The sequence below is a fragment of the Oryx dammah genome, unplaced genomic scaffold, assembly GCF_014754425.2.
Source record: "Oryx dammah isolate SB20612 unplaced genomic scaffold, SCBI_Odam_1.1 HiC_scaffold_23, whole genome shotgun sequence".
NCBI classification, from domain to species: Eukaryota; Metazoa; Chordata; class Mammalia; order Artiodactyla; family Bovidae; genus Oryx; species Oryx dammah.
This window is the reverse complement of record NW_024070207.1, coordinates 12,170,372-12,241,934: the sequence shown is the minus strand read 5'-3', so window position 1 is coordinate 12,241,934 and position 71,563 is coordinate 12,170,372. Positions and strand designations below refer to the sequence as shown.

General features: G+C 44.7%; 2 protein-coding genes across 5 annotated transcripts in view; both read right to left on the bottom strand.

The window, feature by feature from the left end:
• Positions 1-11,550, bottom strand: part of MORF4L2 (mortality factor 4 like 2) — a 12,468-nt gene extending 918 nt beyond the window's left edge. Inside the window, exons 1-5 of one of the 4 annotated variants that reach the window (XM_040264993.1) lie at positions 11,157-11,271; positions 8,332-8,418; positions 7,609-7,677; positions 2,013-2,110; positions 1-629 (exon numbers count right to left, since the gene is read on the bottom strand). The exon at positions 1-629 is cut by the window's left edge and continues 918 nt beyond it. In XM_040264993.1, the coding sequence (XP_040120927.1) occupies positions 1-605 (605 nt within the window). In that variant the 5' untranslated portion in view covers positions 606-629; positions 2,013-2,110; positions 7,609-7,677; positions 8,332-8,418; positions 11,157-11,271. Of the gene's footprint in view, positions 630-2,012; positions 2,111-7,608; positions 7,678-8,331; positions 8,419-9,824; positions 10,058-11,156 lie in introns of those variants that run through there. The other 3 variants (XM_040264992.1, XM_040264995.1, XM_040264994.1) reach the window with 3 other exon arrangements.
• Positions 11,551-27,542: 15,992 nt separating this feature from the next.
• LOC120881343 (glycine receptor subunit alpha-4) lies at positions 27,543-52,660 on the bottom strand. The gene is made up of 9 exons (XM_040264991.1): positions 52,590-52,660; positions 48,336-48,466; positions 47,993-48,060; positions 47,146-47,369; positions 46,937-47,019; positions 44,707-44,847; positions 41,631-41,845; positions 36,009-36,158; positions 27,543-29,384 (listed from the first exon to the last, which is right to left on the bottom strand). The coding sequence occupies exons 1-9, from the start codon at positions 52,658-52,660 to the stop codon at positions 29,094-29,096; spliced, it is 1,374 nt and encodes a 457-aa protein (XP_040120925.1). The 3' UTR covers positions 27,543-29,093.
• Between the last annotated feature and the right edge of the window lie 18,903 nt (positions 52,661-71,563).

Here is a 71,563-nt window from a genome sequence, read left to right as displayed (position 1 = left end):
TCAAATTTGTAGAGCAGCTGGGTGCCCAACATCACATTGAAATACTCTTTTATCCCTCCCACCACCTCATTAACTGCATACTCCTTGTTGTCAACATTGCCTTGTGATCTTTTGCAGTTGGCGTATTCTTCCAAAATAGTATCCACGTTTTTCTTGGCTGGGAGTTGGAAAAGTTGCTTCTGCCTGGTGACTAAGTCCCAGTCCTCAACAAGCCATGGTTTTAATTCTTCTGGAATCTTCACCTTAACTTCCATTCTATTCTTAAAAGCATCCTCACTTTCAACTGTGGGGTCTGCCCGGGCCCTTTTCTTCCGAGGTGGCTGGGGTGCTTCGCTGGTGCTGCCACCATCTCCATTCCCAGGGGTCTTCTGTTTGTTCCTTCTGGTCTTCCTCACCGACCCTGATGGGGGGTTCTCAGCAGAGCGACCCCCCCATCTGCCTGGGAGTGCTGCTTCCAGATTCTTCTGCTGGGGACCAGCTGTCTTCTTTCCAGAGGACCCTCTCATTTTACTTCTTTGCATATTGCTTCTAGTTGGTTTTTTGAAATTGTCTTCTTCAGCAGATTGGTGTCCACGGGTTTGAGAACCCTGCTTTCTGGAACTCATTCAACCCTGTTTTTATTCCAACCACTGTAATATATAAAACATTTTATTTGGTTGTTTTCTATGGAGACCTTGAACACAGTGTGCTTCCTAAAGGCCTATTAAAGCACAACACACACTACTCTCTTGGAATCTGGATTTCAGATCCTATTTCAGGGCCAACCAATTAATTGTTAGTGACTTACTACCTCTTTGCTCACTCTTTGATCCTCACTACCCCTCACCCACTACTCTCAGCCTACCCAGTCACTCATCAGACCTGCCCATAAATTAGTTTTTTGATGTCACTCAAAAGACAGGAATACAATTTCAGAGAAAGAATGAATTAAACTACAAAAGGCAGTGGAGGTGAAGTTCAGGATTTCTGAACAGGAAAAATGACAAGACAAAAGAAACAAGAAAGATTAATTTAGCTGCCTGGAAGCAAAATGCATACCAGCAAAGGTTTTTGTGTAAGTCCAGGTAGGCCTGAACTAGGCTGATGACAGAGTCAAGAGAAAGTGAACAGAGAACTTGATAAATGAAGGAGAGAGAGGAGTCAAAGGTGGCCCTACAATTTCAGGTCTGGGTAATTAATGAATTAGTAAAAGCACCAATTTTTAATGGTTAGTTTGGAATTAGTAATAAAATAGGAAACAAGTTTATTTATTTATTCAAGTTAGTCTTCATATATTACTGCTTATGTACTTTGGAACAGGTATTACACCAGGTACTAGGGATTTGAATATCTAAAGTGACAATTATGAAACAAGGTTAGTATAGTGATAGTTATATAAACACAGGATATTTTTAGAGCAAACAAGAAATGGTACCTAATGCTACTTTCAGCAATAGCTTGTTGGCGTTGATAAATTGGTGGGGGATAAAGTCAGTGATGACTGCCAGGGTTTTGAGAATGCGTGATTAGGTGATAGTAGTATCACCAAATAAGACTGTATCTAGAAGAGGAGGAAACAGACTGGAAAGGAAAGAAGTTTGGTATAGACCTATTAAGTGTGAGGTATGCAGTTAAACATGTGACTTTAATGCTTAGGTGAGAGGTCAGAAGCAGAAATGGAGACCTGAGTGTAACCATCATATAGATAGGAATAGAAATAGTTCATGGAGGACAGAGGAAGAACTGAACAAGTCTAGAATTCTGGACAAACCTAAGAATGAATTATACTTAAGGGATGAGCAGAGAGAAAGACTACCAAAAAAAAAAAAAATCCACAAGCAAAAATGGTCCGAGCAGCCATAGGAGAATTAGGACAATGTTATTTTGGAATCCAAAAAAGTTGAGAATTTCAAGAATGAAAAAGATGATTTACACTGTAAAATGCAGCAGAGAGGATTAGTGAGATAAAGATGAAAACAGAAGTTTTCTGTGATTCTTACGGAATGACAGATTAAACAAGTCTTTTCACTTACGCAATCCTCTTCTTTCCCTGCCAAGAACTCCTAGTGTTTTCCCAGATGGAATCTTATAGATCTTCTGGGATGGTCGTGGAGATGAGGTGAGACACAACCTAGAAAGGGGAAGCAGGCATCAACAATGACCTTTTGTGAAATCAGGAAAAAGAAAAAATAATCTAACTTTAAAACATGTGGTTTACAATTGTGATATTAGAGAAAACACATGGGTTCTGCTGTTAGACATACTTCTACTTCAGTTAGGCTGTCATTTATGGACTGTGAAGCTCTGGGCAAGATATGTTAAGCTTTCTTGGCCTCTTTCATCTATGGAGTGTGGTGAATTACCCCTAGGTAAGAATTTCATGAATACAATGTGGCTGAACAGCCAACACAGTACCTTGCAGGAGTATCTGCATATGTGAATAAGGATACAAGGATGTTCACTGCAGTGGTGTCTGTAATACTGAAGAACTGGAAATACCTATTCTTCAATAGGGAAATGGCAATAGAAAGTATGATGTATGCACACCACAGAAGAACATTCAAATGAATTAAGCAGATTCGTGTAGTGATGTGGGATGATGTTCAATTATACACTATTAGGTAAACAGGCAAGTTGCATAATGTATAATGTATACAACAGGATCCCAGAGATAGCCCAAGTGGAGAAATAAGCATGTTTTAGATAGTTCTTATGAACAGTGAGGTCCAACTTCTGTGTTTTAAACTGACGTGTATACATCAGAAAATGTCTAGATGAATAAATATCAGACTATTAAAACCAGGGTACCCTCTGGGAAAGAATGAGATGTGATGGTGGACAAGCCTAACCAGGTTTCTCGTAACCACAATTTTAACCCGTAGAAAAAGCCCTTTTGCCAATTGCTAGGCCCCCTGACATTATGTGAGCAGGTGTCAGGGAATCCCTGAAGGGGAAATGAGGTAAGTAATACTAGAAAACTAGAGCCCTGCATCAGGGAAGTCAGTTATTGGCAAGAGGCCTGGGTGCTATCACTAAGCATATGATTTCCTCTGACAGAACACAAAGCTCTCAGCAGAAATCCAAGCAAAGGTGCTCTTCAGCATCAAAATTTGTGAATACAGACACTGACCCTGTAGGAATCAGAACCTTCTGGCTGAGAGGGATATATAGACACATCCTGTTAAAGATCACATGTGGTTAGTGTTTCATGGTATTACATCGTAAGCTACTAGGCTTACAAAATGTTTCTTACAAAAATTTTATTGTAACTGGGACAGAGGGGACAAGTATGTGAGGATATCAGAGTTTAGTTAAGTAATAGAGGTGATATCCAGAAAACCTACCTGAGGAATAATAGGCAGAGCTTCCACAAACAAGGAGACAGTTAAAATACCAAGTAAAAAAAGCAAGATGGCCCAGTGCCAAGGAGACTGCAAAACACACAGAAGTGGAGCAAGGCTGCAGAGAAGTCTTCTGGATGTCACACTGGTCATCAGCAGTTCCTTACTGAGGAACCTAAGAATGACCGCTGCTGAACCTCCTGTATATTATGGCATCGATTACATTTACTTATGCAAAGAAAACCATAAGGATTTCTACATGGTTTTCATTAAGTGGGTGAATTTCATCATTCTTTACAAATTCTATTATTCATATCAAGTCCAAAGTTGAATGAAATGTCTGACATTGGACAGGAAAATACCCAGGTTTGTGCTCAGACTGAATAAAGCCAAGGAAGCAGCCTTTCTTAGAATGGTCTCAGTACCTTTATTTTCATCTGAGTATCCCACAGATCAAGCAACTATTACTACCTGGAGTCAGAAGCCAGATATCAAAGAGAGGAAAAACCATCCTTTTGATGTCTGCCTACTTGTAATACAAACTTATTATCAGGGTCACTGCACTTTGCACCTCCCTTGCTAGAAGTTTACATCACTCCATCACTTGGTGACATACGTGCTGTGGGTATTCATTAAAAACATTAGCACTACACATTGCTTTGAGCTGTTTTAAACTGAATGTGCCAGTTTGAGTTTGTTTACTGGCTTGGTGTACCTACTTGTTATTTGCATCATGCTTCCTCCCTTCATCTACCTCATCTACCAGGAAAAGTCCCATTAAATTTCCTAACTACTGTAGCCCCATCTGATACCATATGATTTGTCAGTACTCCACAATTTAGTATTTACTTAAATGTTTCACCTGTTCTGCTTATGGAACTACACCACTAATCTCCACTTATCATAAGCTTTGTGTAATATGTATCTCTCACTTTCTGCAGCAGCACTTAGGTCCCTTCTGGGTGTACATTAGTGAATCAGTGAGGAGGTGATTCAACACATGGGGAAAATGGAAGCACAAATTAAGAATGATGGTCATCAAATATTTTCCCACTTGTTCCCTACATGTCAGTTCTAGGGTATGCCAGAGAAAACACATTCGTATGTTTGTGTTACTTTTCTATCTTCCATTTCTGTGTAAATACTTGAAGGTTTGGTATCAAATCTTAGATATTTAAAACCTTACTATTTTGATGGATCATCTCCCCATGTTAGTAAGGTTGGAATATGCATACATCTTGAGAGCTGTATGAGATGAAACCAAACGGGCATACTTTCTAACCACCTTCTTTCTGGAAAGTGATCCTCCCCCTCAATTTATCCTGTAATTAAAAGATTTTTTTTGCTCCCAGATGTGGATTTAGTAGTGTAAAATATGCTGCCAAATTACTTCCCTCACAATTTGTACCAATTTTCGAACTCACAACTCTGGTCTGCACTGTAACCTGGTAAGGAAAATAGGTGCTTGTATTTCTTTTATTAGCTGTCTTGGTATTTAAAAAGAGTGTTTCCTGGCCAGTTATATTTTACATGTCCTCTATTCATTTTGAGTTGGTTCTTAAAAGTTTTTTATAGTTGCTTATCAATTGTCATATCTGGGCAAATATTTCTCCCAGTTTATAGTGTCTGATAAGATTTTTAAAGATGCATATGATGAAATATGTGGTTTTTCCATTAAGCTTAAAAATTGATGACATTTTAATGGATTTTTTAAATTTATTAATTCCTCAACCCATCCAAAAACAAATATTTATGTTGTGAACTGAAAATCTATATTCCCAAGTAATTAATTTTGTGGTAGCATTTGAGTAATAGTTCCTTTACATAATCATAAAACTATTACATAATTATAAACACCAAAATATATAGATATGGGCATCCTCTTACCACCTCCCCTCCCTGATCTCAGAATATGTCTTCAAATCTTTTTATGTACACATTCACACAGAAACCTACTTTTAAAACTAAATGTGTTATGCTCTTATTGTGATTATGTATCATGGATTTACATTGTCTTGACAAAGGTGAGACACATACTGCCCCTCATGTTTTCTCACTTTATCACAGGCATCTATGGCCACATACTTAGCTCATTCTTTTTAACATCCACATCATTCTACAATCTCCACATAGTATAATTTAACCAGTCCCATATAAACGAACATTTAGGCTGTTTCCAACACTTCATTATTACAGAAATGTTGTTAACAGATATCAGTGTACAGATATATTAGCATATTAGGTAAGTATTCAGAAGGGCATTCTCAACTGCTCAAAGGATTTGCTTATTTACAACTTTGATGACTTAAGAGGTAAATTTAATTTGTGAAGAAATGTTTCAATTTGTACTCCCAGCAAAGATGTTAAGCTTATTCACCTACAACTTCAGCAACACTGGATAAACATCTTTTTGGGAAAAAAAAGGGGGGGGAATCTAATATGTAGGAAGATATTTTTATTTGAATTTGTGTGATATATATGAGCATATGTTCAGATATTTGTATGTATCCATCTCTTATATATTTTGTCCCCGTTTCTACTATGTTGTTTTGTCTTTTATTGACTTCTAATAATTAAACACTAGGTGTTTTTGTGTGTTAGAAATATTTTTTCCAAACTGTCATTATTCTTCTAAGTGGGTCACTGTGTGTATAAAAACACAAATGTGTCAACTTTTCCCTTTGTGAACTTTGGCATGTCATGCCTGGGGAAAATGCTCCCAAATCAATATTCTAAATGACTTCCTGTATTCTCTCAGTATTTTATAGTTTCTTCCAAATATTATGCCTAATTTTTTTCTAATTAATAGAGCCTATCCTTTCCCCACTGATTTGAATTGTTTTATAACATTCTAAATTATATGGATCTTTAAAGGTACTTAGTTTCCAATGATTTTTGATTATTCCATTTTTAAAGGTATCACTGTTTCTAGGTTATCTAGTCTGTCGTAATGATGTGTCTTCTCCCACCAGTATCAACACTGGTTTAATCATCATAATTTAAAGACATAAATATTGCCCTGGCATTAACACTTGTAAAGGGGTTCCAAGAATGTTTGGTGAAGTATAAATGAAACAGAAAACCACTGGAGTCAACCTGGAGGACTATCAATAGTGATTTGGCAAAACAAAACATGGCTTACTCTTTATATGGACTATCATACTAGTTAAAGGAATGCCACTGTGAATGGAATCAAAGAACTCTATAATGGACATGAAGACAACCAAGGCAAGTTGTAAAACAGTATCTATAATATGATAGCATATTCATGTAAAAGAAAACACCAAAGAATATTACATATATATATATATCCACATACATTTTAAACAGGTGCATAATTTAGAGATCTAGAAGGAAATAGAACTGATAATATAGTGGTTAACTCTGGGGAGAGTAAGAGAAATGGGGGCGTGAGGAAAGGAAACCTGGGCCTACTCTGTAATATTTTAGCTTTTTATATTATGAGACTGATTCACATATCAATTAAGTGACTAAAGATTTACACTAAAATATGCATATTTAAAATCCTTATTAATTTTCTGATCTATTCTTATTCATGGTTCTAACATACAGCTGGACTTAAGCAATTGTATATCATATACTTTGTATGCATAACATTTGAACTGGTTTCCTTCTCCCCTTATGGATTCTGTCCACCCTCAGAGGCCCAGGTCAAGGTCCTTTTCCCCCTCGAGGCTCCTTCAGGTTACCTTGACCCTTGCCTTCTCTGGGCTGCTACTGGCCTAACAGTCCACCTCTCTTTCATCTTTAATCATTCTCCAAATAGCCTCCCATAAAGAGGTTCTGTGCCCTCCCCCTTCCAATCTATTGAATCTTTCCCACCAGGGCAGTGTGCCCTCCTCTGCAACTTAGCTTTCAGAAGGGGAAAAAAAAAAGTAGAAAGGAAAATATAGTGACTCCATGGGAAAATAAAGCTGTCAAGAAACTGAAAGACCTTCTCTCATCACCTCATGCAAATGATGGGGTATTCAGGAATACAGACTCCATTTACTGACATTTTTGTATATGACTGTGTCAGAAATGAATGTGAACAAATCCAGTGGTTTGTTGGAATAAATCTTTAAATGCAGATACACCGTGTCAGTTACATTTATATCAATTCTGGATCTTGGAATATTTATGTTTAACATTTTATTTTTTGAGTCTGAGAGAAAAGAGGAATAATATAAAACCTGTTAGCAGACTGAATATAGTTTTGATTTGCTAGTTAAAAATTACAGTTCCTAGAAATTCCCTTATAAATAAATATGATCAACATACTCAATACCTTTCTAGAGTGTTAGGATAAGTCAGAAGTTATAATTTCAGAATTCAGTTCTAGTAGTAACCGCTGCTTCTGGAAAATCAGGAGAGAAATCAACAGTATTATTATTATTAACAACTCCAAAAAGGTATCTATTGCTTTTATTAGCACGTGTGCATGTGTGCATATGCACAAGTGTGTAAAACAGGATCTACCAGAGGGACTAATAGTCACAATGATTAATTCAATCAACTACTTATATGTGCCAAACAATTTACATGTAATTTCCTTAATAATCCAATGAAGTAGGAACCATTATTATCTTTATTTTACAGATGAGGAACTTTAGAGACAAAGTGAGTAAGTATTCTGCCCAGGATCCTACAGTGAGTGGCAGAACCAGGATTTAAATTCAGGAAGTCAGTATTTGCTCTTGACCACCAAATTATGCTGCATAGGGAATGCCACAAACTTAAAAAAAAACCTATATAGATGCATGGCTCTAACCACAGGCAGTATTAGAGAGTATCCTTTACCGAGGAATGTAAGATTACAGGGCCCACTGATTTTTAGGCACTTTCTATACTGAAAGCACAGATGGACTTAGCTCTATCCTTCCATTCTTAGAATGTAGAGTGCTTTCCTCGACAGGCCCTTATTAATCCTCAAAATATTCCTAGATAGTTATCAAGGTTATATGGAATTACCTTGTTTGAGAACTGAGACCAGGAGAAGGGAGGCACTTACCCAAGATTCTGTAATGAGGGATGTTCTGCAATCAGGATCAGACCTGATCCTCACTACACAGCAAACTTAAGTTTTTCTGATGGTAGTCTAGAAGGTCAAACAAGGGGACAGCAAAGGACATAAAATAAAGATATGAGATGAACGTTTTGTTTTCCACCAATGCATTTTAACATACACAAAGGACACCAAAGCTGATAAAAAACGTACAAGTTTTTTCCCCCTTTCTTGTGGCTACATTTTCAAATTTACCTTATTGTACATTTATCATGATTTCCGATAATTTGTTTTTGCTTTTTTCTAAGTTTTATTAAGGATAATTTCAAATGGATAAAAATGTAGGGGAATAATATAAACCTTTGCGAATCTATCATCCAGCTTCAACAATTACCAACTGAAGGCCATCTTGTTTTATCTGTAACCCCACCCACGGCTCGCCGCCCCCCCCACCCTTGTTTTTCTCAAGAGCACTGAATAGCTGACTTTCTGTATTTTATTATGGAAAAATTCAAACATATACCAAGGAAGACAGAACAATACAAGGAATCCCATAAGCTCATCACTCAGCTTAAACGATTAATTTAGTGCCAATTCTGTTTTATCTAAGCCCCTCGACACTTCCCCTTACCGCTGAGCTAATTCTGAAGCAAATCCTAGACATCAAGGTATTTTGAAGCCAGTCTGAATGCTTTTATTGTTTAATTCGTATTTTCATATATTTCTGTAAGCTACAGGCAATTTGAAAACATAACCACAGTATCATTATAACGTCTAAAACATCGTCATTAATTCCTTAAGAAAAATCAAATATCGAATCCGTCTTTAAAATTTCCTGATGCATCTTTTAAGTATTTTTTTATAGTTGGTTTCCCCGAATGAGGATTCAAACAAGGCCTACTCATCGCATGTGGTTCATCTCCAGCTAGCTCTCATTCCTCGTTCTCCGTTTCTCCCCACCCCCGCTTTTTTTTTTTAACTTTTCAATACGGAAAATTCCCATCCCCGCTATTTTGAGGTAATTGTCAAATAAATTATTTCGTTGGTAAAGACTGATACGTCTCTTTTGTATCTCGAATTTCTTTTACGGAAGGAGGTGATAGGAAAAGCACTGTAAGGATCGACTTTACATAATTTTACGTTTTTTCTCACTCTATTACGCGGGTTTTTCTCTCCACAGTAATAGCTAACATCTTCCGGAGCCACGGTGCGTATTAAGTTATTATACGTATTATATTACCTAGCAGTCGTATATTATACGCTCTAATGTACAGCACACGCCTCTGAGGCACAAGTCTCTGAGGCAGATACTATTATTATCACCATTTTACAAACATGGAAACCGAGACACAGAAAGAACAGCCAGCCCAAGCTGGGCGTTGGCGAGTAGGAATTCGAATCTAGTTCTGCCCGAACATAAAGCCATTAATTAATCTTGTCTGTATACGCGACGATAAGAGGAAATCGTCAACCCTTTCTCCCCACCCCCACCCCGAAACCTGAAACGAGGATCCAGTTCTTTCCGACAGACGACGACGTGTGACCACTGCCGACTCTCCAACCGCCATAGTAAAGCCAGGTTTCTCTGGCAACTGATATCCATAGGCAGACACGTCACCCTGGAGGCGGGCTTATGCCCTACAGCCAATCACAATCGTCTCATCTAAGTTTTAGAATGTTCTATAACCAAATGATTGGATGAAGCTCACCACGTCAGCAATGACACTCCGCCGCAGTAAAGGCGGGTGCTAGCAACCTGCTTCTTCACCGTTAAGGCTTGAAGGAAACCAATTACCTTTCTCCTTTAGTGAGGGCTCTGACCAATGACGTTCGCCCTCTTAGGTTTTTAGCCCGCCCTCCAAAAGCGCGACAGCGGTTGGGTCATAAGTCTATAGGGCAGAGTGTTCACGTGGCCCACTTTCACGACCCAGAGTTCCCCTGCCCAGAGGTTTCTTTCTTTTTTTTTTTTTTTCCTGCAGGGAGGCATTGTGGGTTCCCCCCCAACTGGGAAAGGAAGTGTCTACGTGGCCTGCGGAAACAGGATGGGCGGAAATGAGCTAAGGTCCCTGCGAGTGTGGAAGCGCTAGGTCAAATCTGCGGCCACTCCCCCGAACCTCTTGCGCAACTCCCGGAGGAAAAAAAAAAATAAAGGTTGACTGGGGGTTTTGATGTGTGTGCCAGTTGGGGGTGGGGGCGTACTGCGGGCGCGCGGTGTCAGGGCTCCTGTGCGCAAGCGAGCCCGCGTGGCCTTGGCGTTGGCGTGTGCGCGAACGCCAGGCCTCGTGGCGCTGGAGGTGACTGGTGTGCGCAGGCGTGCGCCCCTAGCGTCGGGGCTCGTGTGTGTTCTGGGGCGGGTGCGTGCGCGTGTGTGGGCGCGTGCGCGCGCGCGCGTTCTCTACGGATTATTTTTCTACTTTACGTTTGAAAATTATTCTTATAAAACGGAAAATTAAGCAATTAAGTCATGGCGACCATCACTGAGATAAAGGGTTTTCGCTAGAAATACTTCGGTCTCCCCTATCGATTTGATTTTAAACCCTAAAAATACACTTTCTTCCCAAGTCTATCTCCGAATCAAAAATCCCGTTCTAAGCCGTAGCCCAGCAGCGGTTAACAACCAAATCCCCCATTCGCTTATTAGCAGTTCCAAAAAGCAGCTTTGCTGTTCCCTAACAGCCGTCTTCCCCCAACCCCCGCTCCTTCCCCCGTTCATCCCCCACCCCCAAGTTGCGTCCAATTCTGGCACAATATTTTGCTGAGAATATCTGTACACGACAGACTTCCCCTCCACTAGGGACTCCGAATTTCTGTGGGGGCTGAGGCCCTCTTACCTGCTTGTTCTGATTTCCAGGCAGAGTGCTCTTAACGCAAGTATGCACTCTAATTTTCCAGAAAGTTCTCCGTGTGAGGTTTATACCTTTTGAGTTTGCCACTAGATGCCGCCAAATTCCAGCAAAGGATTGGCTGTTTGGTCCCTGGAATTATGGGATTCCCCCATCCTTTTTTTTTTTTTCCTGATTTGCTGAACTTTCCAATCTATAAAGATCATATATATCTTTCATTTCTCGAGAAAAATCAAATTAACTTCTTAATAGCCCTACTAGGTAGGGCTCTATTCAAATGTTTACCTCCTTTCTTTACTTCTTTCCTCCTTAAAAAAAAATTCCCCCCTCCCATCTCTTTCTTCTTGCCTTTTTTGGGGGTGCTGCTGCTGCTGCTAAGTCGTGTCTGACTTTGTGCGACCCCATAGACGGCAGCCCACCAGGCTCCCCCCGTCCCTGGGATTCTCCAGGCAAGAACACTGGAGTGGGTTGCCATTTCCTTCTCCAATGCATAAAAGTGAAAAGTGAAAGTGAAGTCGCTCAGTCGTGTCTGACTCTTCGCGACCCCATGGACTGCAGCCCACCAGGCTCCTCCGTCCATGGGATTTTTGATGAATGACCCCAAGCACTGATGCCGATGAAGATTCTAACCCTTTCTGTGGGGTTAGGATCTTTTCAAATGCTGCCACCTGCCCCGCTTTACCACCTCACCCTGACCCCTGCCCTGCTGCAGGGAAAACAGGTGGTTGTCTGGTCAGTACAGACATTTGTCTTCACTGGAATTGAAAACTGATCTTCTTTCACTTTTGAAATTATGATCAGATATTTGTGTTTTCACCCTGTCTTCTGTAGTAGTACTGTTAAACTTTATTATGTTTTTGGAGTTTAGAGGCCTAATTTTGAGCCCGATTCCACCACTTACTAGTTCTAAGAACCTGGGATTTATGTTCTGTGATCCTCAGTTTTTTTGCATGCTTTCTATATTTTAGATGTTGTGTCCCATATCACATGATATTCTTTAATTCTTCACAAAATCCTTGTTAGAGGCACACTAATAAAATCAAACAACACAAGTTATACTTATTTCAGTTATAGATTCTGTACGTTTGTGTGTGTGTGCATATGTGTGTTTCTGGGCACACACGTGCACACATTGGGGAGGGGTGGGATTTAGAGCAGAGGTTCTCAAAGTTTTCCAGACACACCAATAGCACCACCTGTTGGGGAATTGTCAGAAATTTAGATTCTCACCTCCAAACTAATCAGAAATTCTAGTAGTTGTTAGGGTTTGGGTGTCTGTGTTATAACAGACTATTCTGGTGATTCCAGTGCACACCCATCTGTTATTTTCTCCCTTTTAAATTTTATTCTGTGTTCTTTTGGATTAACTGAGGATTCATTGTGATTTCATTTTATTCCCTGTATTTGGATGTGGTGTGTGTGTGTGCTTAGTCACTCAGTCGTGTCTGACTCTTTGCAATCCCATGGACTGTAACCCACAAGGCTTCTCTGTCAATGAAATTTCCCAGGCAAGAATACTGGAGCAGGTGGTCATTTCCTACTCCAGGGGATCTCCGCAACCCAAGCTTCGAGTCTGCCTCTCTTTTATCTCCTGCATTGGCAGGTGAGTTCTTTACCACTGTAGAAGTGTGCTTTGGAGGGTAGAAATATAATGCTTATTTCTGTACACTCCACTAGAGGGTGCTACAGAATGTAAAGCAAAATAATAAACGTATATGTTTTTTATTGAGACAGCCTGCATGTTATCTGTCCTGTTTCACAGATGAAAGACTGTTCTGAAGTGGTGTCTATTATTCTGTGCATACAAAATTTGGGAACCAGGATTGAACTTTACCTGCCCTTTGAGCCCATGCCCTTGACAGTACTGTGTTGTTTAGCTGCATTATCTTGTCTTTTGGGGCCTCAGAATACATTATATATACCTTGTTCCCTGCCTTGGCTAACATTGACTGGAGTATCAAAAATAGGGCAAGGAAGCAAACCAAATAAGTGGAAGTAGTTTGATGATTTCATACCTTCCCTCAACTCCATTCTATGAAAGATAACATATGAAAGCTCATAAGTGTTTCCTTTCTTGCTTTTATTTTTCCCAAATGCCCCCTCTGCCTTACAGTTATCTTTTTTGTTTCTGTCTAAACCTCTTCTATGTGGGGCTGAGGTAAAAGGGTGGTGAGGAAACACAGTTGCTGAAAGCCACACTCTATATAGCTCTAACCTATTAATCTCAACAATAAGCCTACAAATTAGGCGATGATTATCCCTATTTTATAGATGATGAAAGTGAATTCTAGAGACTGTAATTATCTCTCTTTGGTTATATAACTTGTGAGTAGTGGAGCCTAGGTAATTCCTGGTGTATTTGACAGTACTAAGCTGCTAAACTTTCTACTGCTTGGTTTTGAATCTGGTTTATTTACTATTTATGTTACTTTCAGCAAATTCTTAAATTTTTCTAAGCCCCAGTTTCAACATACAGTAAATGGGAACAAATATTCCTGCTTCATTATCTTAGAGCTGCAGTATCTAATACAGTAACCACTGTCTAAATACATGGGTATTTAAATTTGAATTAGTTAAATTTAAATAAAATAAAAAATTTAGTTCCTCAGTTGCACTATGCACATTTCAAGGGCTCAGTAGATACTTATGGCTAGTGTTAGTACCAAATTAGATATTGTCAGATACAGAACATTCCCAACATCAGAAAGTTTTATGGGACAGTGCTGATTTAGCATATGTATATAAGGTATGCAAAAGGGCCTAACTTGGTGTGTATATCATGGCAGGTGCTCAAGAAAAGTAATTTCCTCTGCTCTTACCTTTCAGCATCAGAGCTAGACGTGTTCTCTTGTTTTATTGATGGGATCAGGAGAGGGGAGTGACTTACTCAGTGTACATCAAGGGAGGTGTCTGGCATTGGGACCGATGTCTCCTGACTCTCACTTCAATATTCTGTCTGGCAGACCCATTCTTGGGGGCTTCCCAGGTGGCTCAGTGGTAAAGAATCTGCCTGATATTGCAGGAGATGTTGGTTTGATCCCTGAGTCTGGAAGATACCTTGGCAAAGGAAGTGGCAACCCACTCCATGTATTCTTGCCTGGGAAATCCCATGGACAGAAGAGCCTGGCAGACTACAGCCCCCGGGGTCACAAAGAGTCAGACACTACTGAGCAGAGCAGCACAGCACAGACTCGTCCTTATGCTCTATTGAATGAGGTCCTAAAGGCAAATGGTGTGAATAATGTGGATTAAACTTTGGAGTCAGGGTGGTAGCAGAAAAAGACATAGGAACTGAATGCCTTATATGTGCCAGGCAGCACTATGCTCAGCTCTTTACATCTGTTATCTTTGTGACTCCTCACTGAAGCCCAGAGAAGTTAAATATTCACTTCAAGTTGCCAACAACTAGTAAACAGCAGGGCAAAGATTCAGAGTTCTCTCTTGTGACTCCAAAACCCATGATTTTTCCTATTATGTCATGGTACCCACTCAAAGGTGAATTATCTCCTGCCCCTTCCACTTACTAGTGGGATGAAGCTTCAGCAGATTCCTGACTCTTAATAGATTTTCAGATTTTCAGCAAATGCGAGTTACTCTTCTTCCTTTTCATTTTACAGCTGAATTACTGTCTTCACAATCTGAGTTAACAGGAAGGGAAAGATAGCTTCAGTCAATGTTTAGTTTCAAGGCCCAAGGCCAGACAAAGGTTATTCATGGTTGCAGCCTTCACAACACCTGATGGCTCTAAGATCTCTAAGTTAATTTTTAAGGCTACTATTTGCTCATATGATGCCTTTGTGCTAATTAGAAACATGCGCCACCTGAGGGCGGACAAATTGCAGAGAAGCAGCCACACTAGAGGAACAATTAGAAAAATGTTTTTCTTTCTCAGGGATGTTGGAGGCCACTAAGGCAGTTGAAGAATGAATTTCAGCCTCCATTTGCTCCCTCTCAGTTGGGTACCCTTGTGCAGGGTGGGACCTGCCCTGCCCAAAGGTATCTGTTGGCCTTGCTTGTCTTACCCTTTGGCTTATCTCTTAGCCTAGGTCTGGAAGAGCCTAGGTCTCTTCCTAGGTCTGGAAGGTAGTGGTCAGTCTCTTCTGGAATATAAAGAGGGACACCAGTATCTTTCCATGGCTTCTGGGTAGTAGATGAAATTGCTCTATTCTAAGGTTAATTTGCTGTTTTTTTTCATTTGGTTCTGACTAGCTTACTGGGTTCTGGTGGCTCAGATGGTAAAGAATTCACCTGCAATGTGGAAGACCTGGGTTCAAGCCCTGGGTTGGGAACATCCTTCAGAGGAGGGCCTGGCAACCAACTCCAGTATTCTTCCCTGGAGGATTCCCATGAACAGAGGAGTCTAGCGGGCTACAGTCCATGGGGTTGCAAGAGGTTGGACACAATTGAGCAGCTAAGCACATGGGGCTTACTGGGTGTTTGTTTGTTTCTTTTAAGAATGATTGGTTAATTTAAAAGTTAAAAAAAACCCCTAATATTTCAAGGTTAAGCAAAATGGAGTTTCTTTAATAACAATGTTTTTTCTATTTATTTATACCTACCTCGTTCCATAGGGATTTCATAAAACCAGTTCGGTAAATTAGTCTGGATCAGTCTAGTTTGCTAGCCCATGACAAACAGGGCCAATGATGGAGCTAGTCATGGGAAAGTTTTATCCTTTTGGGGGTTATCTATTCTCTTCTAATACCGCTCCTCTCCTATAATCAACCCCCCTCTGCTTCAACTAACCCATCAATGTGGCAGAAAGAGGTTACTATAAGTGACTGAGAACTTGCCTCTAATCAATGTAGTCCTTGAGTGACCTTCAGATGCCAGACATGCACCATAATCTCTTGGTTTCCCCTTCCTGAGTCAACAGTTTAGCATGTGATTCACCAAAATGTGTGCTTTTGTGAACCACACACTTCACTTGGAATGATCGTGTCAACCCATCTGTGGTACACATCAACCAACAGAGATGAGGACTGATTTCCACCAGTGTACACTGGGTCCTATGATCCAAGCATTGCCTCGAGAGGCTGCTTTGAGTCCTTTTTCACATATAACTATGTTCATGCTTATAACCTGCCCCCACAGTCCTCATTTTAGTGGGAATGATAAAAGCTATACCTTTTGAAAATTTCAGCTGTCATTTTAAAGACTACTTTTGGGTGTTTTGGGGGAAGGTTTCTATAATAAAACAGTTTAAAAGAAAAAGAAAAAAATTAAGAAGTGCTGTCAGCCCTGGGAAGGAGAATACACAAGGGATTCTTTTCTGTTAATCAAGGGCTTGGATAATAGGCTTTTCCAATGGTGCAGTGGTAAAGAATCTGCCTGCAATGCAGGAGATGTTGATTCAATCCCTGGGTCAGGAAGATCCCTTGGAGAAGGGAATGGCAACCCACTCCAGTATTCTTGCCTGGGAAATCCCATGGACAGAGGAGCCTGGTGGGCTACAGTTCACAGGGTTGCAAAGAGACAGACACGACTAAGGTAATAATTGGATGACAACCAATAATAGGAAGACACCATGTAAAAAATGGGGAGGAGGTTATTTTAGATTGAAAAGACCTCTCTGCTGGAAATCCTGAGAAGGTCTCCTAGAAAGGGAGTCTCTTCTGGCCTAAAGTCCCTCTCTGCCAGATCCCGAAGACACGTTAATGAGCCACTGCAAGCGAGAGGAGTGAATCATCTCCCGTGGACCTTTGGAAATGGGAAGAGGGTGAAAACCAGGAAACGGCCCTCAGCTAACTGGTCAAAACTGTTAGCCAGTAGGCATAGAAACACAGGCAAAGGGAACCTGGGGTCGAGAGATAGGGCTTCATTCTCACCCCAGGTGAGTGCTAAAGAGAGCAAAGGTGCTAGGGAAGCAGAAGGCCAAGAAACAGAATTTAGTGCAAAGAGGACCTTACTTAAACTTTCAAAGGATATTCTGTAAAGGCTCCAGGCCCTATCTGATTTGCAGGTTTTAAAACAAGTGGGAAAGCTGTCTGCAGGCAAAGATCACACAAGCATGCGAATGTCCAAGGGCCTGGAACCTTGTCTGCTCAACTTGGAAACTTGGCAGACTCCATAAAAGTACACACTGAAAACTGGGTGGTTTGGTTCTTTTTGCTGTTGTGTTTCAACTTCGACTGAGCCAATGAGGGTGTTGGTACACTGGTGGGAGTCAGAGTATTTGGTTGGAGAGGTGGGACATTGTTTGGAGTGTGGGGGCCTGGGAGTACATGTTCTTTCAAGGCCCTGAAGTTGAGGTAATACGATTAGAGGCTGGGGTCAGAGAAGAGAGCCAAGGGCAGTGCCTAAAAGGTACAAAGCCGAGATTCACCCAGCTGCTCCCAGGCCAGAGTGGTGGGTGGGATGTCAGTGAGACTCAGGCGGGTGCAGCCAGTTTTCAATAGAGCTGGTCTGTGAAACTTGGCTAAGAGGACAGAGGAAGATTGATGTTTGCTCCAGCGTGGGGCTGTCAGCTGTGCTCACCACCTCGCCATGGTCCCAGCTGTAAACAAAAGTCCTGGCCCTTCATGGCACCACAGAGCAGTTCAGGCTGGCGTAAGTCTCTGAGGACAGCTAGGCCATTTTCTCATCCTGGCTGACAACCAGAAGACAGGAGAAACAATAGAAGGTGGTGGTGGTGGGAGAGGGGGCAGGATTGGAAGGGGAGTGAGAAGCAGTGACCAGTGGGAAGGAGCTGTCGATCTCGAATCTTAGGTCTTTGGAAATAGCAGAAATCTTGTAGGGAAAGAAGACCGTTTCCTTATCAGCTTCACAGATAATAGGGAATTACTAAAGGAGCCCTGAAGGGGCTCTAGTGCCTCATTCATTCATTCATTGAGTGCCTTATGTGCTCATCACTGTGCTAGGTACCCTGGGTGGTGCCAAAGGCATGGAAGACTATTCATAAGTTTCAGGAGCTTACAAGGAGTTTGCAGATATGTGTAAAGTAACAATACTAAATAGTGGATCTTTGAACGCCAAGTGACAAACATGGCATAGGGGTTTAGAAGCAAGAGAAGCCATATCTGGGTGTGAGCAGAGAAGGTGGGATTTGAGAGGGCCTGGAAAGATATACAGGATTTGACTAGAAGGAACTGGCACTCGGCATTCCAGGTTGAGACCAAAGCATTAGCAATCACGAGAACTGCTTTGGCTAAAGCAGAAGCTTCCAGCGCCGGAGACTCTCCAACTCCTCAGCCCCTCCAGCACCTCATGCCCAACCCAGCCTTCACGTCTCACTTGAAATGTCACTTAACTCTAGGGCCAGGTGAAGTGAGTTTTTCTTTCTGCTCTCCCAGCCTGGTGGGCTGCTGTCTAAGGGGTCTCACAGGGTTGGACACGGCTGAAGCGACTTAGCAGCAGCAGCAGCAGCAGCAGGACCTACTACTTCCCCCTTTATAAGTCGCCGCCGTCTTCAGGTAGTGTCCTACTTCTCCCTGCAATTTGTTCCCCATGCTGCGACTCAGAATGTTCTTTGCAAAACGCCAATCTGTTATATTGCTTCCCTTTTAAAAACTCCCTTTGTTCTCTCTGGCCTCCCTTTAGGTCCTTCTTGCTTCCCTCCCTCTCACTTTCCCCTCAGGTCATATCTTAAGTGTCTCCATCTCAGAGAAGCATTCTGTGACACCCCTTCCCCCAGCTTCTACCACAATCAGGTCAGTTCTGCCTCTTATGTATTTCCATAATACTTCCACACTTTCTCCATTTTATTCTTCTCCACTAACTTAGTACAAGTTTGTCTCCTCCACCAGAATACAAGCCCTCTGAGGGCAGGGGCCATGTTTCTTCTTCACTGTGTTTGCCCTTGTAGTTAGTACAGCGCCTGGCATATTGTAGTGGGTGCTCCACAAAAGTTGATGAATGAATCCAAGGGGAGTGAGGCAATATTGGTAGGTGAAAGCCAACTGAAGAGATTATTTCATATCTATGGAATGTTTTTGATTATAGGATGAAGAAATCATTAGATAACACTGAATTTTTTAAAGGCCACACCCTGTGGCATGCAGGATCTGACCAGGGATTGCATCTGTGCCGTCTACATTGGGAGCTCAGAGTCTTAGCCACTGGACCACCAGGGAAGTCCAACACTGACTTTTGAAAAACAAAAAACAGTTCAAACAAAGAATACACAGAACTCCAACCCCAGCTTACCCTGAGCTCCAGACTCCTAATTATCTTGTGGACTCATATTCCCTCCTTACCTGCTCCCCCATACCACTCTCTCCTCCAAAACACAAGAACACTTACTGGTCCTTCCAACCAGAGGGAGTTGGCAGTAGGGCCAAATGCACGTGTGCACTTGTTCATTGGGCTGGCATTTATTGCCCATCTCCATTGTTGCAAACACTGTGTTCTTAGCTACAGATGAAGATCATATTCCTACCTTAATGAGGTTCCAGTTGTGTGAATCCTTCATACTGATCACCTGGTTGATAGCTTCAAATTTCTAGTGAAGAACTTTGCCTTACTTGAGGTCAATTTGGGAGATTTTTTTAGGGCACTAAGAGCCTACAGAGGACCTGAATCTCAGGGGTTGGTCCTCTGTAAAACTGGGGACTCGGTGAGATACAAAGAATGGATGTCAATCCACACTAGATTTTCATTCTTAAAGGAAGATGTTAAGTAGCAGAGTGAAGAATGTCTGGAAGGGCTTTCGGGCAGTAGCCATTCTTGAACTTTATGAGGCTGAGCCTCATAAGGCAAACGGGCCTCCAAGGTACACCTCTTGGGTGAAACAGAGTGGAATCACAGGAAAGGCAATTAGTTTTCCCAATAAAAATTAAGCTGGCCTGCCCCCTGAAGGGAGTTGAAACAAGCATGTGGCCCCCGGAAACCTTCGAAGACCATCATAAAGCCCCCGCCTTCATCCAGGTGTAGATGTCAATGCCAGGGGATGATGTCATTTATCTTAGATTTGGCTCTCAGGTGGTTAGGAAGATAGCAGATGGGGATGTCAGAGAGACAGTGCACCCCTGTCCCCGGCCCCACTCCAAGGGAGAGTAAAGGGAAGCAAAGCTACTGTTTTATACCTACAGTCCTAACTAGTTTTCTCTTGGTTGAAGGATAACATCAAACATGGTACCAGTGAAGCCTGAAAGATATAGTCATTAGTTTTTACTCTTTCTCTCTCCCTTGAATCCTTTACTCTGAAAATGAATCTACCACTGGGATATTAGGGAGAGAGAAATACTTAAGTAGCAGATAGACATGAATGAGATTAATTTCCATAGCTCATGGCTCTACTCTGTTAGGTGGCCTTGTGTGAAGAAGGTTCATACACCTGGAATTTGAAATTCTAAGAGATGGGGCAAGAAAGGTTAACTCCAAAACCAATGGAGTATATTTCAAAGAAGGATAATGATGTATTAGTGAGAAATCACATTATGTCCTTCCTTAAAGGACCAACCTGAAGCTTAGGCTAATCAAACGGTGATAACAGGTTATGTTTCCATTAGGGAAAGGGTAGGAGAAGTATAAGACTAAGGGCTTCACAGATAAGTTCACAAAGAGAAGGACACCCTGAGTTTGTAGAATTTGGATCGTGGCAGCACCATTTACACCTGTACTATCCTAACTGTTGGGAAGATTAGTGCTATTCTCTTTCTGTTGGGACTTTGGACATCTAAACAGATTAACATGGGAGAGGTTGGGGACTGAATGGTCTCACAGGGAGTTTCCTCAGCTACAGATACTCTTTGGCCTTGAATTTCCTGTAGTCAACTTGTCAGAGCAGTTTCAGAAGTGAGTCTCTGAAGCTAATAAATTATGACACATTTTGTACCCTCCCTTTCTATTCCATTCTTTTCCTTAATAGCTTCAAACTAATTTCAAAAGAAAGCAGGGGAGGAGTTGCACTTACAGCCTGGATTTCACCCTATTAGACCTTCAGTGTAGTCTGATGTTTTCTGGTGAGCAGACGAAGACAAAATGGTCCAGGAAGGCCCTGCTAGCTCTCTTATGCCAGGATCTAGAATTCTAAGACATTGTGATCTGTTGACCCAGTTGCCTTATGGGAAATCCCATGAGAGATTAGTTCTCTAAAAGAGCCAATTGTTTCTTTCTCTGTGTGGGAATAGCAGTAAATGCAGTCAAGATAGCAAATGTGTTGCTGTGACCAAAGGTCCCAAGCATTCTTGCCCTCTTGATAGTCAAGGCTGTCTTTATAACAATGTTTCTCACAGCCTGAAGTAGTTAAGGATTAGTGTTAAATTGAGGACTGATAAAACAGATCAGTCAACAAGGCATTGTTAGAAAGTGTAAGGGGAGGGAGGCGGATAAGAACTCATGACTTCTGTAGGTTGATAATTTGAAGAGGAGCTTAAAGTCAGAAAGATGCTCAATTGTCAGTTTCCTTTGTCATGACTGCCCTTCATTTTGGCTTATTTTTTAAAACACAAAGTCTTTCTATACTAGTGTCCAAATAACACAGTTGTAACATTCATTGACCTGTTAAATAAATTACCTCTGAAATTTGTAGAAAATGCAGGTTTTTTTTTTCAAAAATTTAAAAGCAACAATAAACTCTTCCCCCCACCAACCACTCCTATCCCAAATGAGTATTATGGTATAATAAATGTTTCAGCTGAAAGTAAAGTTACTCTGACTGAAATGTGCATATTGTGTGTATGTGAGGGGATTGGGGAAGGTGACTGCCTGTTCTAGGACTCCTTGAAGCTGACTTTAAAAATTCCTTGCCCAGTAAATAAGACATTAAACTGAGAAATAGGAAAACTGAGAAATAGGGTTTTGGTTTTGGCCCTGTTACTAACTCATTAACAGACTTGGGCAAGTCACTTGGCCTCTCTGAGCTTCATTGCCTCATCTCTTGCATGAATGCATAATTATTTTCCCTAGAAGCTTTGCTTTAAGGATGACATGCCACTAAGTGCTTTGCAAAGGAAAAGATTGCAAGGATGCTTTTTACCTTGATCATATAGTCCCTCTTGACACAACCCCTGCAAAGTAAGTATAGTTGGTGGAAACTAATGTTGCAATTGAGTGATTGAAAATTTTAAACATTAAAAAAAAATTTTAAATTTAAGTGCTCATTACTTTAAAAATTATCTAGCAAACACTTTCATTTCATACTGTGAGCTTGGTATAAGGAATTGAAAAATACATTGTAACCCTTGACTTCAAATTCATATAATTGTGAAGGGAACAGACCAAAAAAAAAAAAAAAAACCCCACTATGTAATCTTCCAAGTACACATAGAGCTATATACAATGCATTATTGGAGAACCCAAATCTGTCTGGGTGTTGGGGTAACATGGGTTTGAGAAGATTTCACAGAAAATATGATATCTGGTTAGAATCTTGGCAGATGAGTAGGGATACCTCAGATGGAAGAGGTCAGAGGAGGGCATTTAAAGGCTAGGGAACAGCATATACAAAGGCACAGAGCATTAGACAGAATGAGTTATTGGGTTCAGGGATCTGTGGGTGAATCAGCTTGTTCAAATGCAGCATGCACTTAGGGGAGCAAGGAGAGTAATGTGGAAAGGGGCTGGAGGCACTGGGATGGGCCACAGCAGAAAATTTCTTGGAGGTCAATTTAAGGAATGTGTCCTCTTTTGTGAAGATAATAGGGAGCTATTGAAGAATGAAGAGCAAGAAAGTGTTTCTCAAAGATTTCTGGTTTAGAAAGGTCAAATGGACACTAGTGTGAAAAGGGTAGGAAATCATTATGGAATCAAAAACTGAGGCAAAATGAGACCAGGGAGGTTGGAGAAAGAGGGACAGATTTCAGAAATATTTGAAAGGTGGACTCAGCAGTACTTGATTGATTTGATCTGAGGGTTGCGGAAGGAGTTGTCAAGCCTCACTCCCAAGTTTCTGGCTTAGGTGACTGAGTAGGTAAGTGCCACTCACAAAGATTGGGAAGAATGGAGGAGGAAATTTGAAGGAGATTGTGAATTGCTTGGCTCTTGACTTACTGAGTTTGAGGTCCTTATGGGCACCCAGCTCAGAATGTTCAACAGAAAATTGGAAAATAGGACTAGAGCTGTGGAGATTCGGAACAGAAGGTAGAAATTGGAGAATCATCAGCATATAAGTTATCACAGCCTGGAAATAGTTGAGAACAGCTAAGCAGTAGGTGTGCAATGAGGAGGGGGTGAAAGCCAAAGATGAAATACTGGAGAGTGAGAACAGCAAGAAGTAATTACTGGAGGCCCAAGAGAAGAAACAGGGAAATGAAGGCCAAGGGAGAAGAGAATTTCAAAGAAGGTGTGACAACTCTGTTAGATGTTACAGGAAGTTATGAAAGATTAGGATAGAGAAGTGTTAACTTGAGACGGCAAATAGGGAGGGGGTGTGAGGAACCTGAGGTAGAGTGAGGGTGGAGAAGGCAGAGACTAGATTGCAGTGTGTTGAGGAGTAATGGTAGTGTGATGTGTGCAAACATCTAATAATGACACCCCTTTAGTAAACTTGATGATGAATGGAAGGAGGGCAGTAAATTAATAGCTAGAGATAACTTCAGGGTCAAATGGAGGGTAGTTTTTACTTTTATTTTTAATTTTGAATGAGAGACACATTCCTTCTCTGTCCTCTCCCTCTCTCCCTTCCATCTTCCTCCTCTTCCCCTTCTGCTTCTGTCTCTGAAAAACCTAAGGTTCAGAGAGGTCCAGCCACTTGCCATGGTTGCATGTTTTATAAGTATTGTATATGCCAGCAGGAAGAACCAGTGACAGTGGAGAGACTGAAAATATAAGAGAGGTTATTTTCAGTTGATCTTTTTTGTGAGTGTGGACTCAACAAGAAGAGATATGCAAAAATGGCAATCTGAAGTTCCAACCAGGTCCCTGTACTGAAAATCTGATAAACTATGATATGACCAGACTATGATTGGTCAGGTCATATAATAGCTAATCTTCATTGAGCAGTTACTATGTGTGAAGTACTGAGTTAAGTGCACTTTACCTACATTAACACATTTAATTGCCAAAACAACCCTATGAGCTAGGTACTGTTATCACTTTCATTGAACAGATGTGAATATTTGAATCAGAGAAAGATTCAGTGATTTTCTCAAGGCCACATAGTTGTTGTGTGCTGGATCTTTCAGAGCCCTCAAATGATTCCTTAGAAGAAGAAACTGATTCCTAGGGTGGTGGTTTAGTTGCTAAGTCATGTCTGACTCTTGCGACCCCATGGTCGGTAGCCTGCCAGGCTCCTCTGTCCTTAGGATTCTCCAGGCAAGACTGCTGGAATGGGTTGCCATTTCCTACTCCAGGGGATCTTCATGACCCAGGGACTGAACCTGGGTCTCCTGCATTGCAGGCAGATGCTTTACAGAGCTGCGAGGGATGCCAAGGCAGATGAAGTCATTTGTCCCAAGAACTCATATCTAGTGAGTTGTAATTCAAGCCCCGGCTCTGTCTGGTACCAAAACCATGCTCTTAATCACTACACTGTCGTGAATGGAAGCTATGAAAATAGAGACTATGTGTACATTTTTCTAGATCCAGCTCTGTAAGGCAAAATGTTCCCTGAACCCTAATAGTAAAAATCGCCCTTATTCCAGGGAGCTGATAGCGAGAGCATGTCCTTCCTTGGTAATGCACTGCACAGTATGATGCAGCCAGGGCATTTGCAGAAAGCCTCACGGTGAAAGGAGAGACTGAGAAAGGCAGAGCTACTCAGGTGGGAGAGCAACAGCTGAGTCCTCAAGTGACTTTTTCAGGTGACTTTATGATAGGAGCTGGACTTTGCTCTTCCATGAGGAGAATGCTCTGTGAGCAAGAAAGCCTCTGGTTCAGATGGCCTTCCTTCTCCTGGCCTAAGATTTGATAACGAGCTGTTCTGATGCCACCAGTCCAAGTTTGTAGATTGCAAACTCTATCCTAGATGTACATCTATCCTAGATGTATAATGAAGTGAGTGTGAAGCTGGGAAGAAGAGGCTAATTGCTATCCCTTCAAGGATGACTGGCTCTCCGGTCAGCATATTGAATGGGGAGAGGCAGATGGTTGTACTGCCAGAATCCCTGCTCTTATACTCACTAATCACTGCCTGAGTTTTCATTTGGTGTTTGGTTTTTGAAACATAGCTTGATACTGTTCTTCTTATTTGGCATGTTAGTAATGTTTAATCAGATCATTATCATTCTTTCTTCAGTAATGCCATTTAACAAATTTTGATGTCTTCTGTACTTAGGTTCTGTTATACCAAAGGACCAGTTTGAGTATGTGTGTGTGCATGCACGTGTGTGTGTGTAAACTTTATCTGATTTTATAAGTTCCCTTCCAAGTGTATTTTTCTGTAATCAATTGGTTAATGGAAAGCAAATCAATAGAAATGTGGTATATAATAGACCACATGAGAAGTCATGCTTTCATTCTACATATACATACTGAGTCTTCCTATGTACCAGAGTCTGTGTGGGTTAAATAGTTGTATAACATGTCCTCACAGAGCTTATTCTCCATCTCTTCCATTGAGCAAGGGATAATACTATCTGGGGTCCAAATCCCTTGGTGGTTTCTGTGTTTGCCTGATTATTCATCAACAAAGCAACCTAGGAAGATCTTTAATCCCAACACAGTGAATTTAAATTTAAGATTTTGACAGCACCAAATGACAAGATATTCATACTAATTACCACATTGATAATAGTGAACTGAGAATGGAGAGAGGCAAGTGGGGACACATATAAAAGATTCCCAGGAGGCAATATGTTCTGGTCAAAGTTGGGATATTTGCATGGCTCAGTGGAGAGGGAAAATAATGTTAAGAGGCAACATTTCATCTAGAAGTGTGTCAATTCTTTGGTGATAGGTGGGGGGGGGGAGGCTTATGAGAAAAAGTGAAAGGAATACATTTTATTCACTACCTTTCTTCCTGGGCTTCCCAGGTGGCTCAGTGGTAAAAAAAAAAAAAAAAAAAGAAAAAGAAAAATTCCACCTGCCAAGCAGGAGATATGAATTCAATCCCTGGGTCGGGAAGATCCCCCTGGAGAAGGAAATGGCAACCCACTTCAATATTCTTGTCTAGGAAATCCCATGGACAGAGGAGCATGGTGGGTTACAGTCTATTGGGTTGCAAAGAGTTGGACACTACTTAGCAACTGAAACAACAACAGCAACCTTTCTTCCACATAGAAAAATTTAAAAATATATATGACCGTGAAATTTGGAATAGCAAGAGGTCCTGCTGCTAGTGGATCGAGGGGAAAGAGGAAGACAGACCACTGGCTTTTCAAAGAGCAGCCCAAACTGAAGAGGAGATGAAGGTGCTGATAGCCTTAATAACAACAGGAAAAATAAAGCCCTTTTCCGGAAAAATATACATATAAAATATTTAACTGACATTAAATATTAACAATGAATTAATGAAAACACAAAACACTTTATTTATGTAGGAAGTTTGTTCCCCTTTAAAAATATGCTGTTTTAAAACTAAAAATTATTTCATACATGATCCAGGCAGAAAGTAGGGTGGATCTCTAGCAGTGAGTATTGTAAAAATGAGGGTAGATAGAAGAGACCTCCAAATGAGTCTCTTTATTGTCTCCTGCCAATTCACTGTATGAAGGGTCAAAGTTCAAGAATTCTACGATTGAATGGATTGCTAAGTGTCAGACCCAGTGAGACCCAGCACCCCCCTCACCCCCATATTTGTGTGGGAAGGGTGAGGAAAATGAAAGCCATTTGCACCTGATTCTGACACCCTGTGTCTCCCTTCTCCACTTGCCAGCTCCGATGGGGAGGGACAGTACCTTCCACCTGGCATTGCCTCTGAGCTGCTTTGTGAACTCCTTTGGACTATTATGTTGGTTGGTACTTTGGCTTCTTCGGCTCCCAGCACCAGCTGATGCCCTGAGCTGAGTCCCAGTTGGGCAGGCTCTATTGCTCAGTGCTGTAGCTGTCTCCAGGGCATTGTTCTTGAGACTTCCAACAGGGCAGATTTGTGCAGTTGGCCCATCTGGACAAGATCTACAACAAGTAGAGCTCTGTGCAATAGGCTCATCTCCATAGTCCACCCCCCACTACCCCCGCCTTCGGGCTGCAGTAGCCTGACACCCCAGCCTGACCATGGAGAGTATCAAAGAGATACTCTCTGCTCCTTTCAAAGGGGTATTGCTTGTGGCCTCTCATTGATTGGCACTACCTGGGCAGAAATGGGAAAACAGGGATTCTCTGCCCCCTCAATTTAATCTCCTTTCTTAAACCAGTCCTTTAGTTTGGAATCGCTTTGGCCACCATAATTAACATTTTCAATAAGATTAATTTCTGGTCCAGCTATCCTGGTCAGCCCAGAATGCTCGCCACAAAGCCAAGAGACAAGAGGAGTATCTCCACAAAGAGCAAAGGGCAGACAAGCTCAATAGGGAAAAGGGGCAAAGAAAGCTGAGCTCTTGGTTTGTCTATAGGATCTGCTTTGGTCATTGGATTTATTGACTTTCAATTTTGAACACCTGTTTTTAAAGGAAGGGCAAAAGGAGGAAGCGAAAGGGAGGGAGGAAGATATGGGGCAAGGGAGAGACAGAGAGAGAGACTCAACTTACATAGTTAATTATTCTAGATTCAGAGAAAAAGACAAGATGTTTAAGAGATTGTTTGATCACTTCTGTCTTCCAGCTGTTTAGCCCTGCACTTTAATCTTCCTTTTTACAGTTCTTCCCAGTTGGATCATTTCAAAGGACTCAGAGTACCAGGCCCATGCTTCCCAGTGTCCCAGTGTCAGGCCTGAGATGAGCCCTTCCACACTCTTTCTATTCTGATATTTTTGGGTAGCTTCAACTGACTGCTCCACCTCCTCACTGTGGAAAGAGAAGGGAAATGAGAAGGATTAAGAAATACGTCCAAATTATGGTTTTCTAACTTCGACAACTCCATCCTGAGCTTGGCCAAGTCAATGTTTGTCCAGGATAGGGATCCTCTATATACATAGTTCCTTCCCAGGCTGCTTTATCCTGGGCAAGGTTGCTTGGCATTATTATTTGCTCACTGAAAGGAGGTGAAGGAGCAAGTTGGAAATGAGAGGTCCTGGGAAATAAAGAGACTTTAGAGAAAAGAAGAAACAAAAGTCCAGGCAACAGAAGACTCTCTGAGGATAGTATTCTAATCCTCCTAGGCCCTACCACCTTAGGCTCACTTTTCTTGAAAGCTTTATAGCATCATCAAGTAACTTTCTAAAAGACTAAGCATCTTTCTCTTTTTATACTCCACAGCAGGCAAACACACCCTTCCATGATGCTAGCTAGTTAGGGAATACAACAAATATTTCTGAGATCAGGAAATTTGAGTAGATCTGGAAAGGTGGTCTTTCTGAGAGTCCAAGATTCCTGACCCCATTTTAACAGTGTTGAGGTTCAAGGAAACTTGAAGACCTCTCTGTTGGGTTGTATAGCAACACCCTACCCCAGTGTAACCGATGACTGTTCCAAGCTGAGTAGTGGGGAATCTGTCCCCTTGCCTTCCTCCCAGGGTCAAGGAAACATGACTAAGTCACACAGGGCAGCGCTTGGGGATGGGAAAGATTCCTGTTTGACCCGTGGTAAGAGGGACAGAGATCATGGTAAAGGTCAGACTCTGGGTAGGAGGTGGCAGGGCAAAGATTGGTGCAGGTTAAGATGACAAATGCCAGAATCTAGTAGCAGTGTTCTGAGTATCCTCTACCAGAGAACTGAAAAACAGAGAAGCTCTAGTCTGGGTTATCCTGGCCACAAGAACATAGCCAAACTGTACTTTCATGAGAAATGGGATAGTATGGAGAAAATCTGGATGAAGAGAGGTGATCCATCTTTCTAAGTACAGCCACCATTGGCACCATGCATTGTAGCTCCACAAAGCTTTGGGATTGGCTGTTGAAGTTCTGAGTGGGAGATAGGAAGGAGCTGTCCAAGCCCTTGATGGAAACTACTGGAGAGGGAAAGCCCACAAGGGGAAAGCAGGAAGCCAACAACTGGACTCTTAAGCTCCTATTCACAGTGCCTGGTGGATATCTTCTGACCGTAGCACTTTATAGACAACCCAGTAGAAGATGTTGAAGATGAGGAAAGTGAAAGGGAAGACAGCTCGGGAAATGGTGTCAATCCTCTTGGCCTGGTCCACGTAGAGTTTTCGCATGGTTTCTCCTTCCCTTAGAAGTGGGGCTGGAGGTTGGGGGCTATAAACGCCAGAACCTTCCATTGGACCTCCATCCCTTGCCTGCAGGCAGTGGCCCAGGCCATAGCCACGGAAATAAAAGCGACTTTCACGGATGATATCTTCCTCCTGGAATGACACGGAAGAAAAGGCAGAATTTGAGGTCACAGTTCTAAAGTAGAAGAATAGAGACCGCACCATACAAGTATCTCAGGCGATGCTATGCAGACAGGGTAGGTGGGCACACAGGCTCAGCGCATGCTTTTTTATGGTCACAGGACTACTCACAAGATCGATGTACACTAAGCAGCTATACGTGGCACGTAGGGTATATGTTTATGATTCCATTTGCAGATAAGCCTTGAGCTGCCTTTTTTAAGTGCCAACTCACTGTGAGAGGCGCATCTCAATGTCAAGTTATCTCTGACTGGTAATAAACAGAATAAACAGAACAATGAAACCTTTAGAAAGCACGGCTGAGATAGTGAGACTTGGAAACTTGACTTTAATGACTTCCAAAAGCTGCAGAATTATTTCTCCTTGTACATAGTATCTTTTAAAAAATGTTTATCTCTGAAAATTCCAAAAGTTTTAAATAACCTAGTGGGTTATCTGAATTAGGGTAAAGCTGATTATGCTCTTGCAGATGTGTGTACTTCTAGGGTAACATTTATTACCCAATACATATTCCATTCATGTGTGGTACGTGAATTCTGATGAACACATTAACACTGAAGAGGTAAATTTAATCTAAGCAGTAAGTAATGTAGCAGACTACACAAAGTTCCTTTGTCCAATAAAAATGACAACTGACAACATTAAGTAGCTACAACACAGCTGGGAGTCAGGAGGTAAGGCCAGAAAGATAGGTGGATAGAGACCTAGAGAGAGATGGAGAGGGAGAAAGAGAGGAAAAAGAAGAGAGAGAGAACCAAAGCCCCTGAGTGATCAATAGAACTTTACTCATATAAGAGTCTTTCAGGGCCTAACTCAGAGCCGATTTATTGTTGGTTTCTTATCAACCTCAACCTGCCCCATTTTGTCTCCTTCTAAAGGACACACTGCCATCACAAGTGGTGGTTCACAACCTGTAAATTAGACATAGGACAGGTAAGTATATACTACAACCTAGGGATACTTCATTCAAAGATGGTTATAATTTTTTGAAGTATCAATGTTTATAGCAGTAAAAGTTTCAGCTATGTAAGAAATAACCACTTGTGGGATGGTACCAACTATCTTCTCAGTTTGCCCAGAACTGAGGCCTTCCTGATACTTAGGACTTTCAATACTAAACAGAATAAGGCACATGTATATATTGAATGGATGTGACAGATATACATAAAATGTAGACAAAGTAGATTTTATACATGCTATGCAGTTAGAAGGACATCATAGGGTCTTTATCCTGGGACCTCTATAATTATAGTAACCCATTTAAAAGTGGCTTCATCAATGAGATGTTGGTGTGGTTGGTCCCATTAATCCTTGATTATGATAGCACTAGAAGGCCTAGCCTGTCACTGGGCATCAGAGGTGGACAAGCTCAGGTCAGAGATTTGTCAACAGATCCTATCTCTTTCTCTGCCTGCTGCAGGCTCATACGTGGGAAAGGACATCAGTCTGGCTCACCGCTGTGTCCCCAGTACCTAGCACAGTGCTGGCATCTGATAGACACCCAGTAGATATTAGTTGAATGAATGAATGGACTGATGACCACACGCAGAATACAGGACAGGGAATGGCTTTGTTCTCATGAAGCCAGCATCCTCTCAGGATCTCAAACTGAAGAGTCTACTTAGAAGAGAATCTTAGCTACAGAGTGCCTGGCAGAAAAAAAAACGATTGCTTCTTGCCCCACCTCTGCACAATGGCCTGAGGCCCCTTAAAAAGAATGGCATCGTTGGCATAGGGAAAGGTATCTCTAAGTCTGCCCACCAGAGAGCCTTGCTACCCAATCCTTGATTTTGCCAGCCTCTGTGAAGAGAGTTGTACATGTGTGCGTGCATGCTAAATCACTTCTGTTATTCCTGACTCTTTGCAACCCAATGGACTGTAGCCCACCAGGCTCCTCTGTCCCTGGGATTCTCTAGGCAAGAATTCTGGAGTGGGTAGCCATTCCCTCCTCCAGGGGATCTTCTCCACCCAGGGCTTGAACCTGCGTCTCCTGTGACTACTGCATAGCAGGTGGATTCTTTACTCCTGAGCCATCAGGGAAGCCCTGTACATGTGTAGGCCAGAGGCAATTCACCCTTGTGGTGGTGCTTTGACCCTGAGTTGTTGTGATGGGGAGACCTCAGCTCTTTTGTCTAAGTTCTTTATACAACGTATCGCCATAGGCCTCGGCTCACCTCACCTGTATTCTGTAGTTCATTTACACACTGTTTCTTCAGGACAGGTTGTGCTGGATCCATTTTACGGATGAAGAACCAGAGGTAAACAAAATATCTCCCAAGTAAGTGAAAGATGTCCCTTGGACTGCAAGGGGATCAAACCAGTCAATCCTAAAGGAAATCAGTCCTGAATATTCACTGGAAGGACTGATGCTGAAGCTGAAACTCCAATACTTTGGCCACCTGATACAATGAACTGACTCCTTGGAAAACACCCTGATGCTGGGAAAGACTGAAGGCAGGAGAAGGGGACAACAGAGGATGAGATGGTTGGATGGCATCACTGACTCAATGGACATGAGTTTGAGTAAGCTCCAGGACCTGGGGATGGACAGGGAAGCCTGGTGTGCTGCAGTCCATGGGATCGCAAAGAGTCAGACATGACTGAGTGACTGAACTGAAGTGAAAAATGAGGGAGTAAATAAAATGAAGTTTTCTTTTGCTTTCCAGTTCAGAGTCCCTCAGACTCCCCATTCCCCATTTCTCATCCTAATCCCTGTAGGTCTCCAGCTAGAGGATACAAGCACGGAATGTATTTGTTTGCAAAAAGTTCTGAAAGAGAAAGTTAAATCCAACATTGGCTATTTCTGTTTCTATAGATCTAATTATTTTCCCTTTTATCCAATCACAGTAAACCTAAAGAGAATTATTTGGAACTATTTTTCAAGCTGGAAAAAGCTATTTCCCACAGGAGAGGGAAAAAATGGCCAATAGTATAAGTCACCCTGGGCTCTTTAAAAAAATTTTTTTAACATATTGTAGTTGGGGTAGCAAAGATGAGTGGACTAAAATTCAAGGGTGAGGGTCCTGAATTTGAGTATTGCTTATTTAGGCCAAATTCAGAGGTGTGTGTGTGTTTGTGTGTGTGCTGGGGAGGGACAGTGGAGAGTTAAACTCCACTTTGTGGCTTTCATGCTTCCCAGGTGGCACTAGTGGTAAAGAATCTGCCTCCCAGGGCAGGAGACACAAGAGACACGGTTGGATCCCTGGGTCAGAAAGATCCCCCTGGAGAAGGAAATGGCAACCCATTCCAGTATTCTTGCCTGGGAAATGCCACAGACAGAAGAGCCTGGCGGGCTGCAGTCCATAGGGGCGCAAAGAGTCAGACAGGACAGCACACTAAGCCTACTTGCGGCTTCCACGGCTGTTGAAAGGGAGCATTCTTGTGGCAGATGTCAATAGGGGAGGAGGGCTGGGGGCTAGAGAGGAAAGATATTCCAAAATCAAGTGGGGATGGGAATGCACAGTGTGGGAGATGAGTTGTGAAGATGGGAAGGATGGATCGATATTGAGTGATGTATGTTGAAGTGAAGAGAGGAGATTGGAGAATGGGGAAGGGTCCTGAGAGATGGAAAGAGGCAAGCAGGGTTCTGGGACCAAGTTCCTGAGAGGACTGGGGAGTATTTTAAATTTCTTCCATTTCTCAAGTTATTCTGTTGATAATGGTAAGGATTTTTCCTCTGTCCATCTTGAAAAAGAGCCCTTGCCAATAAGTCTGCAAAGATTGGTGGACTGGATTCTGTGGCTGCTGTGTCCAGAACCTAGTGCCAGGGCCTTTGACGTTATAAAAAATGAGAAACAGACCCTTCTGTGTGAGGCTTCTAGACTAGCTAGGAAGACAAAGCAGAAATGCCTAGGAAAAAAAAATAAGCTATCTTAGACTGTGACATGGAAGGAGACCACTACAAAGTGCAAATGGATGGTTGAGATTTGGGATTTGAGAAGAACAGGATGAAGTCTGGAGGTTGATGAATAGCTGGCTGACTTCTGGAATACTCCTAACTTGCTCTTGGCTAAGGGATCCTTGAAAATCCTATGGAGTCTCTCTCTCCCTTAAGAGAGCTCTTCTTAGACTGAAAATCACTTCTCTGGCTGGAATAGCAGGGTCCAGAGAGAGGTTCTAGAAATGAATCAACCCTGTATCAAGTTTTTCAGCCTGCTCAGTGACCTCCAGGATTTGGCTACATTTCTCCTGGGATAGCAATGACTGTAGGAAACTCAAAAAGGGACAGAACTAATGATACAGGCAATGGTTTTCAGGTTTTATCTACATTAATCAAAAGCCTGGGCCACTCCGAGGCAGGATCCAGGTGCCTAAGCAGGGCCCAGGCTGCTGTTATAACTATGTAATAATTGAGCACTGATTCTGACGGGCTTCATTATGAGGTCAGGGTCACCCTGTAGATGACCAGGAGGGGACAGGCTGTGGGCAGTTGGAGGTTGGAGAGGTGCAGGGAAGGAGGTGGGACAGGTGTCACCCTGGAGTAGCTCTACAGCAACTGCAGCAGTCTTCTGTTACCAGGACACCTGTAGAGGCAATCTAGCTGGGAAAAGAAGTCTGGAACGGGTTGGCAGACTGTTCTTTTCTAAGGTAAGCCTGGAGAAGGCACCAAGATTAAAACCCCTATGAAGATAAGATTTGGGTGCCTCTGGGCAGGTTTGACACAGCTAAAGAGGTGGGAGCAGTTACCTTAGAAAAGGCTGCATCTGCTTTTCTTGCCCTTCTGCCAAGTCCATATGTTTTTCCCCTGAGCCTCTGCCTAGGATGCTGCTGCTAAGTCGCTTCAGTCGTGTCTGACTCTGTGCGACCCCATAGACGGCAGCCCACCAGGCTCCCCCGTCCCTGGGATTCTCCAGGCAAGAACACTGGAGTGGGTTGCCACTTCCTTCTCCAATGCATGAAAGTGAAAAGTGAAAGTGAAGTCACTCAGTCGTGTCCGACTCTTTGCGACCCCGTGGACTGCAGCCTACCAGGCTCTTCCGTCCATGGGATTTTCCAGGCAAGAGTACTGGAGTGGGGTGCCATTGCCTTCTCCTAGGAGAGGAAAGGCCTTTAGGACTCTTGATCGGTCCTACTCAAGGAGGTGCAGTTGTGGATCACTTCACTAGAGGGCGTGCTTCCCAGGCCTCAACTCAAGGACTGAAGCCGGGGAAAAATTGAATTCCGACGAACCACTAGATGAGACAAGAACCCTGCCCTCAGCAGAAAGGGACCTTAGCAAGGAACATGAAATCCCGGAGGTAGCTTTTGAGATATTTTTAGTGCAGACATATGGTAAGGGTACTCCAGGAGCAGCTGAAATGGGAGGTGGGGCTGTTAGGAAGAGAGAAGAACCTTAGTGTCAGAGTGGCCCCAACAAGCTAGAGCCAGTTTGCTTAGATAGATCATTGTTTTCTTTCCCCACCCAGAGATCATATGTGCTTTAGTGCCTCCAGATTAGGCAGTAAACAGGGAGTTGGAGCTCAGGATAGGCCAGAAGTCTGTGTGTCTGCTGATTAAGTGAAGCTTATGTAGCTCAGCAAAGGCTTTTAGTTTTGCTCATAATTGGGCACTTCCTTCGGTGACAGTGGCCCAGGCACTTCTGTTGTCATGACAGTGTACCTAGCACCTACTGTCTGGGCAATGGGGTCGGCGGGGGAGGATGCACCGCCTCCGTTGTCACGAGGACAACATCCCTACTCTGCTTCCCTTGCTACCGCTAAGTCGCTTCAGTCGTGTCCGACTCTGTGCGACCCCATAGACGGCAGCCCACCAGGCTCCCCCGTCCCTGGGACTCTCCAGGCAAGAACACTGGAGTGGGTTGCCATTTCCTTCTCCAATGCATGAAAGTGAAAAGTGAAAGTGAAGTTGCTCAGTCGTGTCCGACTCTTAGTGACCCCATGGACTGCAGCCTACGAGGCTCCTCTGTCCATGGGGTTTTCCAGGCAAGAGTACTGGAGTGGGGTGCCATTGCCTTCTCCACTTTGCTTCCCCAGGTGATCACAGACAAGAATGAGAGAAAATAACAACTCATGCCTAACAAATCTGACACACCCAATGGAGACCAAGGCGAAGAAATGAAAGAACCAGAAGATGCAAGTGGTAGTGTTTCAATTCCAGCTTAGTTATGGCAGGGACCCTTTTATAATGCTCCCCTAGAAAGGCACCAATGCCTGACTTGAATTCTTAACCACCAATCAGTATATGACAACCTGGGGTACCTTCCTCCTGGGTGGGAGGAGAGTCAGGAGCAACCACTACTAATTCTCAAAGCAATCTCGTGGTAAGTCAGTCGATAAGGTTCTAATATTGGCTAATATATTTGCAGTGCTTACTATGCAGGGGAATCTGCCCATGCCCTTAATTTACTCTGCTAGACTGCCCTACAGGAATGAATGTCCCGTTGGACAGATAAAGAAATGCAATCAAAAAGGTTAAAGTACTTAGCTTATTTGTGACCAGCCTGGGACTAGAATCCAGGGTTCCTGACTGCCTGTCTAGTCCTTGCAGTCTAGATTGAGTCTTGGTTTTGGGGAGGAGTAGTAGGAAGGAAGGAGTCCAAAGGAGAAAGGAAGTGGGCTCCTCCCTAGTTATGCTCACCATGCGGTGGCGCCTCTGCCTTCTTCGAAGTCGAATGAATTCCTTATGCTGACGAGAGACAAAATTGACTGCAGCGTATTCCAGCAGGGCAGCGAACACAAAGAGCAGGCACACGGCCATCCAGATGTCGATTGCCTTCACATAGGACACCTGCAACATCCATCAATGGAAGAGTCAACCTTCCTCGAGTTCTTTCACGGCCTCTTTCGTGGATTACCAGCCTGCATCAACTGCCTGCTATTCTGCAGTTTTATCCTGAATTTCTTCTCGTGTTTAAAGAAGCTTTCCTTGATATGTCCCGTTATCTGAAGGACTATGTCAAAAAGATCAGACTACCCATCATGCTTCACCCCTCTGCCCTCTTCACCCTCCACTTCCAGCTACTTTTCCTTCCTATACTTTTTTTCCTTCCTTTCTTTCTCCCTTTTGAACTTCTGCTTCTGCTTCTTATTATCCTTTTCATTCTTATCCTCTTCTGATTATTTTCTTTGAATAAAAAGCAGTGAACATGAATGCTGGATTTCTTTGCCTTCTGTTCTCTCCTAGGATAACACAGCTGTGGTGGTAATTGGGTAGGGTGTGTTATTCACAAGTGAGACATATGAGGACATTTGAGGCCAAGAAGGGAAAAGTCTTAGCCAAGATTACCCAGTGAGAAGATGGCACTAGGGCTTAGGGATTCTGGGCATCAATTCAGCGATGCTGTGAATTACCTAGGTTGCAGTCTCAATACCAGACTATGAGTTCCTTCCTTTCCTTCCTCCATGTCTATTCTTCCTCTGACCCTATGATTTTTCCCTGCCATTCTTTGCAAGAGACCCTGGTGAGGATTTGAAATGAGTGGAGAGCAGGGGCCTCATCTCTCACAATGCAGAGCAGAACAGGGTAGGGCTCCCAATGGGGTGCACCATCCACTCCCTGCTATGGATGTTTCTGTCATTTCAAGAATGCTGGCTTCTGCCTATCCAGTCACTAGTGGTCTCCTTTACTACCTGCCTTGGTAGCTTTCAGGTACCATCAGCCCTCTGTATCCATGGGTTCTGCATTTGAGGATACAGAGGGCCAAACGTAAGGGACTTGAGCATTTGCTGATTTGGGTATCTGCAAGGAATCCTGGAAGCAATCCCCCAAGGGCACTTGATAGATAACTGTACTTTTCTCTCCCATTTCCTTTGTGAAGATTAAATGCTCACTTCTCTTGAAACAGGGTTGTGGCTGGGTAGGACCAGAGGGGAGGGCAGAACTCAGGTTCATGAAGTCCTTCCACTTCCTCAATCAGATCACCTTCTTACAAAGTTTTGAGTGGCTAAGCTCACCTTATGGGGTTCCCCAACTAGAGTAGGATTCATGACAGGCAACTTCTTTCACCAGCCTCTGCTATGTTGGACATTGAGGATGTTGCACACTCCAGGTAAGGAGCAGGTCTCACAAGAGAAATCTTCCACCTCAGTAGTTCTTAATCAGGGCTGACCCCCCACACCCATCTCCCTGCCCACCCCCACCAGGGGCATTTAGAAATGTCTGGAGACATTTTTCGTCACACAATTTGAAGGTGGTGCTAGCAACTGGCTTCTAGAGGCCAGGGATGCTGCTAATAGCCTTCAGTGCACAGGACACCACCCCCCCCACCCCGCCAACTCACACAACAAAGAAAAGTGATCTCATCCAAAATGATGATAGTGCTAAGATGGAGAAACTCTGTTCTATTTCTTTTAGGGCAATTCTATTGAGATGATAGTGGTGGGTTGCTAGGCAACCCTGATTAACATCCCTTGGTGTTTCCACTTTGCCACCTACAAAGAGGGCCTCCTATTTCATTTACCATCTCCCAGTCCCACTGTGCCCCCTGGGATAAGTAAGTGTTATGAAAATCCACAATGAGGTAATGACAGGGGAGATCCATGAAGGACTTTGGATCATCAAAAGAAAAGGACCCCTTAAGAAGCAGGAAGAAAGTCTTGTTAACAATAAGTGTCAACAATGTACCTTAAATATCTCTGGAAATCATTCACTCACTATCCTGGCTCATCTGAAGGATTACAACAGCTTCCTAAACAATCTCCCTGCATCTCTGCTGGCCACTTACAATCTGTTCTTCAAACAACAGCCAGAATTTTGTTTTCAAAATGTAAGTTTGATCATATCACTCCTCTGCTTACAACGCTTCAGTGGTTCTCCACTATCCTTCTGATATAGGCAGTGCTCCCCTCGGCATGACACCTAGCCCCTGCCTACTTCTTCAGCTTTACCTTGTCCCTTGCAATCTATGACCCTGCCATGCTGATCAATTTCAGTTGTCTCCCAAGGGGATCATCTCTTTCTGTGTATCTCTCCTTCACCTTGATGATTTTTACTTAAATGTCCACTTTAGATACCATATCCTCTGATAAGTCTTCCCTAATCATCCTGGTCTGGGTTGATTGCCCTTGCTGGATGTGCTCAGGTTACCTGCACCTGAGCATCCATCAAATATACCTGGCTCTTTCCTTCACTAGATTGTAAGCTCTTCAGCGGCAAGGACTATTTCTATCATGTTCACTGTTCTATCTCCAGTGCCTAGCTAAGAGTCTGGCATATAGTAAGTATCTTTTGAATTAATGAATAGGTGGATGGTGTATTTGTCTCTGCTAGTTCTGTTTGCCCTCTTAGCCTTCTTTGTTACTACCTGCCCCAAGAGCTGTGGGCCATTTAGATGACAGGATTTTGAAAGAACTGGGTTCCTCTTCCCTGTTTCAACTTTAGGTCTAATCTGTCAGTCTCTAGTAGAAACTTCCATTAAACCCTTCCATTATACACTGAACCAACTGGAAGTTGTATAGATCAAGAGCCCGGCAAAGAGACAATGATGAGTGCCTTTGGGAGCCCTAGCCCTCATAAAAGCAAAGATGGAGTGGCTTCCAGTAGCATGGGAAACGGCCATCCCAGTTGAGTTCCCTTACAAAGTGACCCTCGGCTGCTCTCATCCTGGACACTAGAATAGTATTGGCGGTGAGATTGCTGTTGCTTTCAAAAGCCCCTGATCTGGCCCCACATTTTCCCTTGGGGCTCCCATGAAATCTAATGTTGCACAAACTCAAGAGTGAGCAGAAGCTCTCTAACTTAGTCCCATGCTCTGTGAGGCTGGCCAATGAAACTTTTTAGTTCAGGGTCTATACCTGCGTACTTTGCTATTGGCCAATGAGGCCAAGAAAAGGTCATTAACATAGAGAACAGACTTATGGTTGCCAAAAGGGAGGCGGTGGGGTAGGGAAGGACTGGGAGTTTGGGATTAGTGGATACAAACAGGTATATATAGCATGGATAAAAAACAAGATCCTACTGTATAGCACAGGGAACCATATTTAGTATCCTCTGATAAACGATAATGGAAAAGAATGTAAAAAAGAAGGTCTATATATGTATAACCTAGTCATTTTGCTGTACAGCAGAGGTTGGCACAACATTGTAAATCAACTATACTTCAATTATATATATATATATATATATATAAAGAAAAGGTCATCAAAATCTGAGGAGGTACCAAATACCACAACCCCCCCCCAAACCAAACCAAACCAAACAATCCTCCAATAAAGTACATTCTTTCTATATGAGAAAACAGAATGATTCCTGGGAGCAGATGGATGGTGTTTGCTCACAGGAGGGGACTGGAGAAAGGAGTTCTCTCAGCAAGAATAAGGAATAAACTGAAGCAACTCCCTGAGTTAGAGGAGAATCTCCTTATATGGCAGCGGCAATAAACTAGGGCAGGGTTCTTAGGTCTGAACTACTTTTCCTCCTCTCGTCTTCATGCAGAACCACTACCACAGCCTCATCTGGCCCTGTAGCCTTCACCTAAGCCCAGTCTGCCTCTCACAGCCTCTTCAATATCCTTGCCATTTAGAAAACACACTTACAGGCCTACCTCAGAGATGTTGTGGGTTTGATTCCAGATCACAATAAAGCAAATCGCACAAATCTTTTGGTTTCCCAGTGCATGTAAAAGTTACATTTACAATACACTGTAGTCTAGTCAGTGTGCAATAACATTATGTCTAAAAACACTATATGTATACCTTAATTTAAAAATACTTTATTGCTAAAAAGATGCTAATGATCATCTGACAACCCAGGGTTGCCACAAACCTTCAATTTGTGGGGGAAAAAAAAGCAGATATGCAAAGCACAATAAAATGAAGTGCAATAAAATGAGGTATGCTTGTATAGGAAATTATCTCTGACAGCTTTCCCTGTGACATGATCCTAATCTCAGCTTTGTCACTGTCTGTCCCTAGAGGAACTTAGGATCATCTCAAAGGTTTCCTGGTGATTCAAAAATAATTGAGAGTACTACCAGCTGCTTTAGGCCCAGGTCCACTACCCAGTCCTTTCCACCTAGGCCCCTAAGAATTACAACAATAACTAACATTTATTGAGTGATTATTATGTGCCAAACACCATTTTCTCTGTTAATACATTATCGTATATATTTCTTGCAATAACCCTATGGAAGAGGTAATATTCCCACGTTACAGGTGAGAAGACTGAGAAGGAATTTACCTGAGATCACCATTAGTAAATGATGAGGCTGGGACTTCAATAAAAATCTACCTGTCTCAAAAAAAAAAAAAAAAAAAACCTACCTGTCTCTAATCTCCTTCTCTTAACAACTATTGCCCCACCACCCCAGTATATAGGAAATTTGTAAATTCAGTTTGAGTGTCCAGATCACCCCCTGTTTAAGTCCCCAGTAAAAGTCTTGTTAGGAATAAACACTGGGAGATATGAGATCACAGGGCTTGGTTTCCAATAAAACAGAGCAAGAGGGAATATGTTCACTATAAGAGCCATAAAAACTGTGTTGTTTTGCTTTCCATTATTTCTCCATGGCATAGTACAATGCCTGGTACACAGTATGTGCTCAATAAATATTTACTGAATGAATGAATTAGCTTGCTCCCTGATCGTCTCAGAGCCTTGCTGACTTTAAGGACATTGAGGTGATGACCTCTAAATTCTGTTCATGAAGACATGAGGCAGGAAAAACATGGGTCCAGCCCCATCAGCATAAATCTCTCTGTGTAATCAAAATATCACCTGGCCCTAGAAAATCTGAGTCCACTGACTTTAACTGCTATTTGCTGCCTCAAAGTTTACTCACCCCTAAAGAAGGGACATCGTCTCTAGAGCTCTTCGTGATAGTATCTGATTTCTGACATAGTGAAAAACAGATGTCAATTTAAAATCCTTGTATTTCTTTGATTGTTCCTTGTGAAGCATGACCTTGAGAAAGTCATTCTATCTCTCTAGGCTGTAATACCCTCATCTGTGCCATGAGGCAATGGGGCTTTCTACTTCCTGAGGGTCTTTTGATCTTGGACATGCTAGTATTTCCTGATGAAAGTCGAAGTCAGCACTGTCTACTCATTCCCTAGCAAGACAGCATCTGCAACCCCAGTCTCCACACTGTTTGCAATGTTATTAGCAGTGTGTTCCAGGGAAAGAGAATGCAGGACACCTGCTCTTGCTTGATGGCTCTTCTCTACTTTAAATCCAAGGAAAATAGTCAGTGGGAGGGAACGGGGGAATGAATGGGAAATGGGGAGCTCTGTGGCAAGCAAGGTCCCTGGCATGTCTCTTCACCTTAGGCAAAGAGGCCCGGGAGCCAGAGCTCTGAGTTGTCATGGTGAGCACAGTGGTGATGCCTAGGCCCACTCGGGCAGGGGCAGCATCCATGTTGATCCAGAAGGAGACCCAGGACAGGATGACGATGAGTAGGCTGGGGATATACATCTGAATCAGATAGTAGCCCATCTGTCGTTCCAGGTGAAACTTTACCTCGATGCAGGTGAATTTCCCTGCAAGGAAAGAGGTGAGGTATCAGGCCGCAGGTCCCCAGCCAGCAGCTGAAACTGAGAGGCAGGAGTAGGGCAGCCCTATCTCTGTAGACCAGCCTCTGGGCACCTAAGCTGGGTCAATAATTGAGCCTTTCAAAATGGTCCCAGGTCCCAGATGTATGTTTTGATGAAGCTCTCAGAGTAGCCAACAGAGACCTGACCTCTTGCTCCAAGCACTTTAGTTGCCAGCAGAAGGCCTTCCCCTGAAAGGGGATTAAAAGTGGGAGGACTCCAAAGCCAGGCTGTATGGGTTTAACTCCTGAAGCTTCTGCTCACTAACTGTGTGACCTCAGGTGAAACACCAAAGCTTTCAGTTTCCTTGTCTATAAACTAGAATAACAACAATATCCATTCCATCACTGGGCAATTGTAGGAATTAAGTTAGATGATGCATTTCAGGTGTTGAATATGTACGCAGCTGGTACTATTCTCATGATTAACAAAGCGATGAGCCTAGACTCCACTCCAATCTCAGCATCCTTGCTGGTGTGTCCTGAAACCCCTGAAGCTCTCCAGCAATGATTCACTGAGATAAACACTGCCTGTATCTTAAGCAAGTAAGAAGAGCTGGATAGCAAATATCTGGAAACAATGTCCAACAGAGACCAGCTCTGGATGGTGGGCAGCGAGTTTCCAGACAGCATTAGGCAGCAGCGTTCTATTCCACCAACAAAAAGTGTGTTGGCCCCGGGCACACGTACCAATGCTCTCCTCCTCTGACAGTCACCTTCACTTTACCCTGCTTCCAACGCCCCAAGGCTAAGAAAACACTAGCTCAGAGCTTCCCCTGGCAGTAGATGCTTTGCTTACGATAACCAAGGCAAAAAGCAGATGATACGTATATTGTTCTTCTATTGTGGCCCAGTCTTGCTGTTAGCAGGCCTGTCTGATTCCTCAAGGTTAGTGATTCCATCACTGACTGACTAAGACTTTGTCATGCGTGTGATGCTGTGATCTCCCACTGTTGCCTGAGTCCACCTCACTCATCCCACCCCAGGCTTCTAGCCATGAAATGTTTTTGGTATCCATATTTTCTTTTTTTTTCTTTTTGATGATAGTGGTTTTGTTTTCCATGACAAAATTAACACTTGTTTAGCATAGAAAAAATGTGAGAGGTAGAGAGGGAATAATAATATTCATAAACTGACATTTATCAAGCCCCTACTAAGTGCCCTGACTTTATATAGTTTATCTCATTTAAACCCCATAGCAACTCTTTGGGGCAGGTAAAATTATTATTTCCCATTTTACAGGTAGGGATACGGAAGCTCCTTTGAGATTATGTTTCCTGAGGGTTCCCAACTAGTAGATAGTGTGGCCAGAATTCAAACTCAGCTCTATCTGATTACAAAGTTCTTGCTCTTATCACACTGCTTCAGAAACACTTGGTGCTATTTTCTTCCAGGATTTTAAAACCAATGCTTTTGGTTTGTTTCTTTCACCACAATAGAATCATTCTGTGTATACAACTTTGAATCTTAACCTTTTCCACTTGTATTTTCCAATGTTGATATAAGCACCTTGCAAGCATCCTTTTAGACCTCTGGATAATATCCCAGCAAGCAGATGTGCTATGTAATTTATTTAACTTCTGCCCTATCGGTAGATATTAAGAGCAGTTCTGAGTTTTTGCCAGTATAAACAATGACCCAGGAGCCCTCTTGGGGTCTAAAGTCAATATGATTTTTTGGAATATTTCCTTAAAATAAATTCCAAGGAGTGGAATTCCTGGATCAGTAGGTAGGGAAAAAATTTAGGTTCCAGACTAAAGTTTCTTAGTGTGCCCGCTGGACCACCTGCATCAGAATCCTCAGGATTCGTGTTCAAATGCAGATTTCTGGGCATCACTCAAAGCACATGTAATCAGAATCTCTGAGAGGTAGAACCCAGGAATCAGTATTTTAACAGGCTCCCCAGGGAAATATGATGCACAGCAAAATTTGAAAACCATAAGTCTATATACAAATTGCCAGGTTTTTTTTTTCCTGAAAAAGTTTACACCAATTTCCACTCCCACCAGCATTTTCTAAGTTCAATGGCTCATTCCTCTCCCCAACTATCTGCACCCCTACATACACAAACACATATCCATAGGCTTGCACCCAAAGCATATCAGCACACCATTGGAGGGACCCAAGATCTCCCTTCTTCAGCTTGTGGCCCCTGTCTTAGCGTCATAGCTCTTCACAACGCCAAATGGTCAGTGGAAATGAGGAACCTACAGCGATTAGGGAAGCTGCAAAAGGAAGGTGCTCAAGCTGGAAAAGCAGCTGCTCTTCATTTCCTGATCCAGTTTTCACACCTGGGAAACCATGTCAGTTCATGAGACTTGGGCACTGGAGACAGTGGCAGGGGGTGTGGACAGTAAGCCAGCTGGTGCCCTGAATTCTGTTCTCTCCTGGTTCAATGTAGTCATTGAATACTCCCAGATGTAGAAATTCCTCACTTTCCACATGAAGTTGGCCTCAGGACAGATGAAATATTCCTGCCACTCACTGACACAGGCCCATTTGTTCTGCAGCATATGATAGGGACAAGAATATGGGTTTTGGTGGTGAAACATGGGCTTTGAATTGAAATCAGTCATTTACTAACTGTGGGACTTGGATAACTGATTCAATTTCTTAGAACCTCAGGTTTTTCTTTCTGAGAAATGGGACTGATCACCACTACCATAATGAGATAAGACATATAAGAAACTTAGCATGCCATTGGGCACAGATTGGACCTTCAATACAGGCGAGCTGCCTTGCTCCTTTCCCTCCCATTTGGAGGCCCTTTGTGCAGCCCACAGCCAGTAAGATCCTAGGTTTTTTTTTTACCTGTGTTGTAGTGCTTGGTACAATAGCCTAGATCCTTCTCATCCCGCAAGATAAACTGAGGCAGAGTCAACCCCTCGGCCACTTGGACAGCAGGAGCATCTTCCAGCCACTCAAACATGAGGTCATTCATGGTGTAGCCAACTGAAAGTGAAAGAGATGGCAGAGGGCTGCGAGTGTGGGTGCTGGTTTGGGGTAGGGAGAGGATTAGAACTGGCAGGAAAGAACAGATGAGAAATAAGGCCTGGGTTTTAGGAGTTTCATGCTCATCTGGGAAAGAAAAACCATTCTGAAGAGGGTACTTGATCAATTGCTTCATATGCCCAGCCTAAGTGGGTAAATCAGAAAGATTTCAGATTCCTCTCCTACCTAGTTCTCAAGCATTAGAAAGTCCAAAAGAGAAATTATTCTGACAGACCTAGAAAGCACATCAAAAGGCTTGGAAAGATGTCAAGGAACCCAGCTGGGAACCTCCTGCCCCATCTCAAACCCAGGGGAGTAAGCATGTGTACTGACCACATACCTTGAGCTGAGCCAGCCTTGGAGCTGGGGCTTCTGCCACTTCACTCCAGGGAGGAGAGAGCTATTTATACCCTGCCAGCCATGCATGGGCCAATGTGCATGCCACAGACTCCTAGCCAGGGCCCTGAACTGGGGCAAACAGAGAGCTAACATCAAAAGTGCCAAGTTGCTCATGGAGAGCTAGAATTTCGTGAAGACTCTTGCCATATAGATGACTGTATTCACATGATGGGTAGAAATGGGAGCAGAAACACAAAGGCTCACAGATGTCCAGTGTAGGGCCTTGGCCCAGAGTAGCTTTGTGACTTTAGGCAAGTCACTTCCCCTTCTCTAAAATGTTCCACTTACATTTCAGAGGAGGTAATGAGGACTTGGACGTGAAGGTGATTTATGAACTCTAAAAAGCGGACCACATAGGACAAATTCTATCCATCACTATTATTATATGTTAGAAACCGACAGACAAGACTTTTCTGAGGATCAAATGCATAACTCCTGATCTCGCAGTCTCACTTGCCCAGGAGATGGCAAAGAAATGGACATGGGCGATGTCCAGCCTTGTCATCCTTTAGCTTCTCTGCACTTGGGACAGCCCTTGCAGGCTGTCACCCTATGCCCTTGGTAGCCCTTGGCTGACCTTGGTACCCTGGGCACTGTCCTATGCCTAGAACTGTCCTCTCTCACTGTTCTACAAAAGTAATCTGTACACACTACTATATGTAAAATAGATAAACAACAAGGGCCTACTGGATAGCATAGGGAAATATATTCAGTATCTTTTAATAACCTATCATGGAAAAGAATCTGGAAAATAATACATATATAATGGAATCACTTTGCTGTACACCTGAAACTAACAAAACATTGTAAATCAACTATGTGCTGTGCTGTGCTTAGTCGCTCAGTTGTGTCTGACTCTCTGTAACCCCATGGACTGTAGCCCACCAGGCTCCTCTGTCCATTCTCCAGGCAAGTATACTGGAGTGGGTTGCCATGTCTTCTGCCAGGGGATCTTCCCAACCCTCAGATCAAACTCAGGTCTCCTGCATTGCAGGTGGATTCTTTATTGTTTGAGCCACCAGGGAAACCTAAGAACACTGGAGTCAGTAGCCTATCCCTTCTCCAGGGGATCTTCCCAACCCAGGAACTGAATCGGGGTTTCCTGCATTGCAGGTGGACTCTTTATGAGCTGAGCTACCAGGGAAGTCTAAATCAACTATACTTCAATACAAAAAAAGTTGCCTATGTTCACAAAGAATCAGGGTTCAAAGACTGCCCCATCCCTGCCAACTCTAGATTTGTAGAGGCATCTTGAATATGTTAACTCAAAGGAAGTAAAGGTAGAATTCCTGCAGGCACTGTGAGAGGGAACATATCTCTGGACACAGGAGGTACTCCTCAAATGGCCCTCCGCATCCAGCCCAAGCACACTGGTATATAAGATTGGTACCTTCCCATCCTCCAGCCCTGTAGGGCAGCCAGACCTGCAAATAGCGAGGGAATGGACAAGCACATTAGACTGGGTGTTCAGGAGCTCTGGCTTCTAGTCTTACCTGGGCCAAGAGCTGACTGTGTATGTTTGGGGAAGTCCATCCCCACTCTGGGCTGCCCTTCTCCTGTCTGGAATATTACAGCATGGGGTTGACTATCTCAGGTAACTATCTCAGTTGGTATCTCAGGCATCACTCTGTGACTTTCTAGGGACACTTACAGCTCTCCAGCTGCATCGTGCAGGTCTGGATGTCCATGGGGAAGTTCTTGAGGTCCATCGGGCAGGACAAAATGAGAGTTAGCCTGGCAGGGACAGGAAGAAAGAAGCCAGGCTGGCTGAGTGTGGCTCAGCACAGCACAGGGACCTTCCCCCCACCCCTCAGCCTCTGCCCCTTGCCCCGAGTTCTCCTGGCCATCTGCCAGCTGCACCTGATGCTGTAGAGCACATTTCCATTCTTGAAGATGCGCAGCAACTTGTTGTCTGTGGTAACCTCGTGGAAATTGGCCCCTTTCTCATTGGCAAAGAACAGGTCTGGCTTCCAGATTGAGTCCAGCATGGAGGGATCGAGGTCCAGGGAGTCATCAGGATATTCTCGGTAGGCCAGGCGTGGGTCGTTCCACTGCTGTCGCAAGAAGACATTCACCCGGTAGTCCTGGGAGGGCACAAAGATGGGCCCATCAGAGGCAGTGTTATTGCAGGGGCCACGAAGAGGAAAACTCTGGGAACACATCTCAGGAGCAGTGGGTATTTTCCACTGGAGAAGGAGCCTGTCTTGGGCTGATATGGCAAAGATGGGAAGGGAAAAGACATCTATTAAGCTCTTACTATGTGCCTGATTCTTTGCTAAGTGCTTTCTTCACATGCATCATCTTATTTAAATCTCACCTCAACCCTGAGAGGAGAGTCCTGTTATGATTCCCATTTTACAGATGAGGAAACTGAGACAAAGAGAGGTTTCAGTAAATCTGCCTAAAGTCATACAACTATTAGATGGTAGAGTCTGAGATTGAATGCACATTTTTCTGATTAAAAGCCTGTGCTAATCATCATGCTATCTTCCAAACTCGACCGTCTGCTGCTTAGGCTAGTCTGCGTTTAGCCACAAAACCCCTGGGCTGGGGAAAGATAAGCTCCTAGTGACCACCTTTGGACATCCCATGGCTTTAGCCGTGACCCTGAAACAGGGAGAGGACGGCAGAGGACAGACTGGCTTGCTATCTGGTGGGCTTCTCCCATTCACACTAGAGAGGAAGGAGGGGCATGGAGATGCTTTACCATGGTAGTCTCGGTGACGGAGCCGAAACTGTTGATGAAGATGTTGCAGGTCACATTCACAGGCGGGCCTAAGGGTAGCAAAGCGCAGCCGCATTGGTAGAGCATTCCAGGAATCTGGGAGAAGATTCCAAGACTGCCTGTCTGAGCTGGAGGCCAGGGCACTGCTGGGAGAAGGCAGTGCCTGGCACACAGACCCAGGGTGATGGGGTGGGGATGCTCCTTCTGAGCTGTGAGTGCTAGACCTGTTCCCCAGCCTCCTGGCTCTAAGGTAGGCAATGGGGGTGGCTCACTGTCCCCAAAGGGAGTGGGGAGGGGGAGGTTTTATAGGATGAATACTTCTTACCTTTAAAATTAGGCCGAATCCTGGCATCATACCCAGATGTTCGCCCCATAAGCTTGTCCAGGAAATCAGAGGGGGACATGGGCTGGGACCCCTTGGTCCCAGGTTTGACTTCCTCTTTTGCCAAGGCCACTCTGGACAGGAGAGAGTTAATCACTGAGGTCAGTTGTGTGTGCATGCATGCTAAGTTGCTTCCATCATGTCCAACTCTTTGTGATCCCCATGGACTGTAGCCTGGGGCTTCTCCGGTGGCTCAGTGGTAAAAGAATCCACTTGCAATGCAGAAGACGTGGGTTCTATCCCTGGGTCAGGAAGATCCCCTGGAGGAGGGCAGGGCAACCCACTCCAGTATTCTTGCCTGGAGAATCCCATGGACAGAGGAGCCTGGCAGACTACAGTCTGTGCGCGCTCAGTCATGTCCGACTCTTTGCAACCCCATGGACCATAGCCCACCAGTCTCCTCTAAAATACTGGAGTGGGTTGCCCTGCCTTCCCTGTTCCCACCCCGCTTTGGCTGGTCTCCATATCAGTGAGGAGATTAGGAGATGGGTTTCTGCATGTCCACTTGAAAATGAGAAGAACAGAAATAGCCATAAGCCAACACAGCAGCTCACTAGTCAATCCTAGACAATTGCTTTCACATATATTAGATCTTTTTGCTCTCACAATGCTCATGTTATGGGGCAAAAACTGTTATTTCCATTTTACAAGTGAGTAAACTCCTTCCAAAGAAGGAGTGATCTGTGGGACTGTAAATCAGTGCAGCCACTGTGAAAAACAGTATGGAGTTTCCTCAAAATATTAAAAGTAGAACTACCATATGATCCAGCAATTCTACCTCTGGGTATTTATCCCCAAGGAAACAAGATTACTATGTTAAAGAGATATTTGCACCTCTCCCATGTTCATAGCAGCATTCTTTGTAATATCTAGGACAAGGAAAGCACCCAAGTGTACATCAACAGATGCATGGATAAAGAAAATGTGATATATACATACATACATGCAGTGGAATATTACTTAGTCATAAAAAAGAAGGAAAATTCTGCCATTTGCAGCAACATGGGCAGACTTGGAAGGCATTATGCTAAGTCAAATAAGTCAGATGAAGACAAATGCTATATGATCTCACATATAAACATGGAATTTAATACATAAATAATAGATAGATGGCTAGATAGATAGATCAATCAATCAACTAACCAAAAGAAGAATGACTTGCCCAAAGTCTCACAGCTGAGGCCTCATCCAGTGTCCTGTTTCTGATGGTGTCTTGAACACACTCAAACATGAGTGACAGAATTAATGTAGCTGTGGCAACACTTTGTACCTCCGGCCTAGCCTAGGATGGGAAGGGCTCAAGGGCAACTGACACCCCTAAGAGTTGGTTTCAGTTGTTTGGCCTTCATGCTGATCTCTCAAGGGCTAGGACCCAGCTTCTGGAGAGGGCAGTTTGGCTTCTGCTCCAGCAAAAAGCTCTGGACCTCGGTCCAGGCAGCTGCAGGCAGATGAACTTGCTTTCGCAATAATATAGGCAGAAAAAAGCAGGGCTCTAGGAGCAAGGGAAAGACTCCCAGTAAAGAAGCCATGTTGTGAAAGTCAACTCCCATCTTATCTCCCTAAGAGCTTCATTTCAAGGAAGGGCCAGTGTGCTTTGGCCTAGCCTAGAGGCTAGCCCTCTTCTCCGACAGTTTTTCCTCTAAGGGGAGCAAAGTTTCTCCCATATGCCTGCTTGTCTGCTTAGCAGCCAATAGCTAGACCAGGGACCAGGAGTTCAGCAAGGGCTTGAGGGCAAGGGTGGAGGTGAAGCTCGACTCCTGGCTGGGCCCTTGTGCCTCCTGCTCCATCCTGCTGTCATCCCTAGAGCCAGCTCCCCTGTGCCGGGAGGTGAGGTGACGGCTGTCCTGGGTCTGAGTCTCCTTTGAGCCAGCGGGCTCCTCTTTCCCAGTAAATCTATGTACCTGCCAGTGACTGATACAGTAATAAAAATAGCTGAGGCACCATGCTAAATGCTTTATCTAGTAGAGTTCTCACATCAGTCCTCTCAATAAGTACCATTATTATCCTCCTTTCATAGGTGAGGAGTGCAAGATGGGGTAATTTGTTCATGATCATACAGTTTCTAAATGGTAAAGCCAAGATTCCCACTCAGAGATCTTGACTTCAAAACTAAGCCTATCCATAGAGGTAAAGAACAGACTTTTGGACTCAGTGGGAGGAGAGGGTGGGATGATTTGAGGGAATAGTATTGAAGCATATACATTACCATATGTAAAATAGACAAAGAGTGGGAGTTTGATATATGACATGGAACCCAAAGCTGGTGTTCTGTGACAGCCTGAAGGCGTGGGGTGGGGAGGGAGGTGAGAGGGTGTTTAGGAGGGAGGGGACACATGTATACCTATGGTTGATTCATGTTGATGTATGGCAAAGACTATCACAATATTGTAAAGTAATTATCCTCCAGTTAAAATAAATAAATTAATTTTTTAAAAAACTAAGTCTATCTACTGCAGTACTGAGATACGAGCAGCCCCAGGCAGGCTGCCAAGGAGCCAGAGATGGGGAAGGTCAGTGGCAGCCTCACTCTGACCCCTAGAGTCCTGCATTCTCAAATCCCAAGAGCAAGAGGAAGCTCTTACCCTGGGAACAGAGGCCGCTTGGCCCTGAGCAGGGGTTGCCAGAGCAGGTGGCTTAAGCCTGCTCTGAAAATCCAAGGAGGCGCTGGTACAAGCAGAAGACATCCATGGCTGGCCACATTGGCCAGGTGCTGCTGCTGGCCGCCTGCCGTCTGCCCCCCACCTCAGGGAGGCCACGTGGACCTGAGTGTGAAGCAGCCAGATCCTTGCCCCCGTCCTCAGCCCCACTCTCATGCCATCTCTCCCACTGGCCCCAGCCCCAGGACCCTGGGACTGGCTGTGAACTCAGCTGTCTGGGGCCCCAGCCCCCGTGGCAGCCCATCTTTTCCAGGGCTACCTCATTTGTGGACCTGAGAGCAGAGTCACGGTGTGTAGACTCTCCTTTCTCCCATTCATTCCTGGAAAGTTCCAAACACTGGCAGGACTCAGGAGGCTCCAGAGCTGGAAACCTTTCTCATGGAAGGCCCTGGGATGGGGTAGGAGAGAGAACTCCAATTCTGTTATTGGGTGCCCGAGTGACCTTGGACAGGTCACTTGCCCTCTCTAGGCTTCAGTTTCCATAAGTTCAATGAAGGACTTGGACTCAAGGCTTCCTAAGGGCTCACCTTGCTCTGATCACCAAGAGGGCTTTGCTGCCACCAAAGCCTGGGCCTTGGTGTAATTTTCCCTCCACCAGGGCCAGCAAATGCCAGCTGGGTGTCCCCTTCTGCCTGCATCCTCATATCAGCTCCAGCTGAGCTGCCATTGCCATTCTACTTTGGGCTCCTTTTCACTCTGAAGAAGTTTATTTCCTCCCTGCCAATGCCACTGAATCCCTGCCTGCCTGCCCACTCATGTGTCTGCTAGTACATGAGAAGGAGGCTCCTGGGGTGCTCCCTGAATGAAGAGGAGGATGATATTGCGGTGGCACTCACCCACCTCCACCTTGGGAGGCACTCTTCAGACCAGTTCAGCCCAGGGCACAGCCATCTTTCCTCTAGCATCCTCTGTCCACCTAGCTTCCCCTGTCCACCTAGGCTGCTCGCCCCCCACCCCCGCACCAGCTAATGAGAAAAGTGGGAATCAGTTGGTGGGGAGCATTTATAGGGAGCCCAAAGCTTGTCTTGCTCCAAAGCCCAGGAAATGATGGCCACGTAGTACCACTCCAGGGAGCAGCCAGGTGTTCCCTGGGCAGGGTAGGGAGAGTGCAGAGGGCCCAGCTTTGATCAGCCCGGCTTCATCCTAATGTGGTTTGGCGAAAATCCTGGCTCGTTGTAACCTTTTGGGTGAGCAGCTGGCAGAGGTTGGTGTCATTTTTAAGGATTTGAGGGGCGTGTGGTCAAGTTGGGAGATAGGGTTGGAGGGCAGGACAGATGGCTTCTGTTCAGGGGCTCATTCCCTAGCCCCTACCCTGACCCAGGAAGCTCTCAACCATGCAGAAGCCTTCCTGTCACCTCTGGGGCTTTGACATCCTTCACGAAAGGCTCCTGGGATCTCAATGGAGGTGAGTGAGTCCGCCCCTGGAGCCATCCTATCCATGGGCTTTTGGCAAACTTCAGGGAAAGTCTGCAGGAGCCCCAGTTGCCCCCTCCCCAGCCCGTGTTTGCATGCATCTCCTTCTCACCCCCACTCAGCTCACCTGAGGAGGACCTGCCCTGGCAGGGTCCAGAGGAGAAGGAAAGAGAGGGTTGCTGGAACGAGAGTTGTCATCCTGTGGGGACCCTGGAGTCCTTTTCTCAGCCTGGCTGCCAAGGTGAGAGGGGATACCCCGGGCAGGAACGCCGAAAGTACAGATCCTTCTTCCTGCTCAGGCCGCTGGCGCAGGGAACCTGAGGGGAGCCGGGCTAGGAGTGGCGCGCTCTCTCCCCACTTCTCTCTTCTTTGCCCCGTCCCTCTCAGTCAGGGGGCCAGAACTATTCCCATGGAAGTGATTCTGACACAGATAACCCCACCGGCTCCTGCTCCAGCTCGCCTGGGGCTCCGGAGGGCCTCAGCCTGCCTGCCTGCCGGGGTGCTGAAGGAGATTCTTTTTGGGAAGCAATCACTCTCTAAACCCCGGAGAGTCTTGGAGGAGAGGGGGGAGGGAGACTGTATGAAGATGTTTCCCTCCCTCCCACCTCCCCCTGAGATGCACCCTCCAGAAAGCAGCAATTTAAAGGCACAGTCGCCGGCAGCCGGAGTCGGGTTCAGAGCGAGTCCGTGTGCGTTGTGTGCCGGGGAGGAGCTTGGGCTGCCGCTGCAGCCTGGAGAGGGGCCGGAGGTGCTCTGTCCAGCTTCTAACTCTGGCTGGAGGAGTGCCTGCAAGCCGCCTTGCTTCCCCCACCTCGCCAGCAGTTTCCCTTTTAGCCTGGAGCCAAGCGGGGGCCAAACTCTAAAGTCTTAATGATTTCTTTGCAAGGGGGAGAAACGACCTGAGAGGGTTTAGGCAGAGCCACTGGGTATTCTCCAGGTAACAGTTTCAGGGCTGAGAGGAGGCAAGAAGGAGGAGGGGAAGGGCAGGGGCAGCTTCTCCTCAACTCTCTGGATGGAGACAGGGGGATGACTGATGCACAGGAACTTGGGAGTCTTCCTCCTGTGTCTGCCTGCCTATCAGTCAGTCTGTCTGTCTGCCTGCCTCCTCCATCTCCTTCATCCTTAGAGTTGCACATCGTCTTTCCTGCCTACTTCCCTCCCTCAGGTCATCTCTGCTGAGCTTGTGGGCTCTCTGTAGCTCTCTGGAACCCCCCCTTTCCCCAGACTGGCTAGGCTGTGAGGAGGAATAGGGCAGAAGCTACGGTAGGGTAAGCCTGGCACACAGCAGGCTTTGTAAGCTTTGGAAGAGTCAAGGGGACCAAGAGCAGTGACCTGGCAACCCCAAAGCTTAGGATGGAGGAAAGAGCTGGGGAGAGTGGACCACCCACCCCTCCTTGCTTCTCATTTGCTTACAGAGTACAGCTGCTTGAACGGTTCTTTTCCTGTCAACCCTTCCCCAGACTTGCTCAGCACCACCTGAACCGCTCTGGTCTAGGACTTCTCTGAGTGCCTCACCCACTATCACTTCCTCTCTCGCTTTTCTCTGCTTTCTTCCTCCCTCTCTTTCTGAAGCTTTCCTTCATCCACACTCTCTCCATCTCCCTCCCTGTTTCTTTTCTCTGTCTCACCTTCTAGGTCTGTCTCCCCCCTTCTTTCACCCTCGCTTTCTCTCCATTCCCATTTGTTTTCTATCTCAGCTTTCCATTTTCTCAGTCTCTCCTTTTAAGCTGTGGCCATGAGAAGCCAAATGTTTTCATGTTTTTTTTTTTTCCAGTGGAAATTCTTACGACAGCTCTTCTGAGTTCTTGAGGGTGTGCTGGGTGGGGGGGTGAGGTGGGTGCCACTTTCTTAGGGTCAATACCTGAGCCCCACCAGAGAGGGATGTGTGGAGACTGCGAGCTCTTCTAACAGGATCCATCAGCTACTTAGAGGGATTAAAGACAAGGATACAATGAGTAGAACTGCATCTCCTTTGTGGCTGTGTTATTATTAAAGAAGAGGAATTTTTAAACAACCAATGAAAGGGAAAGAAGAGAATTTTAAAGATTTTTCACTAAAATGTTGATGGGGGACTTGGGCTTTTGGAATTGGGACTGGAAACATTATAAGCCTCCAATCATGCCTATATGGCCAGTAAATACAAAATACGAAGTATTAATTTTCCTAAGAACATTTTTAGTGGCTTTCACCTGCTTACCCTCCCGCCTTATTTTCTCTAAGCATCACAACCCCTAGTCCTTGGCCGGGAACCAAGCCTTATAGCACCTCTCAGGGCCGAGTTCCAGGCTAGGATGCTAAGGGGGAACGGGAAGCAGAGACACTTGATTCTTTGTTTAACCCACTCCCTCTGACAAGCCTGATCATGTCATTTCCCCTGCCTCAACTGTTTCCTATGGCTCTCAAGCTGAAGTTCAGGGAGTGGAAAGACCTGGTCTCTCTGCTCCTCCACCAATGCTGCACCAAGAATCCCCTGTCTCTCCAGCATTCAGGTTGTTTCACAAATCGTTTGTCTGCCAGAGCCCTCTTCCCTCCACTCTTATTTTTCTAGACTACGTTTTGATGTCACCCTCTCAAGGAAGACTTCTTGGACTGCTCCTGTCGCCCCCTGGGTCTGGGTTAGGAGACCCTCCGATGTGTTTCCACAGGACCCTCGCCTTCCCATTCATGGCATCCGTCACACTCGGTTACAGCCACCCGCTTACCTGACTCTTTCCCCACTCTACACCCCATGAGCTTCCTCAGGGCAGAGCCACGTGATCCACCCCATCCCCAGGGCCCAGTCCAGAGCAAGGCACATCCCAGGCCACTAGAGAACCTTTGTGAAGAAGCATCCCAGGCACCCAGAGACACTTCCCCAAGCTGATGCCTCTGTCTGTTTTTCTGTCAAATGAGAATGATAAGCCTGACACACAGAGAGAGGGCTGGCATGAGGTAATAGTAATAAAGGGAAATGAAAAAGCAATTTTCCTTCTCTTGCCCCTTAGTCCTATGGCCTCACTCTCAGTCATCTGGGATTCTTGGCTAATAGAAGGCATAGGCCCCTGGGGACTAGTCCACTGGTCCACTGTCTTGGGTCTCGACCCCTGTGTGTCCCGTGGGATCCCTGAATACTGAGAACACAGCGAGGTCAGCTTCTGGGGAAGAGAGACTCTCATGAGAGCTTACAGCCATGACCAAGGGTCTGGCTGGCATGTTGAAGGGATACGGCTTTCCAAGGGTGCTGAAAGCTGACTCTTTGGGAGAAGAAGGGAAGCCAGGGAGGCAAAGAACTGGATAAGCTACTCCTAGGAGGTGATAAGAAGCAGGGGAGATGCCCATCCAAGAGTGTGTGTATGTGTGCTCAGTTGTGTCTGACTCTTTGCAACCTCATGGTCTATAGCCCATCAGGCTCCTCCAGGCAAGAATCTAGGGGATCTTCCCAACCTGGGGATCGAACCCACATCTCTTGTGTCTCTTGCATCGGCAGGTGGATTCTTTATCACTGTGCAACCTGGAAAGCCTGACCATCCAAGAGTTCCCTCTACTAATAGGAAGCCACGCTTTCTGAAGATGGCCTCAGCATTTTCTAATGTGGGAGGGGCACAAAGTTGTGTCCAGCCTTGCCCCCTAAACTTCCTCTCTTGTTATTATTGAACTATGGTGTACATGAATCTGCATGTTCCAGAACGTATTGCCCTCTTTTCCTGTTTTGCAATTGGCAGCCCCATTGGCCATGAGAATTGGCTGGATTGCAGCCTGGAGATGGGGTAGAAGCTACAATAAACAAAATGTTTTTCAGAATGAAAGATACTTACTTCATTTTGAAAAACTACTGAGCTGCTAAAAATGAATTAAGCACATGCTTTTAATAAATGTTTCATTCTGGGAAAGAGTCTGTCACGTTTCAACCTGATGCAAGGAAATTTACAATTGTGCCCTCTTGACAAGGAGGCTTCCGAAATCTCAGTCTGAGGAACTGCATGTCTGTGTGGGGATGGGTATCATTTGATGAATTCAGTGACTTCTAGGGCTTAATTTTGGCGGCAGAGTTGGAGAGTCATTTGGCATCGATTCCTGGACCCAATTTGCCCATACCACCACCTATCCCACTTACTGAAGTAGAAAGTGGCCTGTGGGGTACTTAAAAAGTTAGACTGTGCTCCCAGTCTGAGGAAACTCTCAAAGCATTAGCTACTTTTAAGAAGTATTAGGTAAGATGCCAAATGACTCTCCAACTCTGCCGCCAAAATTAAGCCCTAGAAGTCACTGAATTCATCAAATGATACCCATCCCCACACAGACATGCAGTTCCTCAGACTGAGATTTCGGAAGCCTCCTTGTCAAGAGGGCACAATTGTAAATTTCCTTGCATCAGGTTGAAACGTGACAGACTCTTTCCCAGAATGAAACATTTATTAAAAGCATGTGCTTAATTCATTTTTAGCAGCTCAGTAGTTTTTCAAAATGAAATAAGTATCTTTCATTCTGGGGGCATATGTGAAATAAAAGTCAGACGTCTTTTTAAAAATCTGCTGACAAGGACCGGGACATTTCGGTTGGTTCTCCAAAGAGCAAGGTTGCGTCTTATTGCTGTGTATGAGTTTTTCTTTTCAGGGTCATTTTCCACATCAAAGGATGTAACAAGTTGGACAGTCATTTGACACCCCTTGCTGGATCCAACTTGCCCATCCCACCACCTATCCCACTTACTGAAGTAGAAAGTGGCCTTTACTCAAAAGTGGGGGCTCAAATTTGGGTGCTGAGGGAGCACTGCCAGCCGAGGCAGCACACCTTCACACCCTTCAGACTCAAGGAGATAGGCATAGTGTGTGTGAGTAATGGTGATGGGAGTTTCACAGGCCTCAATTCAGCTGGAGGAAGGAAGAAGAAAGAACAAAAGAACAGATGTATTAGACCTGTTCAGTGCTCTTGTCCTAAGACTTTGGAGAGTGACCAGTTTAAGTCCAATATTTACAAGATTAGCTTTCCTTCTTTTATATTTCTGGCACAGGCTTTGCAGACAAAGCCTGGGGTATCTGAACTTGGGGGAACCTGTGGAGGGAATGACTGAGCTCCTCTCAGTCCTCAGAGACAAGAGGAATCAGCACCAGGATAGCGCAGTGAACAATGGTCCTACCTCTGTCACTAGCTCTCTGTTCAGTGTCTAAGGAACAACAGAGAAATGGGGCTCCAGGCGGGGACAGTGTATTGACTCGCATCCTGATAGGCACCATTTTCCCCTGCTGGACTCGCAGCGTCATTGATCACCCCACTGGCTGCTTGAGAACAATTCACCAGGCATGCAGGAGTGTTGCCTTAAGGTTTGCCCAGAGCTTGCATTGACTCTCCTTGTCTCTTGGCTCTTGAACATGCTTTTTCAAGGATGATAGGACCATGTCACACCTCTTTTCAAAAGTAAGTTGGTTGTTTGCTGGTGATTGTGTTCGTGAAAGTCTTATTTCACTCATTTGGGGATTGTGATCATCCATGATGTGTAAAGGGTGGAGCCCTTATATGACATAAGAGCCACAGAACTCGGAAAGATGAATAAACATCTACTGCGCGGTGTGGGTTGTGCTCCCACAAATCACGCATGCTCTTCAATATTTGTTGAGCGTGCATCAAATGCCAGATACTAGGCGCTGTCGATACAACAGTGAACAACGCCGACGAGGTCCATGCTCCTGTGTAGCTTAAGTTCCAGTAGTGTAATGATGTAATTGCCTCCCGAAGAAGGCTCTGTGCATGGGTCATCAGCAGTGCCCTACCTAGGGCTTGAGAACCTCTTGAAGCATTTGAGCTGAGCATTTATTATATGACCTAGAAAAAAAAGAAATGTCTATTTACTTATTTACAAAACAAAAACAGACATAGAAAACAAATTTATGGTTACTACAAAGGAAATGGGGTAGAGCGAGGAGTAAATTAGGTGAATTAGGACTTTGGGATTAACATATATACAATACTATGCATAAAATAGATAATCAAAGAAAATAGAAAACCAACAAGGACATACTGTATAGCATAGGGAACTACACCCAATATTTTGTAATAATCTATAAGGGAAAAGAATCTAAGAAGGAATGTATCTATACATCTGCATATATATGTGTGTGCACACGTGCCAAGTCGCTTCAGTCGTGTCCGACTCTCTGTAATCCCACGGACTGTAGCCTGCAAGGCTCCTCTGTCCATGGAATTCTCCAGGCAAGAATACTGGAGTGGGTTGCCATGCCCTCCTCCAGGGGATCTTCCTGACCCAGGGATCAAACCCGTGTCTCTCCTGTGGTTTCTGCATTGCAGGTGGATTTTTTGCTGCTGAGTCACCTGGGAAGCCTCCATATGTATATATACATATGAATCACTGTACTGTATACCTGAAGCTAACATGATATAAATCAACTATACTTCAATTTTACAAAGAAGAGAGACTGACTGACTCATGTTGATGTGTGGCAGAAACCCACACAATATTGTAAAGCAATTATCCTTCAATTAAAAATAAATAAAATGAAAAAAAAGAGAGATGACTTTTCAGCAGACAGAAATGAGTTTCATTTCCTTGTATTCCAGAATCTGTCTGCTAGTCACATCAGAACAGATCATCAGCTGCTAGACACCCTCCCAAGAAGCTTTTCCTCCAATAATCCAACCCTAAACAGAATATACATGTCTGGGTCAATTTGAGTAACTCTGGTGGTGCATACATATTTGTCTGTGACTGCTAATAAGAACCTTCCTCACTAGGATATTTAGGGGGATTAAGGGTACTCGTAGCACTGTTGCTGTTATGCTTCTCTAAGTTGTCTTCAGTTACTCATGCCTCATTCTCTGTCTCTCTCTCTGCTCTCTTCCGCTCTCTCTCTCTTCTGTCTTTGTTTTTTCTTTCTGTCTTTCTTTCAGTTTGTCTTTCTGTCTGTTCTCCAGTCTTTTTTGTTTTTTGATTTTCCCATGCCTAGATAGCATATTCAAAAGCAGAGACATTACTTTGCCGACTAAGGTCCGTCTAGTCAAGGCTATGGTTTTTCCTGTGGTCATGTATGGATGTGAGAGTTGGACTGTGAAGAAAGCTGAGCACCAAAGAATTGATGCTTTTGAACTGTGGTGTTGGAGAAGACTCTTGAGAGTCCCTTGGACTTCAAGGCGATCCAACCAGTCCATTCTGAAGGAGATCAGCCCTGGGATTTCTTTGGAAGGAATGATGCTAAAGCTGAAGCTCCAGTACTTTGGCCACCTCATACGAAGAGTTGACTCATTGGAAAAGACTCTGATGCTGGGAGGGATTGGGGGCAGGAGGAGAAGGGGATGACAGAGGATGAGATGGCTGGATGGTATCATGGATTCGATGGACGTGAGTCTGAGTGACCTCCGGGAGATGGTGATGGACAGGGAGGCCTGGCGTGCTGCGATTCATGGGGTCACAAAGAGTCGGACACGACTGAGCGACTGAACTGAACTGAGCTGAACTGATGAAAAATTCAATGTCTGCTGCAATAGGATACTGGGCACTGGAGTAAGGAAGAATTTAACTGCTGACTGTACATAGAAATATGCAGAATTTGCATTAATGAAACTAAGCACATAGTTATAGTTAGATTAGCCATTTTTTATGACAAAGAGTAGAATTTTACATTAGAAAAGATACACTAGTTTAATTGCACACTCTTGTAGTCTTCATCATCGGAATATACACACGTCTATGTATGCACGCACAGCACTTTTTGATAATCTGAAGATGATGCCTTGCTGCCAGCAACTATCAACCAAAAGTGTGACCGTGGAGTGTGATGAAGTTGGAGTGTGGTGAGTGGTCCTTTCCTTCCTGAGTGCGAGTGGATCTTGTTCTTTGATTTGTGACTGTGGTTTCTTCATATACTGCACTAATGAAGCCCTTTTCACCACAGTCACTTACACAGAAAAATTGGAATCCCTTGGTAAGGTGCTAAATTGAACCAATGCTCTGTTTACGGAGTGGGTTAATTCAGTTTTGTGAAAGTTATGCAACATATGGCCCAAAGTGACAGATCCTAATCAATGACAGGCGCTTGCAAAGAGTCACCCGAGCTGCTAATCAGACAAGAAACCTCAGCAGGTCACACACACCAGCTTTTGCTGTCACCCTCTCCTGCAAGGTCAGCAACATCATCTTCCAACACTGAGAGAGCATGGCTTTGAGAACTCTGACTTCTTTTTCCTGCCCATTGTCACTTTCTTTCTGTAACCTTCACATTGCCTTTCTACTGTCCCACGTGTTCTATAATCCCTTCACTTTCCACAGTGGTGTGCCCACTGCTGAGTCAAAGGCAGGTGCTGTTTCACAACTGCAAACCCAGTACAACCAGCCTCAATTATGGTCTGGTTTCAGGAGAGACAAATAGGATGCTGAGGTCTTGACATTTTCAGGCAAGCAGTGGCACGGAGCCAGGGAAGTCTGCTCAGCTGCATCACCTTAAGCAAAAACATTTGGGAGACCAACTTATTTTCCATGTACAGAACCAGGTCTATGAAATGGTAGTATAGAGTACATGAGGACTGTTTAGAAGGCCCACTGAATAGGGACAAATATTTTCACTCTTCAGAGAAGCATCTAGGAGGAAACTGGCAGGGGAGCTCACCTCATTCTGAGCTACCAGAGGAAGAGAATTTGAAGTGGCTCTCTTTTGATGGCTTAGATTCCATCCAAGCCCAAGCAAGCAGTCAGAATATTACCAGATACAGTGAAACTAACAAGATACTCCTCACATCATAGAACAAATCCTGGAGAAGCTGTTAATCAGTGCTAAGAAGGGCAGTGCCTGTGGCGAAACTGAGCCACCATAGACTCTAATGATGCCAAAGGGCCCTCCTCCTCCCCTTACTCTGAGAGGATTCTCTGATCTCCATGGAGACTTTAAAGGGATTCTAGTTACTCTGTAGAGAAATTTCTGGCATTAAAAGTGCTTCCAACTTGTCAGAGGCAGAGAAGATTTTTTTGTTACAAATTGGTGAGATTTATAACTATTATTAGAGACATTTCACTGTCTTTAACTCTTTGTTTCAATTTGATATGCTATGATTGCTTCTTCCTAGATCCATGCTACAGATGGGCAAATAAAGACCCACAACACAGTTCATGTCTTCACTGTACCTCTACTCTCATCCCACTTCCAGTTTTTAAACATAAAGATATTAGGTTTACAAGTTGGTGAAACTCAAGCCAACCAATAAGATAGACTAAAGCCGAGATGAAACTAGGCTTCTTTTTGCAGTTAGCATCCAGGAAATGTTTAGATGTCTCTCTCATATCCAATTCTATATTCAGACTCTGGCCTATCTACTGCTCTGTACTTACTGAGATCTCTACTTAGCTGTGACTTCAGAGTGTCTTGCAGAGATCAACTGAAGTCCACTGATCCCAAATGAGGATTAGGGTAGGCCTCTTCATTTTAAGAAAGGGGGAATAGGAAGTAAAGAATCATTGATTCATCATGGTTCTTGGTTCTGCCATGCAGATCCCCCTGTTTTCAGGGGTTGAGTGCAGAGTGGAGAAAGGACAGCATCCTGCCTTCCTATGAATCAAAGAGCACTCTGGAGGCTTTTGAAGGAAGAAATTGCACTGTCTCCAGCCTAAATTCCGGTGAGCTTGGCTGTGGAATAGGCCATTTCCCCCCCCCAAAGGTCAAAAAAGTTGGTCACGAAGCCAAGAGTCAAAGTCAGGCATGCTTTCCCCCAACTGACTGCTCTAGTCAGGTGAGAACAAACTAGATCCTTAGAACATTAAGGTACAGTCTATAATCAATACTTCTGTCCAGTCAAACTTTGCTGTGGTTAGTGGTGAAGTTGCCTCCACCCTAGTAAGGAGAGATTTGTATCCATCAGATGAATCATGGCTGCAACTAACGTGTGTGTGTGTGTGTGTGTGTGTGTGTGTGTATTCAGTTGCTCAGTCATGTCAGACTCTTTGTGACCCCATGGACTGTAGCCCACCAGGCTCTTTTGTCCTTGGCGTTCTCCAGGCAAGAATACGGGAATGGGTTGCCATGCCCTCCTCCAGGGGATCTTCCTGACCTGGGGATTAAATTCATGCCTCTTTTGTCTCCTGCATTGGCAGGCAGGTTCTTTACCACTAGTGCCACCTGGGAATCCCCTGCTGCTGCTAAGTCTCTTCAGTCGTGTCTGACTCTGTGCGACCTCATAAACGGCAGCCCACCAGGCTCCCCCCGTCCCTGGGATTCTCCAGGCAAGAACACTGGAGTGGGTTGCCATTTCCTTCTCCAATGCATGAAAGTAAGAAGTGAAAGTGAAGTCGCTCAGTCATATCCGACTCTTAGTGACCCCATGGACTGCAGCCCACCAGGCTCCTCCACTCATGGGATTTTCCAGGCAAGAGTACTCCCTAGTTGACTCTAAAGTTGCCTCAATCATCTTTGTGCGGAAGCTTGGCCCAGCCAGCTATTTGGTTTAGAGCTTGGAGTGGATCTCAGAAACTCTGGCTCCCGAGAGTTGCTCCCCAACACATTCTTGCCTTCTACTGGAAGCTCAGACCATTTCTCTGCTTTGTGCTCTGTGCTTTCTGATGTTTTCCTCTGGCCCTCTCCACAAGGTACACGTGTGTACACCTACCCTCTTCCCTGTACCTCATAGCCACGAGTCGTCCTGACCAAGCACAGGCCAAGGCAAGATGTTTTCCTGAGTTGCTACTCTGCTGTAAAGGCTCAGTAGCAGGGCCAAGGGAGTCCCTTTAATTAAGCCACAAGTAAGCTAAATTATGCACACCCGAGCTTCTTTCTCCACTGTTTACTCAGTAACTCATTGTCTTCCAAAAAAACAAAACCAAAAAAAAAAAAAAAAAAACAGAAATGAGGTAAGAAATGAGAGACGAAAAGAGTAGAGAGAAAGAGAGTGAAACAAACTGATTGGATTTCCTTAGAATTTCTTGGCATCCTGCTCCCTCCTTCCCCAAAGCATTTCTTTAATCCCTGTTCTATAGGGTCAGCTTCCCTTGCAAGCCTGGGCACACAAGGTCCCACTCTAATAATGATAAAAACAATGTTGCCTCAGCAGCATCTTTATACAGAGACCTCACCACTGTAGAAGATTGGTGTCAGATCGAAACGCTGTGTTCTACAAAGGCTTGGGTCTCTTCTTTGACCACAGGATCTGGAAAGGGGAAGCTGTGCACTCCAAGATGCAAATAGGTGATACCATGGGCAGCCTTGGGGATCCTTGCTTTGAGAGTGCCTACTCCTAAGAGAGTTGGTACGGGTCCAAGAATCTTTTGGGCTTCCCAGGGTGCTGGTGGTAAAGAACCCATCTGCCAATGCAGGAGACATAAGAGATGTGGCTTCGATCCCTGGGCTGGAAGATCCCCTGGATGAGGGTATGGCAACCCACTCCAGTATTCTTGCCTGGAGGACCCCATGGACAGAGGAGCCTGGAGGGTTAGAGTCCATGGGGTCACACAGAGTTGAACACTACTGAAGTGACCTAGCACATATCCAGCATCCCTGGACCCATCCCATCTGCGGTAGAGTTCAGTACCATACCCCTTTGTTTCAGTGGAACTTTCCCGTGTAGAAGTGATTTTGCCTCTACAAGGTTGACTGCTCTCATGTCAGACACTTCCAGAGCCATAATTTTTGTTAACTCACAAGTATTATTATTCCCAGAAACAGGCTCAGAGATGACAAGTGGAGAGCCAGCCCTCATCCACAGAGCTCCTAGCACCAGACAGTCTTTCCACAACAATACAGAGGCCTATGGATAGGCTGAGTAGAGCCTGGTTCATGGGAAATATTAGCTAAATGTGTTGGATGAATGAAAAAAGTGTTACTCAACTTCCTTGTTGTCCTTTTGTTACCAACAGAGTGTGTGGGATCTGGCTGCTCGTCGCTCAAAGGCCAATAAACAGGACAGGCTGGTGGAAAGGAAAGTTTGCTTTATTTCAGATGCTGGCAAATCCGCAACTGGGTGGGGGGAGGGTGGCAGACATTTGTCCAAAGGCCGACCCCCCTCTGCCCGCCCCAGGGTGCTGCATGCAGAAACAGCACAACTCTGACAGTCATCTTCAAATTGGTCATCAGTAGTCCGACCAGCATCATCTTGACTGTCTTAGGTAGAGTTCATTTTCAGTTCCAGGGTCCATTTGTTCCCATTTCTTTGAGACCTGTTCTCAGAATTGTGGCAGCTCATGTCCTGGGTACAGTCTGGTCATCATATATTTAACTTCTCTACCTGGGGTTTCAGTATCTGTAAGACAACTCGCAGGATGTGGCTCAATATTATCTATAGCCCTTGAGAAAGAACTATATCCTTGACTATGCTTAATGACTACATAACTATTATTTAGTCTCCTTTGACTGTTTTCCTTTTTTCCACACTTCTCACCTCTGTGATTAAACTTATTCTTTGACAGAAGTTTTCCACAGACAAAAGGCAGACAGAGGTCATGGTGGGGGTATGGGTGTCAAGGACCATAGGGTCCTGCTCCATTTCACTTTCTGCCACACTGCTCCCGTGGATCTAAGCAGATTCAAGGGAGCAGGTACTGTTACCCAGGACCTTTTTATTGACCACTCCCTCCAAATAATGCTGATTAGAGGGCATACCTGGATTCCCATTCCCATTCAGTGAATCAGACTCTGTGCGACTCTATGGACTGTAGCCCGCCAGGCTCCTCTGTCCATGGGGATTCTCCAGGCAAGAATACTGGAGTGGGTTGCCATGCCCTCCTCTAGGGATCTTCCCGACCCAGGGATCGAACCCAGGTCTTTTATGTCTCCTGCACTGGCAGTCGGGTTCTTTACCAGTAGCACCACCTGACTGACTAGGTTTAAATCCTAGCTCTATCACTTACTAGCTGTGTGACCCTCTACAAGTGACTTAACCAGTCTAAACCTCTGTTTCCTTATCTGCTAAGTGAGATAATAAACAAAACCTGTGCCATCAGGGTTGTCATGAAGATTAAATGTGATAATAGACTCTAGCCAAGAGCCAGACACATAGGCAGCACTAGGTAAGCTATTATTATTCTTGGCCCTGGAGCCCTTTTGTTCCTTTATTTGTTCTGTGGGCTGAAGTGGTTTTGCTGCACTGTGCCCCTTCAGCTGGGGGTGCCAGAACAGAGTAGGTGGGCTTTGGAGGGAGTACCATCTAGCCCTCACCCAGAGCAAAGACTAGTGCTTGCTAGGAAGTAAGAAATATTCCTGTTTGGGGAAATCTTGTATGGAAAGGAGCAGGTGCTGGGGGCTTTTGGAGGCTAGTTGCCATGGTGATGCTATATGTCTTCTTTTCAATTACTCTGTGAATCTGGCAGCTGATAGCTTCTTTCTGCTCTAGATTCTAAGTCCAGGGCTTAGCCTTCAGTGCAGCTTTGGTATTTCCATCTCCAAAATTTTGGATATGCTGTGGGACCTGCTGGCTTGTCATTCCTTCTTTTGGAAATGATACTTGTCCAGAAGTAAAAAGGAGTGAGGATGTACACTGGGGAATGGAGGGAGAAGTATGCTGTGCGGCTCTTTGCAGAGAGATAAGAAGGCAGGTTTAGCATGTTAGGGAGCATTTTGGCCAGATATGGGGCGGGATCCCTTATTCTAGTGACTCCTTCTTTTCCAAGATAAATCTAGGAGGGCTTTTCTCTAAAAAAATAAGGTGATCAACTGCCCTGGTTTGCTGACACTGAGGGGTTTCCTGGTACATGGAACTTTTAATTATGTAACAAGGAGAGTCTCAGCAAACTGGGACATGTGGGAGCCCTGAGAAAAAGCCCATTTAGAAAGTCCAAGATAAAGGCAGCCTTTAGAGCCTGGCAGGGACCGTAGAAGGCTCTTGAGAGAGTCACTTTTAACCCAGGCTCATAAATATAGACAATAATTCAATCATTTTGTTTTTGCCACCAAACTATCTCCCCCATGCTCTAGAATGTAAAGAGATTCTCCAAGTCCAATATACTTAGAACCACCTGGAGACCTTATTGAAAATGCAAACACTTGAGCCCACCATGACCTGCTAAACTCAGGTCTCTGTGGGCTGTGCAGCCCAGGCACCTACCTATATCAAGTTTTCTCTCGGACTCTGAGGCCCATGGTCTGAGGGCTCGGTGTTGAAAAGCCTCGGTGGTGGCAGTCAGAGAGTTTGTCAAGTGAAAGTCAATGGGCATCCAGAACCCAGAGCCTGACCCACCAAGGCAAAGGGCTTGGAAACACCCTAGCCCAGGGCAGGGACACAGTCGGCCCTCCTTCATCCTCTCCCCTCAGTCATTGCCTGTCTGGTGCCTTCTCTCCCTTGGGGTCAGGCCTAAGCATCACCTCTTTGGACTTCTTTCCTGGCTTCCTACACTCACAGGCTTTCAGAACACCTCTCTATTTCTTTCTGTTTCTCACAATCTGTAATCTCACATCCATGTGTGCGGCTCCTCATAAAGCCCCTCCCCTCCCCTGAATAGACTGTAAGCTCCCTTAGGTCCAGGCCTGTGTTGTTCTCATTGCTGTGTTCCCACAGAACTCGGTACTGGGCCAGGCACAGGATAAGCGGCAGCTAAATATTTGGAGATGGATGCATGGATGGATGGATGGATGGATGGATGGGTGGATAGATGGGTGGATGGATGAGTGGATGGATGGATGGGTGGATGGATGCATGGATGGATAGATAAGTGGATGGGTAGATAGATGGGTGGATGGGTGAGTGGTGAATTGAAGGATGGATGGGTACATGGATAGATGAGTGGGTGGATGGGTAGATAGGTGAGTAGAGGGAAGGATGGATGGATGAATGGGTGGCTGGATGGAAGGATGGGTGGACGGATGGGTCAATGGATGGATGGATGGATGGATAGGTAGATGGATAGATGGGTGGATGGATGGATGGGTGGAGAGATGGAAGGAAGGGTGGATGGATGGGTGGATGAATGGGGAGGCACTGCGGGCAGCCCCAGCTTGGACAACAGTGCTGAGTGGCAAACCTCTGTGGGGCCAGTCCTGGCTGCTCTATTGGCCAGGTTGCTCGTGACAACATTAATGGCTTGAAGCACAGGCCCTTTCTCTGTAGGTTCCCAAATCTTGGCAGAATCATAGGTGACTCCCCAAATGGAAAGCAAACCAAAGCCAAGGCAGCCTGGTCTGGGGTAAGAGGTCAAGGGAAGCTGCACATTTCTGGCTGGTTGTCTGAGTTCCCAGAGGCCAGGGGAGGAGAGGCCTGGATTTGCTGACCTCTTGCCCTGGCCCTGGCCTCCCTTGCTGTGGCTCCCCAGGGGTGGGCAGAGACCAAGGGCAGAATTCACCACCTCAAAATATATCTCTTTGGCATAAGGATTATTTTAGGCTGGTTATTTTTAAGGAACAGCAGAGCTAGGAAAGCTCTGGAAACTTAGTAGAAGTCACCATGTTTTACGAAACATTTACATTTATAAGGGAAATCTCCATCTGAAGGGAGTCCCTTCCTGGACCAGGAAGAGAAGGATGGGTTAATCTCAAGCAACTCTTATCAGTGGAGAAGACAGCAAGGGTTAAATATGCATGACAATCTTACCCTTGTTCCCTGAGCTTTTCCTGAAAACCTCCCAGCACTGGCTCTCCCCACTCCCTCATCATCTTTTGTTTTTAGCTGGCGATGGTATATAAGTTGGAGGCTTAGACCATTTAGGGGAGTTACTCAATTTTCCTGGGTCTGTCCCGTGAATGCAGGAGGTACATAAGTTACTAAGAGTCGTTATGTTTTTCTCCTGTTAATCTGTCTTTTATTACAGGGCTGGGGGCTTCAGTCAAGAACCTAGAAGGGTAGAGAGGAAATTATTTTTCTTCCTTCACAGCCTTTACTCTATACTATGCAGAGTCATGGGCAAATGTCCTGGAAGCCTGGGAGCACTGGTCTCCACCGCAAGGTTCCCCAGGATGCCTCAAAATGAAGAAAGCCACACGAAGGTTTGCAGAACATCACACGTGATGTGCCTCCATCTTTCTCTGAAGGGCTGGCCCAGGCCACCTGCAAACCATGTCTCCTCACCGCCAGAATGATATGCTCCCTCTGGAACGAAGAGCCAGGTCCCAGTGCCTTGACCAGATCAGACTCTGGAGAACGAGGATCTCTGATGAGATGCACGTAGCAACCATCCCTGAGTGTCTCTCAAGGCTGTGTGCTGGCTGCTGCACAGTTGGCAGCAATGTTTTGAGGCGGGCACTGTTGGTTGTCCCCATTTCACAGGCAAGAGGACTGAGGCTTTGGCAGGCTAGATGGGTTTGTCGCTGTCACACACAGAGCTGAGATGTGAACCCGGGCAGCCTGGCCCCAGAGCCCGTGCCCCGGATCCCCGCATTGTGTGTGCTGCCTCCCTTGCACCAGTGAGAACGCAGACACAGAAAAGCCGAGTGGTGCGCCCAGCCACACAGCTGGCTAATGGCAGAGCGGGAACCAGAAATCAGGGCTCCAGTCCCCACTCCACCCTCTTCCCCGCACGGCCCTGTCCCTCTAGGGACAGTCGGGATGGATACCTGTCCTACTTTACTCAGTCCCGGTGGCAGAGACAGGGGTGAGTTCTCCTCAGTGATGACTGTTTCCTTGACTGCTCAGCACTTGGACAGTCTTAGGCTGAGAGGCATGGTGGGCTCAGGCCTTCTGTGTTTGTCCAAAGCTTTCAAGGAGGATAATGGCCCAGACTAGCATGCTGGTCAGCCTGGAGCCAGGAGCCTGCCTGTGTCCATCACCCTCCTGACTCCCCGGGTCTCGTGGATTCTGTCTAACTCCCACCCCAGCCACCGTGTATGTCTCTTCCTCCTCTTGGCTCTTTCTCCTGTTAGCTGTGCAGGCTGGGACAGGGGGAGGTGTCACCCCCACCCAGGGCTTTTAATGAGAAGTTTTGTCATGCCCAGGCAGCAAAGATGAATAATTCAGTGAAGGAAGCTCAGGAAATGTTATTCTTTCAGTCACTTGACAGCGGGAGAGGCAGAGAAGGACAGCATCTTATGGGAGGGATGGGGTGACAGTCATACAGGAGAGGAGGAGGAGGAGGAGGAAGAAGAATCCTGTATGGGAGTCACTAACAGAATTCGGACGGATCTTTGTTCAAGCCACTTTGCCACTTAGGAGTTAAGCCGACTTAGGCTGGTGCAAATCCCCACTAATCTGTTGGCTTTTGCCCCATCCAGCAGTGTTCTCTTTATGACCAAGGCCTACTTTTAGAGAGCAGTGCTGTAATCTCTAGGGGGTGAGTGTGTGGCCTGTTTTCTTTATTCATTGGACTTTAAAAATGATTAAGAGTTCTCCGAGGGGAAAGAGGACAGATGGAGGGAAGAAATGACAGGCATCCCTGGTCCTCAATTAGGTGTCAGGGGAAAACAAACAAACAAAAACCTCGCAGAAGCCCTTGCCAGCTTTCACTGCATCTGAGCACATATCCCTGACTTCTTTGGGGGATGGAGGGGCAGGGGAAGGAGGCTAATTCTTAGGCAGCACCTTTGAGGTGAAGACATCAAAAGATTTTCCTGCAGGGTAATGGGTTTCTACTTTTGATGGTGCATGGGAGATGCCAAGTTTCTCCTCAGTTGGCACTTTAGGATGAAGCACTGGCCCCTAGACTGTCTTTGTCTTAATAGAAGGCAGGAGTCTTTTAGTGGGAATTGGCACGTGCCACAGAGCAAGATTTCCAATGCTTTGCATATGAAGGAGACCCAGTGGCTTAGGCTCCCAGATTAAAACAATTTTTTAATCTTTTTTAAACTTTTCATTTTGTACTGGAGTATGGGCTTCCCTGATGCTCAGCAAATAAAGAATCTGCCTGCAGTGCAGGAAACTACAGGAGATGTGGGTTCCATCCCAGGGTTGGGAAGATCTCCTGGAGGAGAGCATGGCAACCCACTCCAGTATTCTTGCCTGGGAAATCCCACAGACAAAGGAGTCTGGCAGAATATAGTCCATGGGATCACAGAGTCTGACGTGACTTAGCGACTAAGCACATTAAGCACGTAGCCAATTAACAATGTTGTGATAGTCTCAGTTGGATGGCAAAGGGACTCAACCATACATATGCTTGGGGATTTTTTAGAGACAGTAAAGAGTGAATTTTAGCTGCAGCTCTACTACTTCTTGGCACTGTGAATTTAGGCAATTTGTATCACTTTTTTTGAACCTCAGGGTCCTTATCTGTAAATGAAGGGACAATAATTGACCTCCCTCTTCTGATTGGAGGAAGGGGTAAAAAGTGTTCAGTAAAACTTTTGTACAAACTTTTGTACAAAACGTTTTGTACCTGAGTAAGGGGTATTGGCAAGTAGAAAGGCATATATAACACACCACACACTGTCTCTCTTGGGCTCCTTCAGACAAACTTTGCCAGTGTTGGGAATAAAGTATGTGGCCAAGGGTCTCTCTGTGAAAAGTTAACTGGCATTTTAGAGACCAGATAGTAATCTTAATCTCAGCAGCACTTCCTTAACACCGGTATAGGGAGGCAGGCTTTGGAGTCCAAAGGACCTGGGTTTGCCACTTATTTATTAACCATGTGAGTTGGAAAAAATTAATGTCCTTGAGTCTCATTATTCTCTTCTGTGGAATGGAATTGAATAACAGTTTCTATCCCTCAAACATTAAATTAGAATGTGTATCTGAAATACTTAGCACAGGCCCTGGCACATAGTAGTTGTTCAATAAATGGAAGCTTTAGGCATTACTGTTGTTTTAAGTCATCAACAGATTCTGAGGTTATGCACATAAGAGTCTTCAGTCAAAAAATTCTTCACTGAATACCGACTGCATGCCAAGCAGGCACTGGAGCAGGCTGGTGAGCAAAATCAGACATAGCCCCTGCCTGCAAGGACATTAGTCTAGTGACTTTCAAAAAATGGCAGATGAGTGAGTGAATGAGTGAAAGCAAGACTCATCCCTGAGTTAGAAATTAATAAGTCTAAGGTATTAAGGTCTCAGAGGTTGAGGCTAAAGTGAAGATGATCATTTTTTTCCAGATTCTGGGACTCAGTGCCTCACTAAGGGAATGGAAAGAGTGTGCAGATGGTATCAGATCCAGGAGCACATACAGAGGAAGAAAGGTAGTATTTTTAAGGAGGAAAGAGTACCCAGCTTCATTTGCAATAGGAGAAATCAAACCCACTAGGAACAAATTGAGGAAGCAACCCTTTACTAGTTGTGGACATG

Coding starts and splice junctions, on each gene's coding strand:
- LOC120881343 (XM_040264991.1), bottom strand. CDS start 52,660: ATGACAACTCTCGTTCCAGCAACCCTCTCTTTCCTTCTCCTCTGGACC. Junction 47,020..47,145: donor AATGTGCTCTACAGCATCAG/GTGCAGCTGGCA, acceptor TGTCCCTGCCAG/GCTAACTCTCATTTTGTCCT. Junction 36,159..41,630: donor CCCGGGCCTCTTTGCCTAAG/GTGAAGAGACAT, acceptor TGGATGTTGCAG/GTGTCCTATGTGAAGGCAAT.